This window comes from Lepus europaeus, chromosome 18 (genome assembly GCF_033115175.1).
Source record: "Lepus europaeus isolate LE1 chromosome 18, mLepTim1.pri, whole genome shotgun sequence".
NCBI lineage: Eukaryota > Metazoa > Chordata > Mammalia > Lagomorpha > Leporidae > Lepus > Lepus europaeus.
The window spans coordinates 33,261,177-33,328,950 of record NC_084844.1 but is presented as its reverse complement, the minus strand read 5'-3'; the positions used below and the strand labels follow the sequence as shown (position 1 = coordinate 33,328,950).

Below are 67,774 nucleotides of genomic sequence, written 5' to 3'. Positions count from 1 at the left end.
GAACCCAGGCCCCAGAGGCCTCTGTGCAGTTTGAGGGGGTGGGGCGGCCTCTCCTCTCCAGCGACCCTCTGTGTGGGAGCCCAGCCTCTCCCCTGTGCTGCAGATCCCGCCCAATGACCCCCGCATCAAGAACCAACGCGACTGCATCCCCTTCTTCCGCTCCTGCCCGGCCTGCACCGCAAGCAACATCACCATCCGCAACCAGATCAATGCGCTCACCTCCTTCGTGGACGCCAGCATGGTGTACGGCAGCGAGGACCCCCTGGCCGCCAAGCTGCGCAACCAGACCAACCAGCTGGGACTGCTGGCCGTCAACCAGCGCTTCCGCGACAACGGCCGGGCCCTGCTGCCCTTCGACACCCTGCACGACGACCCCTGCCTCCTCACCAACCGCTCCGTGCGCATCCCCTGCTTCCTGGCAGGTCAGTCTGGGGTGGTGTGGGGCACTGGGACGTGCCTGCTGGAGCCACAGGGGCCCTGTCTGTGAGCATCTGTAGGTTTGTGTTTACAGAGAAGGTCCTCACCTGCTTCCTGATGTTCATCAGTTGCCTTAGTGACAAGTTGGGTGGAGCCTGAAAGGAAACAAGATAAGCCCCTCCCCCAACCTAAGAGAGACCCAGGGTTGGCTGCGGAGCCTCTCCATCTGTCTCTCTGTCTCTTTCTCCTCTGGTCTCTGGAAGAGAGGAGAGTTCAGTCGCCCTGGGACAGGGAGCTTTGGGGCAATGTGGCTCCCTCACCCTCCAGAATCACAACATGGCACGATGCAGTAGCCACATGTCCAGTGTGGTAGCCGCTAACCCCATGTAGCTATTTTCATTTTACTTCTTTCAATAATAACTCTGTTTCCCAGCTGTGCTAGCCACATGCTGGTGGTCACCGGCCCTGCTGGGCACACATAGAACACTGTCGTCGTCTGGGACAGTCCGTGGATGGCACTGCTCCACCGTGCCAGGAGGCCCTCCTATCCACGTGTCACCCAAACCAAGAGAGGCCGGGATTCCAAACGCAGACAGCTAGCAGCTTGGGCAATACGGCTTGGGCAGCGGGCGGAAGTCTTCCTGTGTGTTTTCTTTCTTTTCTACCGAAAGGAAACTGAAGTTATTTTCACTTTATTTGAAGGGAAGAGAGAGAGAGAGAGAGAGAGAGAGATCTTCCATCTGCTGATCATTCCCCAAATGCCCCACAACAGTCAAGGCTGGGCCAGGCCAAAGCCAGGAGACCAGAAGGGACCCAAGTAGTTGAGCCGTCATCTGTTACCTCCCAGAATGAATATTAGCAGGAAGCTGGATTGGAAGCAGAGGAGCCAGGACTCAAACCAGGCCCCTGATACAGGATGTGGGTGTCCCGAGCAGCATCCTAACCACTGCACCAGACACCTGCCCCTCCTGGGTTGTGCGTGTTTGAGGGCGGCTTCTCTAGGAGTGCAGGGAGAGCCCCGTGTGGGAAGATGGGTACAGAGCGGGAGCGCGGAGGAGACATTCCAGGCCTTGGCTGGCCAGGGAGTTTCAGTGGAGCAAATGTTTTCTGGGTTGGAGGTCTCAGACGTGACAGGGACTCCTGCTTCCCTCAGGGGACACCCGCGCCAGCGAGATGCCTGAGCTCACGTCCATGCACACCCTCTTTGTGCGGGAGCATAACCGGTTGGCCACCCAGCTCAAGCGCCTGAACCCCCGCTGGAGTGGAGAGAAGCTCTACCAGGAAGCCCGGAAGATCGTGGGGGCCATAGTGCAGGTAGGTCACGTCCCCAGCACCCAGCTGACTCGGGATCCCGCTGCCTGTGCAGCGTCCTGGCGCTCTGACCTGGGGCAAACCACTCACCTCCCGAGCTGTGGCCTCTTCATCATGGTGCTGTGAGGACATGTACAAAAACACCCGGCAGACACGACGCACCCGACAGAGGCAGCTCAGTCAGCGTCTTCCACCACATAGCAGCGGCTCAGAAAATGCTTGTCCCTTCTCTCTCTCCTTGTCACTCTTGGCTCCTCCTCCCTACCCCCTCTTCCCTTTGGCTCTGTCATCACCCACCCAACCCGCAAGTGCTCCCCAAGGTAAGCATTCGCACACACACACACACACGCACGCGCGCGCATTTGGAGACTCTGCAGGGGGACAGAGCTGCAGGTGCTGAGGGTGAGTTTTTGACTCACACTGAGAACTCAAGTGAGATTCTTTTAAGCCTCAGGGAGAATTCAAGTGGGCTCTAGAGTGAGACTGTCCCACAGCCTCCCTTTGCACGGGGGGTAGCCCTGTGTTCTTCCTGCCTCCCCTCCTTCCACAAACCTGTGCTGAGCCCTCCCATAGGCCTTGCCGGGCACTGTGAAGAGTTTCAACAACTCCCATTCCCCAGCTCTCATAGGAGGAATGAGATGCCAGTCATCCAAGGGCAAGGGAGGGGCTGCCATCACCAACAAAGTGCTTTGTCATTTTCTCCCTTAAGGCAGAGGGCAATATAATTATCCCAATGTACATTTGGGGAGCTGGGGCTCAGGTGGTTAATAACTGGCCCGAGGACACACAGCCAGTAAGCAGTGGGGCTCTGTGTATGCCCATCAGTGCCGCTCTGTTAGGCTTAGATCTGGAACTGCGGGAGGTGACCGTAGATGAACGTCGGCAGGGGGGACCCCCAAGGTCAGGTCAGGCCATTGCACGTGACTTTTCTCCAGATCATCACTTACCGGGACTACCTGCCCCTAGTGCTGGGGCCAGGAGCCATGAGGAAGTACCTGCCGAGGTACCGAGGCTACAATGACTCCGTGGACCCACGCATCGCCAACGTGTTCACGAACGCCTTCCGCTACGGCCACACCCTCATCCAGCCCTTCACATTCCGCCTGGACCACAAGTACCGGCCCACGGGGCCCAACTCCCGTGTCCCACTCAGCACGGTGTTTTTTGCCACTTGGAGGGTAGTGCTGGAAGGTGAGCAGATCTAGGCCAGGAGAGGCGGCTGGCAGCTGAGGGCAGGGTGGGTGTGGCTGCCAGCAGATGGAGATGGGAAAAACTTTTCCTTCCATTTTTGGGGTAGAGTCTGACTTTCCACTTGCATTTCCCCCTGCCTCTGTCTCTGGATCCGATAATAAGGAGTGGGGGTGGAAATGGCTCTCAGGGAGAGCTGGCGCCTCCCTATGAGTGGTGGCTCTCCGTGACCCAGGAGACCAGGTGGCCTTGCACGTCTGAGTGGCAGTCGTTGGAGACCTGTGGGCCCCTGCAGTCGTGTGGTGCCACCTTGGCGCCCGGTGTTGTGTGTGTCCAGCCCTCTTCTCCAGTCTCCCGGGCCCCACCCGGACTTGCTCTGCCTCTAACCTGAGCTCTGGTCCTGAGCTGGACCCTGCCCCTCCGCTTGCTCCTTCTGCCCCAGGCGGCATTGACCCCATCCTCCGGGGCCTCATGGCCACCCCTGCCAAGCTCAATCGCCAGAATCAAATCGCGGTGGACGAGATCCGGGAGCGGTTGTTTAAGCAGGTCATGAGGATCGGGCTGGACCTGCCTGCTCTGAACATGCAGCGGAGCAGGGACCATGGCCTTCCAGGTGAGAGCTGCCACCTGCGAGGTAACCCCTGGCTCCCTGCCCTCTTCAATGCCTCCTACCGCCCACAATTCCCTCCGCCACCCCCAGCCCCAGCCCTTTGCCAGGCCCCTACCATTCCCTGGGGCCATGTACTCCATTGCTAGCTCCTCTTGGCCTCCTTTGCATCCTGAAATCCCCAAACTTGCATCATCAGCGTGACAGCGTAGCTACAGCCTGAAACTCTGTCTCCATCATCATCATCATCATCTCACTTTGCTTTGTTGTACATGAGCTCTGAGGAGGAAGAGATTATTATCGCCTCCACCCTACTGATGAGCTGACTGAGGCTTGGAGAGATTCGGAACCTGGCCAGGGGCTCCCGCCAAGTCTGCGATGGGAGCTGGGTCAGCTCCCAGCTCTGGGGGTTCAGGGCTCCCTCTGTCCATGGCCTTGGTAGCCAGGAAAGTGGGTTTTCTGGGCTGATGGCATGCACGAGGATCTTATCTGCCACCGCCAGTGAGCTCCCCACCTGGACCTACCCCAAGCCACCTCCCCTCGCCCATACAGGGTACAATGCCTGGAGGCGCTTCTGCGGGCTCCCGCAGCCCAGCACAGTGGGTGAGCTGGGCACGGTGCTGAAGAACCTGGACCTGGCGAGGAAGCTGATGGCGCAGTACGGCACGCCCAACAACATCGATATCTGGATAGGGGGCGTGGCCGAGCCCCTGCAGCCCGGAGGCCGCGTGGGCCCGCTCCTCGCCTGCATCATTGGTACCCAGTTCAGGAAGCTCCGGGATGGTGATCGGTGAGGAGGCGGCAGGGGCGGCTGGGCCTGCTGCGATGTGTGTGTGCACAGTGTAGTGTGTGTGTGGGGGGGGGGGGGGGGGGGGTTGGCTGTCTTCCCATCGCAAGAAGGCCTGGAAGGAGTCAGGGGATTTTTCTGTGTTCTAAAGGGTCTCCAGGTCATGTGCCCTGAACCTGTTGGGGGTGTAGCAGGACATGCCCTGGTTGTGCAGGAAGGCAGGAGGCATGTTCTCAGGGTTCACTGTGCACCCACAGAGAGAGCTGTCAGTCACTATTGAAGTCCCACCCTAGCTCATTCATCGCGGTCCTGATGCCTCCATCTCTGGGTCTTCAGGCCAAGGGGCGCCTCCCTGGGTGGACATGTTATCCGCTGTGTCTAGGATTCTGCTCCTGTGGATGCTGACACGGGCTGGGGTCGGCTGTCCGCCCAGTGGAGGCCACGGGCTGGGGGCAAGAGGAAAGCGGTGTTGGACTCTGCGCTGGGAGTGGGGGACCATGAGCGTGAAGAGCCCTGGGCTGCCAGTGTGCCTGCAGCTCCTCTGTGGAGTCTGCCGTGCCCCTCTGGCGTCCCAGGCGCAGCTGGAGCCGGCTGGCGCCTCCCAGCCATGAGATGCTCAGGCGTGATGTCTGCGTGGCTCCCCGCACAGGTTTTGGTGGGAGAACAGGGGCGTGTTCAGCACGCAGCAGCAGCGGGCCTTGGCCAAGGTCTCCTTGCCCCGCATCATCTGCGACAACACAGGCATCACCACCGTGTCCAAGAACAACATCTTCATGTCCAACTCCTTCCCCCGGGACTTTGTCAACTGCAGCTCTCTGCCTGTTTTGGACCTGGCTTCCTGGAGGGAGAGGGCCTAGAGGCCGGGTAAGGGGGCGCCGCAGTGAAGGGGGTACCTGGGCTGGCCGCTCTGGAGCACAGAGGTCCCCCTCCCCGGATGAGCCTGCCCTGTTCTAGGGGCCACCTGTGACATAGAGCGATGGGTGCTCGTTCATTCCTGGGTGAGTGTGTGTGTGTATGCATGTGTGTGCACACTGTGCATAAACGGGCAATTCATGCCCATGTGGCCCGTGAACACAGGCAGTGTTTTATGTGCTGTGCATGTGTGCCATTCATGAGTGTGTGCTTGCTGTGTACAGGAGCCTTGAGTATACAGAAGGCAGCCAAGCAGACTGGGGAGGAGCACAGCCCAGGAGCCGGACTGCCTGGGTTTCAATCACGCCCACCTTGCTCTACCTTGCTAAGCCTGAAGGCCTCTGAACCTCTGCAAATAACCACGGTTATGGCTCCATTTGCAGCAACTGAGCACCTACTGTGTGCCGAGCACTGGGCAAGGCCTGGAAACACATGGAGACAAGGGAGACCCCGCTGGCGGCCTCCAGGCGCTCATATTGGGCTGTGTCCTGGGGAGCAGAGTGACCAGCGACTCCCATGGAGTGAACCCCTTGCAGTGGGGCTGTGGGGTGGAACCAGGGGCCCGGGCCAGCCAGGCTTAGCCCACTGCTCCCGTTACCCTTGCTTACCCTGCTGTCTTGCTTATTCACAGGAATCTACCTGGAGGGCACCTGGGGCCCATGGCCCTTCTGTACCATTTGTACCTAATGCTTACGATAATAAAGCACCGCCCATCGGCTCTCAGTTCTGTCCCTGTCTGCAAAGGGCTGGCACCTCAGCAGGAGAGGGGACAAAACCCTGTCCTGTGGGGGGGGGTAGGAGACAGGGGAGGGGGAGTAGCAGAGGTTTTATGGGCAGACAGGTGCTCCCTAGATGGCGGGGACCCCTGGGTCTGTGTCCCCAGATGGCAGGAACCTCTGCATTTGCATCCTTGCAGCCCGACACAGTGATTCAATGGTCCAGACTCCTTCTCACTCCTGGTTTCTCATGGCCAGGTCCCCAGGGAAGAGGCAGGCGATGGCTGGGCCCAGAATCAGACCAGGGCTGAGGAGAGAGGAGGGTGGCATATTGCCCTAGCAGTCCTGCCTGGAGCTTGACGTGGAATCGACTTGTGGGCCCCTTCCTTCTTCCCTCTTGTCTTCCCACACATGGGAGGGGGTGGCTACAGCTGGGGGACGGAAGGCATGAAGGACGCTGGAGTCTGACCTGCTCCCGGGGCCTCCAGGTCAAGCTGGGCCCTCAGTGTGGTGAGCGCAAGAGAAATCCTCCTCCTACCCATTTCATGGTCGGGGAGTGGGCTTCTGCTCCTGGGCTCTTCTGGCTGCACAGCTAAGGCCCTCCCACTCCCACTCCCACCCCACCACGCCGGGCGGGGCTCCCTTCCCCAGCCTTGCCTCACAGCCTCGCTCGGCTCTACCCTCACCTTGTGCAAAAACATTCTTCAATTAAAAAGAACATGTGAGGGCTGGTGTTGTGGCACAGCGGGTTAAGCCACCACCTGCAATACCAACATCCCGTATCAGAGTGCTGGTTCGAGTCCTGGCTGCTCCACTTCTAGTTTAGCTCCCTGCTAATGGAAACGGGCAGGCAGTGGAAGAGGGCCCGAGTGCTTGTGCTGCCCACGGGGGAGGTCCGGGTGGGGTTCCAGGTTCCTGGCTTCTGTCTGGCCCAGCCCTGGCTGTTGTGGCTATTTGAGGGAGTGAACCAGCAGATGGAAGATCTCTCTCTCTCTCTGCCCCTCCCTTACTCTATCACTTTGCCATTCAAATAAAGAAATTAAAAGCAAACAAACCCACCGTGCGACTGTATAATGGGAATCGGCGCAGGGGATATTGTGGAGCTGCCCTTTCAGTCTTTCCTGGCTCCCAGCACTGCCCTGGAGGCAGAGGGGGCTTCCCGGCCGGGCCTCTGGAAGGGGGTGCCTTTGAGTTGCAGGGGGACCCCGTCTTGGTTTTCCCGCTGCACCACCAGCTTAGATTCTCCCCAAGCCCTTCCCTGGCTGTTTCATGGCCACTGCTTCTCCCCAGGAGCCCTGTGCCTTCTGGCTTCTTTAAGAGCTCTCAGAACTCCCACCCACCCCGCACCCCACACCCCCGCGCACACGAGGCAGAACGTGGGGTCAGCTGCGAGTCCGTGCCGCCTTCCGAGGGGAGCGGCGTCCCTGCCAGCACCTTGAGTCCGTCATCAGCTTCCACTGAGCCCTGAGTGTGCCGAGCACCGTGCTGGCGGACGTCTCGGGCTCAGAGAACAGAGAGAGGATCTGGACAAGAAGGGCGTCTCGGGGGCGCAGGATTTCCACAGGCCGCAGGGTGGGGGTAGATGTGGTAGGAACCAAGTGGAAGAGCTGCAAGTGTCTGCCCTGGGGCTTGGGCCAGCTGTTGGCTGGTGAGCGGAGAGAAGCCCAGCTGAAAACGAGGGCCAGGGCCAGGGCAGAGGGCTCCCAGGGACAGGCCGTTGAACCTGCTTGAGATGACACTGAGGAGCGGGGGAGCCCAGGCCCCTAATCCTCCAGGGAGGCCCAGGGTGTGAGGTCCAGCTTGTCGATGGCTGAGCAGCCCACAAAGCCTTGGGGGAAGCTGTTGGCCTGGAAAGGGTCCAGGGGGACCTTGGTGATGCGGGTGTTGTCACAGACCAGGCGTGAGAAGGACACTCTCCGCAGAGACTGCTGCTGCTTCTCCGTGAAGACCCCAGGGTTTTCCCACCAGAACCTGCGGAGACACAGGTACAGCTGCTGGCCCCTCCCCACTCTGCCCAGGGGAAGGAAAGGGGCCTCCCCCGGGGCACTGGGACACCCACCTGGGAGGAGGGCTCCCGGCCTTCCCAGCCCGTGTCACTTGCCTGTCTCCGTCGCGGATCTGCTGGAACTGCTTGCCCAAGAGGCAGGCCAGGAGCGGTCCCACCCACCCCCTTTCTACCAGGGGCTCCGCGATGGCCCCCACCCAGATGTCGATGTTGTCTGGGGTCCCGTAGAGATGCAGCAACTTCTTGGCCAGCTCTGGGTTCTTCAGCACTGCAGTCAGCTCCTCCAGGGTCTGGGGTTTCGAGAGGCTACAAAAGCCCCTCCAGGAGTTGTACCCTAGGGCGGAGATGCTGAGGCTGTGTCATCCCAGAGATCCTGCTCCCAGCTCGCCCTGGGGACACAGCCCCTCCAGCTCCACAGCCCAGAATGTCAGAGCTCGCGGCCTTTGGCACAGGGGAGGCAGAGACTGCGGCTGTCTGTCTGTGGACTTCAGTCTCTGGCAGGGTATGTGGTCCTTACTGTGGTCTGGGCTCTCCTCTAAGACCTGGACAGAGGGGTCAGCTGGGGGACAGAAACGGTGAATGACGTGCCCCAGGCTCTGTGTCTAAAAACCAGCATAGCTTGGAGCTGATCTCAGACAACCTGACGGAATTGCCTTTCATGGCTATAAAAGGGGGAGGCCCAACAGTCAGCAGACTCTGTTCTTTTCCTCATCTTTTCTGGACTTTTAAGCTGGTTCTACAGGTTAAATTTTGGTCTTTTTTTTTTTTTTTTTTTTTTTTTTTTTTTTTTTTTAACTGAGCAACTCCAAGAGAGAAGCAAATGTGTGCTCTTGTCTCTGTGTTAGGGAGAACAGAGGATTCCATTTCATGCATGAATAAAGTGATTTTTCTTTTCTTCTTCTTCTTCTTCTTTTTTTTTTTTTTTTTTTTTTTTTTTTTTTACAGGTAAAGTTATAGACAGAGAGAGAGAGAGACAGAGAGAAAGGTCTTCCTTCCATTGGTTCACCCCCCAGATGGCTGCTACGGCCAGCACTGCGCTGATCTGAAGCCAGGAGCCAGGTGCTTCTCCTGGTCTCCCATGCGGCTGCAGGGGCCCAAGCACTTGGGCCATCCTCCACTGCCTTCCCGGGCCACAGCAGACAGCTGGACTGGAAGAGGAGCAACCGGGACTAGAACCCGGCGCCCATATGGGATGCCGGTGCCGCAGGTGGAAGATTAACCAAATGAGCCACGGCGCTGGCCCCAGAATAAAGTGATTTTAAAAACCAGGGTTGGGCAGTTGCCTAGTGGTGAAGACACCTGTTGGGGTGCTCGCATCCCATACTGGGGTGCCTGGGCTCAAGTCCTAGCTCTGCTTCCATCTTCCTGTTCATGTGCGCCCCGGGAGACAGCAGTTGCTGTCTTGGGTTCTTGGCTCCAGGCTTCATCTTGGCCCAGCCCTTGCTGTTGCTGGAACTTAAGGGTGGATCAGTGGATGGTCTGTCTGTTTGTCTGACTCTTGTTCTCTGTCTCTCAAAGAGAAAAACAAAAACAAGCAAAATAAACAACCTGGTTTGCCTTCAGTTTCAAACTTGGTTGGATCCTCAGGGTTACAGAGGGGGAGTCTCCAGGAGCCCCAGCAAGTAGCTAAAACTTTCTCTAGGCTGGGGAGACCCCAGGCCCACTCACCAGGCTGCCCGTGGTCCCGACAACGCTGTATGTTGATGGCGGCCAGATCAAAACCATGGATCTTGTGAGTCGGCTGGAAAAGCCTGTTGCGCAGTTCTCCTGTCATCATTTTATCCTGATTTGGCAACTTGGCCTTCTTGGCCAGCAGGCCCCGCACCAGAGGATCAAGTCCACCTGCCAAGGGAGACCCAGAGGCTGTCCCTAGATGGGGTAGAGTGGGGACGTGTCCCGCAGCTGACCCCTGGCTCCAGCAGACTCTCAGTGGCAAGCAGGGCCAACTGAAGATCTCAGGCTGGAAGCAGAGAGAGAAGAGCCCAGGCAGCATGTGGGGTGCGCTCAGGGGAAGAGGGGAGTCCAGACTGCCCGCGGCAGGGCTGAACACCCAGCTCTAGTCCATGGTTTTGGATCCTTCTCTTTCCATACAACCCTGGGGAAGCACTGCAGCAGGTGGAGACACAGCTTAATACATCCTTAGAGAATGGCCCTGACTTGGGAAGCCTCAACATGGCCCAGCCCAGGGAAACAGGAGGGCCGGGTCCAACCTCTGGCCCTGCGTTGAGGCAGAAGGCTTTAGGGGAGACTAGAAGAGGGCAATTTATTGAACAACCAAGAAATTCTTTCTTCAGAGGTCAGAGAAGTCTACCTGGAAAGGAGGAGGGAAATCCTAGGGACCTTAAGAGCCCAAAGGAGAGAAGAAATATGGATAAGTAATATTCACTAGTCACCCCTCTGCATCAGGAACCCCTGTGGGGAGTGCTCCACGTGCATTGCATTTAATGCTTTGGATCTGCTCCTGAGATGGGTGTCATTATTGGAGGAGGAATCTGTGGCTCAGCGAGATGAAGGCACTGGCGCAGGGTCACACCGGGAGTGCTCCGAGTCTGACTCCCAAGCCATGGGCACTTCCCTACAAGGACGTACCGTCTTGGATCATCCTCCAGGTGTTGAAGAAGAGGGTGTGCAGGGGGAGTTCTGGTTCCAGGCCCCACGGCTGGTAATTCTCATCCAGGCAGGACACGGTAGGGGGCACCTCCAAGTGGCCGAAGCGGAAGGCAAAGGTGAAGACATTGGAAATTTGGGGATCCACAGATTGGTTGTAGCCTCGATATGGGGGGATCCACGTTTGCATCTTGTCACCTAGCACGATGGGTAAGTAGTCCCTAAAGGTGATGATCTGGGGGGAGAAACCAGTCGTGAGGAAAGCTGCGAGAGGCTCTCACCTCTGCAGAGCGAGGCTGGAGAACTGTGGCCAAGAGGGATGAAGAGTCAGAAATCCAGGGTGACGAGTAGATAGCATACATACCGGATTCCCATTCCTGTGACCATGGCAGGCAGAGCTAATCGATCCTATCACTCTTAGCTGAATGCTCACGATTTGTCTCAATAGGGCCCTGGCCATTTGAATTTGGTACTTGAGATGTACTCTCTTTGCCATCTTTGCTCTACGTTTGTGACCTTGTGGCTAAAGTGGCAGTCCTGTGTGTCACTTTAAGGTAACATGGTCATATTACTAAACGTTTCTCCATAGGCCAGGCAAGAGAAACAAAGAACAACAGGAATGATTCAGAGGCAACCAAGGGAAGTTCATCCAATCCTCAGTTCCGAAAGAAACGTGGCACCATGGAGAAACTGGTTTTTGGTTCTGCTTTTACTCAGAAACAAGGAACTAACACAAATAAAAAAATTCAGAATAGAAATATCAGGTCTCCACGTAACACAACAGTTACAGCGATGTTAATTTGTTGCCCTTTCTTTCTAGTTTTTGTGTATATGATACATATTTTAATGCAGCAATAATCCTGGAGAATGCATCCCTTTGAATATCTGCTTTTTCACTTAACATTTCCCACATTCCTACCTGGTTTCCACCATTATTTTAAATTTGTTTAATGAGTGCATTTGAAAGATAGATATATGAAAGAAAGAAAGAAACAAAGAGAGAAAGAAAGAAAAAGAAAAAATTTCCATCTGCTGGTTTATGCCCTGAAAGCCCACATCAGCTAGGGCTGGGCCAGGCCAAAGCCAGGAGCCAGGAACTCAGTCCTGGTCTTCCACATGGGTGGCGGGGACCCAAGCACCTGAGTCATAACCGGCTGCTTCCCAGGGTGTGCATTACCAGGAAGCTGAATCAAAAGTGGAGAAGGGACCTGAACCCAGGCATTCCAATATGGGATGTAGGTGTGCCATGCATCATCCTAACTGTGCTAAACACCCACTCACCCTTACTTTAAATGTGTGCAACCTCCTATTGCGTTCACTGATTTATGTTGCTTCTGGTTTCTTCAGTGGCATAGCCTGAGGGGTTCACATGGAGCAGCCGGCACGAGGCGGTCCCCTGGCTGTGGCGGCTGTGGCTGGCCCAGGTGTGGCACCAGATCAAGCTGGGGAGACAGGTTCTCTCTCCCAGGAATTTAGATTTTGGAAGCAGCTGTTCTAGACTGTTCCAGATGGTGCTTGATCTGAGCGCACAGGGGGGCTCATACGGGTACCCGGTCATTTTCTGCCATGTTCTGAAAAGCACAGAAAACCCATCTACAAAGAAAGCAGAGGACAATGGGGAGGCAGAGAGAGGAGCAGGAAGGAGGCAGAGCCAGAGCCAAGGCTGCGGCCTAATTCCGGATGGCTTCTAGTCGCTGGCTCCAACTCTTGGTGAGGGTTTGGGTTCCAGGAGAAAGGTTTGTCATCTCCCATGTGACACATATATAGGGTTGCCCTGATGCTGAACATTTGAATCAGGCCAAGGAAGTTTCTTTTTTCTTGTAGTCCACAGAGCCTTGTAATGAACTGAACTGTGCCTCTCCCTCACCCCCATTCCTGTGTTGAAGCCCTAACCAATGCGGCCACGTTGGTGGACAGGGCCTTTAAGGAGGGAATGCAGGCTAAAGGAGGTCGTAAGGATGTGGCCCTCGCCCAGTGTGGCTGATGACCGTGTGAGGAGAGAGAGGGACACCGGGAGGACTCGCTCAGGAGAAGGCCGTGTGACGTGGGGGGGAGGGGGGGACAGCCTCCTGTAAGCCAAGCGCACGGCCTGCAGGGGCACCTGGACTTCCAGCTCCAGGACCGTGAGGCAACGCTATTGTCTGAGCTGCTCGCTGGCATTTCATTGCTGCGGCCTTAGTTAAAATAATGTGAGCCTTGCCTCTTCAAATTTCAGGCAGACATTTTCTGCTATGTTGGGTGACTCTGCAAACATCTCCAGCAGCAGTGTTTCTGGGTCCAATTGTTAAATAATAAATTTTGGATTGTGGAGATTTTGGAAAGAATACATGGGAAGAGAGTTCTGTGATGACTAGCGGGATGTGGAAAAGGCGCTTGGTTCTAGAACAAGGCGCGGCAGAGTCACTCTGCGTGTTCCTGTCCACCCAGTCTATAACGAAACACCCGGGAATGATTCAACAGGCAGTGAGAAAGAGACCCGGGAGGTTGGAGAAAGAGGGGGGGACTGCAGGGATCACAGTGTGAGTTCCTCCAGACTCTCAGACTGGGTTCGGGGGAGACGGCAATCTCGGACCTCCAACAGGAATAGAAAAAAAAAGTCAAGAGAAAGGGACTGGGACAAGGGGAGCCAGGTAAGGACTCCCAACCCCCATGTCACAGCGTCCACCAGCTCTGGCCACCCTGTCCCGATCCACGTTCCAGCTGGTGGATGCTCTGATGGGCCTGCAGTGGTGGCATCAGTGAGGCCTTGTGTCTCTTCACCAAGGAGATCCAGGTACAGTGGCATCTGCTCCCCTAAAGGTTGCTTAGCAACAGCAGGCAGCCAGAAAAGTACCTTCCTGCTCGCAGAGAGCACCAGCCGGGGTGGAGTAGGAAGCGCAGAAGCACCCGAAGCATGTGGGAGACCAGACTAGCAGGGCAAGGCTCAGGAAGCCAAGCTATCGTCGGAACAGAAAACCCACAGAAGTCATCCAGAGCCTCCATGCTAACCCTAAGCAAGGTCGCCACATACTGAAACAGAAAATAGAATCAGATCCTCACATAGTCACCCAAATGTCCAGGATCCAACTGGAAGTCCCTCCTAACACCAAGCACCAGGAAAGCTGCATTTGAGTGAGAAAGATCATCACCCAACATCAGTGCCAACATCAGTCACATACTGAAATTATCTGCAAAGAAAGATATTGAAGTAGACGTCCTAAAAGTGCTTCAAAAATCAACAACCGATTCTCTTGAAACAAATACAAAGCAAGGATATATTAGCAAGGAAGTAGAAATTATAAAAAAGTCAAGTGAAGTTATAGAAGTGAAAATACACTAACTGAGATAAGAAAACACTTGGGGGGAGGGTGTTGTGGTGTAGTGGGTTAAGTTGCTGATTTTGATGCCAGCCTACCATATCAGAGTGCTGGATTTGAGTCCCGGCTGCTCCGCTTCTGATCCAGCTCCCCGCTCCGCTTCTGATCCAGCTCCCCGCTCATGTACCTGGAAGGCAGTGGATAATGGCCCACGCACTTGGACCCCTGTCACCCATGTGGGAGAAGAGGTTGGAGTTCCTGGCTCCTAGCATCGGCCTGGCCCAGACTTGGCTGGCTGTTTGGCCATTTGGTGAGTGAATCAAGATGGAAGATCTCTTTCTTTATCTCTCCCTCCCTCTCTCCCTCCCTCCCTGTCTCTCTCTTTGCCTTTTGAATAAACAAATAAACAGATCTTTAAAAAAAGAAAAAGAAAAAAACTCGGGTAGAATCAGTAGTACAGTGAACATGAAGGAGAATAGAGTTGAATGCAAATGGAAAGAATTTATTGCAGTTGGATAAGAGAGAGAAAACAGACCCCAGGCAAACCAGAACATCAGCATTCTATGGAACAATAACAAAAGATCTCTTATCAATGGAGCCCCAGAAGTAGAGGACAAAGGGGGTGAAACAGAAGAAACAATTCCTGGAACTGTCTCCAAATTGGTGGAAGACGTACAGATTGAAGCAGAGTTTCATGCAGAAACTTAAACACGAATGGCCACAGCAGCATTATTCATAGTAGCTCCTAGCTGGAAACTTGTCAAACGCCCTTATAGGTGAAGAATGGTTACGCAAACAGTGGTCCATCCACACCGTGGAAGCCTACTCAGCAAAGAAAGGAATGAACTATCGCTACATGCAACAAGTTGGATGAATCTCAAAAGGTTGCATAGTGCATGATTCCATTTACATAAGGTTTATGAAAGAGCATGACCATGGAGATGAAGAACAGATCAGTGGATCTGGGAGGAGTGGGGCTGTTGTGGCTTTATTCTAAAGGAAGGGAGTCTGTGGCTGATGGGACAGTTAAGTATCCTTATCATGGTGGTGGTCACACAAAACCACACACGTGATGAAACGGCACAGAGCTACACAGACAACACCCTGCCCCTGCCACACACACACACACACACACACACAACTGCATTCCCAGTGGGTGGAATCTGAATACTCTCTATGGTTTGTAGGAATGCCAGCTGCCTGGTTTTCTCCTGTACCACGGTTATGCACAATGTCAGCACAGGGGAAGCTGCATGAACGTGGCATGGGACCTCCTCCTTATACATTTTGTGCAACTTTCTAAGAATACATAATTCTTTTGAGATAAAGTGCTTTTAAAAATATGTGCCTGGGTAATATCAACACGTCAGCCCCTCTAAGTCTCCGCGAGTTGGTCAGTCAGCCAAGCCACAGGATCATTGAGTATGCGCACGACCTGCAGCTTAGGTGCAGGGAATTCAAAAGGAAGCAAAGCCACTCAGAATAAACCCAGTCACTGCTAGGTAGCAATCCCAGGGGGTGACAGAGCCCACGACACCCATGATGGCAGCAGGGCAGGGGACACTGATACAACCAACACGTGAACCAACTTTCCCACACACCGTATCTGGGCATTCGATTTTGGACCGAGATGCCGAAGAAGCGAAAAGAGGCAGGGCTCAGAAGAATGAGGCCAAGGAGGAGAAGGGAAAAAGAGGAGTGTGGGGAGCAGGAGGTTGGCTGCAGGTGTGGCACGGAGCGGAGGGCAGAGCTGCGAGCGGGTGCCTGGTGGGCGTGGGCTCCCGCGCCTCTGTACCTGAATGAAGGCTCCCAGGATTTTCCGGGCCTCCTGGTAGAGCTTCTCCCCGCCCCACCGCGGGTTGAGTGTCTTCAGTTCCCTTGCCAGCCGGTTGTGCTCCCGCAGAAGAAGGGTGTGAGAAGCAGCCAGCAGGGTCTGCTCTGAGGCCCGGGAGTCTCCTGGAAGCCCAGAAGGCAGGAAGCTGTATTCTTCCAGAGCAGCCCCAGGACCCAGCCCCCAGGACCCTCTCCTAAGCTCCTCCTTCCAATTAACTTAAGGGAAGTCAGCTGGAGAGGAGTGGAGAGGGGCAGGTGGGGATCACTGGCCTGAGTCTCAGTTCTGTACTCACACTATTAGCTCTGTGGCTTTGAGCAAGTTACTTGACATGTCTGGGCCTCAGTCTCCCTATCTGGGAAACGGGAGAATATGGCTTACTACACAGAACCGTGGGAGAGGCCTCAGGTGATGTACTAAAAAACTAAAATTAGCAGGAACGTGGAATCGGACGTGGAGCCAGGACTCAAACTCAGCTACTTGGATCTACAATGAGGGCATCCCATGCAGTGTCTTTAACTGCTGGGCCCAACACCCACTGCTACGCTCATTTTGCAATTGCATTTACCACCACCTTTTGGAATCTAACACTGGTGCTTAGATTCTTCCAGCTGGGCCCTTTGGCCAGTCCTGAACCAGGGCCAGCTGTGGCTTGGTGTGCGTTTCTCCTGGAGGATGACTGGCAAAGGCCCCTGGGTGAGCTCCTTGTCCTGGGCCCTTCTGGTCCCGGTGCAGACTCACCCGCCAGGAAGCAGGGCACGCGGGCAGTGGCGTTGATGACCTCGCAGGGGCTCGGCTTCTTGCTGTCAAAGGGCAAGTAGGGCAGCCCGTGGTCTGAGACCTCCTGGTTGATGGCCATGAGCCCCAGGGGGCTGCTGAGGTTGCGCAGGCGGCTGGCCAGGCCGGGCTCGGGGCCGTACACGAGGCTGGCGTCCAGGAAGGAGGTCAGAGCGTTGATCTGCTCTCTGGCCAGGGCCTGGAAGGGCGGAGTGGGGCAGACGAACCCGGCCTGGAAGAAAGGCATGCACTGCCCTTGAGTCTGCACCTTGGGGTCGTTGGGCGGGAACTGCAGAGAGATTGGGGCAGGTGACTGGGCAGGGGGGCACCGGGGACCCTGGCAGCTTCTCCCTAAGGCCAGTTTGGATGCAAAGACGGCGGTGGCATCCTTCTAAGACCTCGGTATCAGACACTGTCCCCAGATGCCTCCTGCCACTGTGCTATTTCCTGAGCCCGTAGTACCCTGAAATGCATGACATCTGCTGTCTAAGCTTTCATTTCTCCTGGCAGGGGCTCTGAATTTTTGGGTGGGAAGGAGGTCCTGAGATCCCTGGACATGAAAGCAGGATATGAGATAGGAAAGGGTCTGTTAATAACTACTAAATAACAGCTACACTATTTATGGCCTGCTATGTGCCAGGTATTAAGCATCCTTTATCCCACTGTGGTCCCCCTAAAACCCTGTAAGGTAGACAATTTGGATCCATTTTACAGGTGAGAAAACTGAGGCTCAGATAGATTAAATACCTTGCCTAAGAACCCACACACCAGAAAGGGAAAGATGTGAGATCCAGAAGCCGGCTGCATTCCACGGCTCCTGTTCTTTATACCACGGTGCACAGCCCTAACAGCTGTTTGAGTGAATACCTGACTCTCTAACCATAAAACCCAGGAACAAGAAGAAGGGCACGCTTCCTGTCCCTGCTGGAAAGCCCCCCAAGTCCCTGCTTTCACTCTGATGTGGCTATCACGTCTCAGCTTCTTCTAGGAAATGAGGTCATCCTTATAGCCGACGACGTCATGGCATACAGCAGTGTGCCAAGAGCTTCACCGTGTGTACCGCAGCTCTCCCGGGGGCCCAGTAAAATGTGGGCTCTCTCTGCCAGCATCTGGGGCGAGGCTTGAGATTCTGCATTCCTTAAAAGCCCCCAGGTGGTACAGCTCCTCTCCAGGGCCTCCCAGTGTTGGCCTTTTGTCCTCACTTCCCAACGCTTGGTGCTTAGTGTGAGTGAAGGAGTGGATGGATGAGGCTTGGGGGGCTACCCAGAGAGCACTCAAGACCTACCACAGGTGCTACTTGATGGATGGGCTGGGGATGTCTGGGGCTTGTGGGTGACCCCCCAGGGCGGGGCCCTACCGTGATGGGGAAGCAGTTGCCTCTCTGGACGCACGACTCCTCGCACTGAGCTTTGGAGAGCTCGCTGCTGCCCAGCTCGGTGTCGGGGGCAAAGTTCAGGTCGTGGTCCACGACCTGACCCCACTGCACGAACAGCATAGACCTGTGCTGGTCCAGTACACCTTCCTCGCTCAGATAGCCTGCGATCTCGTTGGATACCTCGCGGGCCTACAGATGGAGATACAGCAGAGGGCAGGCTGAAGAATTCAAGTTTAGCTGCAGGCTATTGAGTGCCTAGGATCGGGTACTTTTAGCCTCCAGGAGGAGCCTGCAAATCCAAGAGAGGTGCAATCAGTTCTCCAAGAGCCTGCTGTGGCGAAGGGGCAGGGATGGGCTTGAACCCGGCTTTGCACGAGCCAGCGCCCATTCCACTCCCGGGAGGAAAATGGACAGGCTGCATCTGACATAAAGGCACCGAGGTGCCAGGTGCCTGGGAATGGGAGCTGGGCTCGGGGGAGCGGCTGTCAGTTCAGATGAGGCCAACATACATGACCTCCAGGCAAACAACAGCTGATGCACGCTAGGGGCTGGGGCAGGGGAAACGGGAGCAGAACGGGACAGGGAGGCCATCTGCCCGGAGACCCCAGGGTGTCTGGCCTGCAGCACCTGGGACGTGCCCGGCGCGTGGCTGGGCTCCAGGCTCTGCTGCCCTCCAGTGGCACTGTGGGGGAGCACCTCCAGGGAGCGTCCCGGTCTCTGCCCGGCGCTGGTGACTGGGCGGTGCACCCTGCTCTACCCCGCCCGCCCTCACCCGGCCGTCGGGTGCTCGCCCTCACCTGCGGCAGAGGGAAGCCGTTTCCGGGTGTCCAGTTTCCATTTCCGGGTGTCCAGTGTCCGTTTCCGGGTGTCCAGCCAAAGGGGAGGGAGAGGCCGTCCTCGTACTCGGCCGGCAGCCAGCGTGCCAGTGCCCTGTTGGCGGCGCCCAGCGTGGGCTCTCTCCTGCAACCCAGCGAGACCGCGCTCAGCCCGGCCGGCCCCAGGTTCGAAGCCCAGGAGCCAGAGCGGGAAGGGGGTGGAAGGGCCTCTCACATACCCCTCAGCCCTGGGGATCGGGCGGGCCCGGGAGCAGGTGCGGAGTCCTCGCCGCTTGCCCGGCACGGTCACCTGTTGTTGCAGTGCCCGGTGATGGTGCGGTAAGGGCTGTGCATGTCGCATTTCACTACAGGTGTGGGGCCATCACAGCCCACCTCCCTGGAGAGTAAAGCCAAGTCCAGGCTGGGGCCTGAAACAGAAGGGGTTTGTTTTGTCTCCATTCTGAGGGCCTGGGGAATCGCAGCTGGGAGTGTCCACTGGGCGTGTTAGAACAAGAGCACAGCACAGTCTCAGTAAGTCCTCAGACACAGCTGGCTTCCCTGTCCCTTCCTCTGGCAGAAGTGAGGACCCTGGCTTGGGACAGGGGCCCATGTGCTCGGCTTTTAGCCTTATTCCTGGCAGAGGCCCTGCAGGTGGGATTACACCCAGGGCACCGATATCCATTAGGAGTTGGTGATGAGGCTTTGCTAGGTGGGAGTTCCTTCTCCCCCTAAAAGGGCAGTGGTTTAGCCGTCTTCTAAGCTGCTCCTGGATCTGCCCACCTGGACCGGAGTTCCAAGAAGGGAGCCACCAAGTGCTTCTGGGAGCGCAGGACTGCTCCTAACAGCCAGGGACTCTGCTCTGTCCCACGGGACAATGGCCCTGCCCGGCCATCAGAGGGCTCCTGGGTTCCCGTACCTGTGATGTTGGACAAGGACGCCTCCTGCCTCAGTCTCTTATAGGCCTCCTCCTACACCTGCCCACTGCGGATGGCCGTGCGGGTCCTGCCCCTGGCGTGCTTGAAGTACCCCGAGAGCTGTGGGCTGGTGGGCGTCTCGGAGCTCATGGTGGCCTTCATCCTGCGGTACAGAACAGAGCAGTGGGACGTCCTGACCTGGTCACTGTGGAAGGGGTTGGTGGCCCGGCAGAGGGACCCGAGGTGGTGTGGGTGCAGGGAGGTGCGGTGCGGGGCGCAGCCTGTGGGAAGCCGATGTTTGTGCACTCGGCGGCCCATCCTCTGCATACTGGGAGAGCTCCTCTGGGAGGACCAGGCGTCTGTGGTATTGAGCTTTGTTAGGTGTGGCTCTGACGGAAGGCTGGCAGGTGGACAGCCGTGGTTCCTGGGATCTGTGGCTGGGATGTTTCAGAAGCGGCTGGGGAACCCCAACACCACACAGGTCCCCGGGCATCCTGATTCAGATTGAGGAACCCCGGCCTGTGGCTGGTGTGCCATCGGACCTTAGGAGAATTCTAGAAAGAAGGCGTTCCTGGGCCTCCAGCTCTGCCTTGAAATCATCCCCCCACCCCCACCCCCGCACCTGACCTGGGAGCTGGTGTGGGGTTTGGCTGTGGCCCAGGACTGCACATCCGGGGCAAGCAGTGCAGCCTTGTTATTCCTTGATGTTCCATGTGGAACGTGAGAAGCCAAAATCCTTCTTCTGTGACAACTCAGAGGTGACCAAAGGCGAGGTGTCAGGGGAGTCCCCCATGACGACCTCGTGCCTCAGTTTCCTTGTGTGCGAGATGAGAGGACTTCTCACAAAGATGACCCTGCTTGGTGGGTATAGCTGCCTGACTTGTGACTACACAGCGGGCCAGCACCTCCGTTGAAAGTGCAGGAGGATGCTGTGTCCCAGCCTGCAGGACCATGGGGTGAGCCAGGCAGGCACCAGGGGGACTGTGGTGACTGGGCTCCTAGCAGGCCTCCTCCCTCCCAGCCTCCCTGCACCCTGGAAAAACCCAAATCCAAGAAATAAGCCACATGCTCTTTGCTGCTATTGCAAGAGATGGGGTGGCCCGGTGCCCAGGGTGCTGCCTTGTCTGTGTGGTGACGGCCAACCCCAGGTAGCTATTTAAGTAGAAATACATCGAAGTTGACTACAGTGAAAAACTCAGCTCCTCACTTGCACTGGCCAACTTCAACGCGTGGTCAGGGCCTGCTCTATCGGACTGCCTGTCGCGAAGCCCTTTATCATCACTGAGTGTTCTGTTGGACAAGGCCGGCCTACAGCAGGAGCCCCGAGCCAGCCAGACCCTGGTTTGAGGGCCATTTCCACCAGAACTGGTTGAATTAAGTGCCTGTTGAGTGATTTTCCCCTCACCTATGAAGCGGGAGTCATAATTTATTCCATTGGAGACTTACAAGTGGCCTTAGCAACAGATGGGCTGAGTTTGACTCCTGAGGGCCACATGCTAGCTGTGTGTGCCTTTGGGCAAGTGACTCAACCTCTCTGTGATCGTTTCCTTAGGAAGATGAGGACACTGAGAGCTGGCCCATGATGTTTGATCATGGTGGGCTTCAGAAACAGCTCTTAGGACAGTTGGATTCAGGACTCCGTGGGATTTAGTGAGGAATGAAGGGAAAGCACTTGGAGCTGCATCTGGCACGGCGTGGAACTCACAGGTGTTGGCGTCACCGTCCCCATGGTCTGGTGAGCCCCGGCTTGTTGGGATTCCCAGGTCCTACTCTGAAGGTCCCCAGCAAGATCCTCAATGCTCCTTCTTTCCTGCCTCCCCCTGCCTGGGCTCTGTGTCCCCCCCCCCCCCCGCTGTCCCCAGGGCTCACCCCCTGCTGTGTTCCCGCACTGGGGTCACCAGCGTTACCCCCCCCCCCCAGGGGTCAGAGAACCAGGCTGGGAAGGAGGGACTAAGAAAGGGAAAGCAGCCCATGCTTCCTCCTCTCCCTCCAGGCCTGGTGCAGCTCTGAGGGGAGGGAAGCCAGGAGCCTGGGGCTTCGGGTCCTTATGCTGCACCTGGGGGTGTCAGGTGCCTGGGCGTTAGGGAGGAGCTGCAGCACCTGCCCCAGCCCCGCACCTGCAGCAAACAAACACTCCCCTGCCTGGCTCCACAGCTCTCCTGCGAGAGGCTCTGAAAGGCACCTTGCACTCCAGCTCTCCGTGTGGGGCCAGGCTGAGGCCTAACTTGTCCCTTGTGCTTCTCTGGCTTGCCCCAGGCCACTGCAGCGACCCCGACAGCTCTCCCTTTACACAGCACCTCCTCCTGACTCCAGGGCGAGGACCCAAGTCCGTCACCGTTAATGACATGAATGCACACTTCTACCTGGGAGCTTCCTGGGACTCTGGAATGTGTGACCCATAGAAGCAGAGAGTTTGTACAGGATTAGATGAGCTGTCCTCTTCCAGGAGCCTTCAAAGTCGAGGCTGTCAGGGGCTGTGAGCTATTGCTCCCACTTGCCACATTCTTGCGAGGTTTGCACAAGGGCAGGTTTGAGCCTCGCTTTGGCTCTCTGGTTTGTCAGGGCTGGCCTGGATGTTCTCATCGGACGTACCTGATTCAGGAATCCAGGAAGGCCTTGTTGACTTGGACCTTGGCCTGACTCACAGCATCAGAGATGGCCACAGCTCTGGAGGTCCCTGCTGGGGGGCGCAGAGGAAGAAGAATCAGACAGCACTCCCAAGGGATGCTGTCTGCTTCTGCATCCCTCTTTGTCAGCCATCACATCCGCCTCTCAAGTCTGAGCAGGCAGGAGACCCAAGATCTGGACGCTTCCACCAGCGACTGGAAGGTGGAAAGCTCAGAATGGGACAGATACACCTGCATCTTCAGTTAAATGCCCGGAGTGTGCCTTGGGATTCCAGAGGCCTGAGCATAGCCACTGTAGTGGCCTTGGGCTGCGAGGTGCTGGGAAGTTCTCTGGATCCTGGAGAGGTGGTCCCACGGGCCCTCAGGCAAGCCCATCCCAAAGCCCACTGACCACCAGCGCCCTGACTGGGGAAGGCCGTGGTGTTGGGAGGAGGGGATTTCTTGTTTGCACTCATCCTGGGGTCTGCAGTGGGGGAGCTGGATCCCTTCTCGGGACAAGGAGAATGTCGTGGGTTAAGTGGTGTCCACCTGAAGTTCACAAGCATCTAGCACTGGATTTGGAATTAGAATCTTTGCAGATGTAGCTAATTCAGATGAGGTCACACTGGATTAGGGTAGGTCACAAATCCCATAACTGGTGGGTGTTGTAGGAAGAGGGGAGGACACCAGGAAAGGCCGTGGGCAGAGACTGGCAGGACGCAGCTACTGGCCAGGGAGTACCAAGGATGCCAGGAGCCACCAAGGGAGGATCCTCCTCCAGAGGCGCATGGCCCCTGCCCACACCTTCATTCTGCATTTCTCACCCCCTGGACTGCCAGAGGGTGACCGTCCGCTGTCCTTGGCCACCTGGCACTTGACCTTTGGTACCACGGCCCTGGACAGGCACTTACTTGTGGCAGACGCTGCAGCCTGGAGCAGGAACAGGGAAGCCAGGAGGGCCAGGCCGCGGAGAAGGAGCCTCATCACTGAAATGAGATACGGGACCGTGTGGGGAGCCCAGGAGGAGAAACTGAGTCACAGAAGGCCAAGCCTGTGCAGGAGCACCGGCTGCCCTAACGCAGGGACAGGGAAGGCACGGCCATTTCCACTCACTAAGCATCTGTTGGGTGCTGGGAAAGATGGAAAGAGGTGATGACGGGAGAGGGCTTCTGGGGCTGAGGCCTGCCCCATGGCTTGGCATCTGCTCTAGCGACCGTGACCTTGGGCAGGTTACTTAATGTCTTGAGCTCCTGGCCTGCTGAGTGATGGGGTGGGATCAAGTGCCTCGGGGTTTCCAATATTGCCCTGACAGCCTCTAATCCTGAGCTTTCTTTTTATTTTTAAAAAGATGTATTTATTTGAAATGCATAGTGAGAGAGAGAGAGAGAGATGTCTTCCATTGCCGGTTCACTCTCCAAAAATCTGCAGTGGTTAGGTCTGGTCCAGGCCGAGTGAGGAGCCAGGGACTCCATCTGGGTCTCCCATGTGGGTGTAGGGGCCCAAGTACTTCTGCTGCCTTCCCAGGTGCACTAGCAGGGAGCTGGGTTGGAAGCAGAGCACCTGGGACTTGAACTGGCGCTCTGATACGGGATGCTGGCATTGCAGGTGGTAGTTTAATCTGCTGTGTCACAACCCCACCCCCAGTCCTGGGTCTTGTGCCTGTCTCGTCACAGGCCTGCAAAATGTAGTTACGAAGCCTGGAACGTGCCTCCGGCACTCTCTTGCCTCCATGCCCTCAGGATGTCTTCCTGCCTGCCTGCCAGCCCTCAGGCCCAGCGCCAGGTGAGTGCCTGAGAGGCAGACCGTAGGCTCCCTTCTTCTGCCAGAGGCTCCATTCGCCTTCAAGAAGCCAATTTGAGGGGCCGGCACCTGTGACACTGGGACTGGACATTCAGGCCTAAGTACATATTCAGATCAGCTGCAGTTAAGATGCTGGGAACAAAATGAAGACCCGAGGGCCTTGGCTTGGGGAACCCCTTAAAACACTGCACAACTCCCATGATAGTGGCTAGGTCATGTCCTATCAGACAAGTCTCAAAAATGCACAGGGGCCTGCACTGTGGTGCAGTGGGTAAAGCTGCCGCCTGAGACGCCAGCATCCCATATGGGTGCTTTTCCGATCCAGTTCCCTGTTAATGTGCCTGGAAAGGCAGCAGAGGATGGCCCAAGTGCTTGGCCCCCACGCAGCCATGTAGGAGACCTGGAAGAAGCTCCTGGCTCCTGACTTCGGCCTGGCCCAGCCCTGGCTGTTGCGGCCATTTGGGAAGTGAACCAACAGATGGAAGATTTCTCTGTCTCTCCCTTTCTGTAACTCTGCCTTTCAAATAAATAAAATAAATCTAAAAAAAAAAAAAAAAAAGAATATACACAGAGCACCATTCTGTAGCTGCCCCCCTCCCCGTGTGACCCTGGACACATATTTCCTAGGCCTCACTTTCCAAGCAAGATGGATACGTGAGGTCTAGGATACCTCCTGGCTTTCAGGATTACAATGCTGTGAGCACAAAGTCTTTTTGTCCCACAGTAGATTGAGTCGCATTTTTCCTGTACACCAAACTGGGATGACCTGCAGTGCCGGTAGCTAAATCTGGCACCAGCAAATGTCCCAGGAAGGCAAGTCCAAGTGCAAGCCAAGCTTTCTGAGACGCCTTTAGGAAATGTCATCACCAGCCTCGCAGATACCAGGAAAGATTGAGGTTAACAAGTCTTACCTGCCGGGGGCTTTGGCCTCCTGTGGCAGCCAGCAGGGCTGCTCTGCTGGGAGGAATTGGTCTTTTATACCTTCCAGCAAGAATTTATTTCAGGGAAAGGCCAGAGGAGAGGTTTCGAGGGACTGGCGTGGCTTGGTGGAAACACTCGCGTTCAGCAGGAAACACCCTGTGACTCCAGGTAGATGCACGAGGAAACTGTAGAATGGCCAGGATTCATTCTTTGCATTTTTCAGCTTAAATGTGTGGCCCTGAGCTAGTCATGGAAGACAAAACTCCAAGCTCTGGGCTCTCTAAAGCCCTGGATTGTGTCTGAATAGCTTTTTTTTTTTTTTTTTTTTAAAAAAAAGAGATTTTATTTATTTATTAGAGAGAGAGAGAGACAGAGAGAAAGGTCTTCCATTTTGCTGGTTCACTCTCCAAGTGGCTGCAATGGCCAGAGCTGGGCCTATCCGAAGCCAGGAGCCAGGATCTTCTTCTGGGTTTCCCACGTGAGTGCAGGGGCCCAAGCACTTGGGCCATCTTCTACTGCTTTCCTAGGCCATAGCAGAGAGCTGGATCAGAAGAGGGGCAGCAGGGACTCGAACCAGCACCCATATGGGATGCCGGCGCTGCTGGCAGAAGTTTAGCCTACTGTGCCACAGTACTGGCCCCTGAATAGCTCTTAAAATCAAAAACAGTTAAGGGTGTTTGGCATAACAGATAAGACGCTGTTTGAGATGCTTACGTCTCACATTGGAAGGCCTGAGTTCCAGTCTTAGAAGGCAGCAGGTGACAGCTCTAGCGTTTGTGTCCCAGCCACCCATGTGGGAGACAGACCTGAATGCAGTTCCAAGCTTCTGGCTTCTGTCTGGCCCAGCCCTGTTATGGGCCTTTGGGAAGTGAACCAGCAGATGGAAGATGTGTGTGTGTGTGTGTGTATGCACGGATCTGTACTTCTTTATGAAATTATACGTTGAGTGGAAAACACTCTGGGAAGATTGTTAGAAATTCATCAGCCAAACCCAGATCCCTTGGTTTACCTTCAAAAAGGGGCTATCCTTTTCTCCAGCCAATGGAATCTGTGTAAAAATCTTGTGATGAACCCAGGCAGATAAGCCAGGCACCTCAGTAGAAGGCAGCTGTCCGGGAAAGGTGAGTGAGATTTTCCTTTGAAATGCAGTCCAGCTCCTTAACCACGCACTGTTTTTCTCTACCTGACCATTTCCTGAATGTGACGCCTGCTTCTCCAGTTTCTTGCCTGCAAGTTTTATGCCTTGTAGCTTGAGGAAGTTGTGTGTTCAGACAGTTGGTTCTGAATGATTTTACAATGGAGGTCCCTTTTAGAAGACCCTATGGGATCACACTGCTTCTTATGGTCAGTGAGCCACTGGGGTCAGGGTGACAGGAAAACACAAGTGTGACCTTTGTCATGCTATGACGTGACGGATCTGTCTCTGTAGGGAAGGCGTGGTCAGCGCCAGTTCAGTGTGGTCCTCCCTTGGATCCTGGTACGAAGCGTGTGGGGAGCTGTCACGGTGGACATGGCACCATCCTGGAGCCAACTTGTACTTCCAGAGCTTTGCTAATATGTGATGACGCGTTTTTGTGGGCTCATCTCAGTTTAGCCAAATCTGTTTCGTACAGGGTGCTGCCTCCCCATCAGGGAATGGCAAAATGGCCTGAGAAATGGAGACTGGGAGATGAAAAGCTGGGAGAAGGCTGGAGAGGCCAAAGGTGCCTCCTGTGAGCACAGAGGCTTCAAGCTGTTTCAGCAATGACTGTGGCAGCGACAGCAGCAGGAGGAGAGGGCGCCCAGTGAGGATAATAAGGTCCACCACCGGCACAGGGCGGCACACCCCCACACACCCACCTCCCCCGCACAGACCCTACTTCACAGGAATTCACAGCCTACGCATGAGGCTGACCTCGGGCAGGATCGTGACCTTTGTCACCTCCAGACTTAGAATGCAGCCTCCGGCTGGTGACAGAGTGACCATTCTGTGTATCTGAGGGGACTGGAACCCTCACACTGGGCCATGGCCTTCCAGCCATCCCCAGGCACCGCTGCTCAGAAGCCCAGGTGGGCTTCTCTTTAGCTGCTCCTTTTCACCCCTCCCGCTGCCTGGCGGGGAGGGGGCTTTTCCTTTCTGGCTGAAAGGCATTTCCTGTTGCAGTTTCCTGGAACACCAAACAAGGCAGCGTCTTGCAGCCCGGAGGGCTCTCTGGGCCCGGGTTTACTCCCTCTGGGTCTCATCCACACGTTCCGTCCTCAGAGGAGGGAGGAACCCAAGCACCTGACTGAAGCCATCCTGGGCTCCTGAGGGTGTGGGAATGGCAGAGTTGCTCTGAGTGGCAGCTCTAGGAGGCACAGGCCTTGCCAGACGGCCCGCTTCCGGAGAGGAGAGAATCTGGCTTGGATGTGTGTCCTCTCTGGTGGAGAACGAGCATCTGCTGTCTTCTTTGAGTATTTTTTATTAGGAGAGTTGATCAGATTTTGAAAACTTTTTTTTTTTAAAGATTTATTTATTTATTTGAAAGGTAGAGTGACAGAGAGGCAGAGAAAGAGAGAGAGAGAGAGAGAGAGAGAGAGAGAGAGAGTCTTCCATCCTCTGGTTCACTGCCCAAATGGCCACAACAGCGGGAGCTAGGCTCATCTGAAGCCAGGAGCCAGGAACTTCTTCCTGGTCTCCCACGCGGGTGCAGGGACCCAAAAACTTGGGCAATCTTCCACTGCTTTCCCAGGCCATAGCAGAGAGCTGGATGGGAAGTGGAACAGCCAAGACTCGAACCAGTGCCCATATGGGATGCCGGCACTGCTGGCAGCGGCTTTACATGCTACTCCTTAGCACCGGCCCTGAAAACTGTTTATTTTTATTTTATTTGAAATGGAGAGAGAGAGAGAGAGAAACCTTCTATCTCCCTGAATTCCAGGGCAGGGCCAGGCTGAAGCCAGGAGCCCAGAACTCCTCTGGGCCTCCCACATGGGTGGCAGGGACCCAATTACTTGAGCCATCACCTTCTGCCTCTCAGGGTGCACATCAGCAGGAAGCCAGAAACAGGAACTGAGCTGGGGCTTGATCCCAGGTTCTCTATTATGGGATGTGGGCATCCCAAGCAGCATCTTAACTGCTGTGCCAAACACCTGTCCCCAACTAATCAGACATTTGGTGACCTCCAAGATGGGCATAACCTGGTACCAGTGAGGTCGTCCAGTCAGCTACAGCATATTGCGACTGGAGGGCTGGGGCTCGTGCAGGTGCTCCTGGGGAACCAACCAGTCAGGCAGGCAGAGGGAATTCCCAGGATGCAGCCTGGGCGGCGGGGCAGAGTTGCTGTCCCTTTCTGCTCTTCAGTAATGGACAATCCCTTGTTCGGTCAAGGCTGTCCCCCCATTTCCCATCTGGGGTCAACCTCTCCTTCCTCCTCTCTCTCCCTCCCTCTCAAATACCTACTATTATGTGCTTCCCATTTTTTCTTTCAATTCTTTTTCTTCCCAATTAGCGTCTACACTATGAATTTTGATAAGTTTGCTTCAAATGAAAAAGCTGTCAGATCTGTTTCCTGCCTTGGCAGAGTGGTGTCGAGATATGGCTGGGAAAGATAACAGATCTTAGAACTCAGCCGAGACAATCTGACCCAAAATAAATCCCGAGATGATCCAGGTAGAGATGGGGTGACAAGGCAATTATCATATAAGTCACAAACACAGGATTTTGAACAAAAATTCATAGCGAATATATCTTTTCTGATTAAATGCCCCATTTTCAGGAAGCACTTGCACATGCACACATATGACACTAAGCTACTGGTGGAAATGCAAGCCACACTGGATTATTAAGACTCAGCGAGCTAGATTCTAATCCTATTCCTTCACTGTGTGATGTTGATGCTATGGTTTGGATGTGGTCTCTCCCTCACGAGCCCATGTGTTGGAAGCTCCATCTCGGGATGGCGACGTGGGGAGGTGGTGGCACCTTTAAGAGATGCAGCCCAGTGGGAGGTGATTAGGTCACTGCAGGTGCTACCTTCAGAAGGAATTAAGTCATTCTTGCAAGATCAAAGTTAGTTCCCAGGAGAGCCAGCCTGATGCCTCCGTGTGATCTCCCGCCCTCGTGCCGTCTTGCACCGTGATGCTGTCCGCCATGATGTGCCACGGCTGGGGGCGCCATGCTGAACGCACTTCAGTGTCCAACTCTGAGAGCCAACTGAAGGTCTTGTCTTTGTGCAGTGCCCGGCCTCGGGCATGTTGTTCTGGCAGTGGAAAGCTGGCCGGGACGGTTTCCTTGTCTGCAAAGAGAAGGGGCTCTGCTCAACACTTAGGCGGCTCCCTCGGGCTCCGATGACGAGGACTCTTGGGAGCCATCAGATCCGGGGGCACCGTCGCCTCTGCCCCACTCTACAACCCTGGACTCGTCACATGGCCCCAGGCTTGCTTTATACAAAAGGGAGTCAGAACTCTATGTCATCCCTGTTAGGGCGAGCTGCGATGGGGCAGTGGGCCGTTAGCCCAGTGACCACTCTGCTAAGTTCGGAGAGACAACCAGAAACAAAAGAGTGGGAGGAATCTCGAGAAAAAGCGGAAGGAAAGTTCTGCTGGGCTTCTGCTCGTTCCCCCAGTATGCAGGCTGGAAACCAAGCACCAGCCTACTCTCTTCTTATTTCTCTTTCCCTTGTCGCTTCCTCTCTTGTCCTCACATCTCGGCCACCAAGTGCCCTTCGCACTGCTCTCCCTGCCACCACCCTCTCTATCCCACACTCCTCCTCCTCAGTACACAACTCCTCACTATCTACAAGACAAAGCCTCAGGTTTTGTCCAAGGCTCTGTGACTCTCTACTGCCAACACACCTCTCCCTCCCTGCCTGTCACCCCTTCACCCAGCCAGATGAACCCATCCTCTCTTGCCTGCCACACAATTCCTGAGTCTGTGCCTTTCCCTCTGCCGTCCTCCATGCCCACCTTGCTGTCTGCCTCCTTGTTCAAGTCCAATATCTCACTCGAGTGCTTTTCCACAGTCTTCCCTACCTGCCAAGCTCCAGAAAGCATTGCACGTTGATTCTCTACTTCTCCTCATTGTTTTTCCTCTATATTATTTTTTATGCATCTTTTCTGTTGTCCAAATTAGATCAGAAGCTCCTCCGGGGCTGTACTGATTGTCTGGGGCAATCAGTCATATCTGTTTCGCTGATAAAGATGATGACAATGGTACAGAAATTGCCTTAGTTGAACTCAGCCATGCAAGTCCGAGTTCTTGACGGTCAGCTCTGAAGCTGTTCCTGGAAACCATCTTCTAGCCTGATTGAAACCTGCAGCTATTTGACGTGTAGCTGGAGAGAGTGGTTTCTGGAGTTTTCTATCTTGTCTTTTTGCAAGTCTTAGAGCACCCTCTTTTCATCCTCAGCTGGACAGAAACGGAGAAAGCCAAGCAATCATGAGGGGCGTCAGAATGTTGGTCCACGTACAGTTGGGAGAAAACGGCAGCTGGAGCCCGTTTCCAGCCTTAGGCTGAAACTTCATTGCCTGTTTCCCACACGCCCAGGACTTGCTCAGAAGCGATGGAACCACGTGCCCCTGGTCTGGGAAAGTCGCTTTCTTAGGTTTCTGTGTCAGATGGAGGCTGCAGCTCTGAGTGCACATCCCTTGGGAAGGCGCCTGCTGCCCGCTGACTCACTCACAGTGGTGGCGCCTGCTGGGTACCAGGGCGGGTGCTCTCTGGGATGTAAGTAAATGGCTGAGTGCTCACTACTTCCCTTCTGGGGCTCCACCCGGGTGACTTGGGGCCCATGAGGTTAACAGAGGCCCTGGAAGACGGGGGCGGAGAACGGGCTGGGCTGTGGCACTGGAGAGTTTTCTCTGTAATGGAATCCTTGACTTCCGGGAAGAGCGTGGGGACTTGTCTTTGCCTCTTACTCTTCTCACGGTGCTAAGAAGGGGACAGAGACCACAGCCGGGGAGTGAGAGAATCTTGACTGTCCTGCTCTCTTGTCCTTAATGGAGACTCTGAGTGTGGAATGTCCTTCCAGTGTGCAAGCCATGGGGGGGGGGAGGTTTGTGCATCGAAAGCATGGCCTCTGCTCTGCCTCTGACAGAAGAAAATTGTGCCTTTGGGGGAACTTGGGAGTCTAAAGTTTCTTCAGTATCACACATTTTTAAAAATATCATTATTTATTTGAGTAGAAGAGAGGGTGAGAACTCCCATCTTTTAGTTCTCTCCCCAAATGCCTCCCGTGGCTGGGGGCTGGGCCAGAAACGGAGCAGGAGCCAGGAACTCTGTCCAGGTCTCCCGTGGGGGCACCGTAAGCTGAGGGTGAGCTCAGAGCAGGGTCCAGAGAGCTCACTGAGCCCTGACGCCAGGCTCCGGAACCCTGGGGGAGTCACGAGGCCTCTTGAGCGTCCTCCTTTGGCAAATGGGAGTGATATAGCACCCAGCTGCATCCCGGGGTCTGTGAGATCCCGAGACAGCGCGTGCAGACATGGAAGGCCTGACTCCGCAGGGTGACTTCTTAGTCACAGGAGCAGCTACTTCAGCGTGAGCTGGATCTTGCGATGCCACCCGTTGGCTGTCTCAGCCTCATCCAAATCCCCACTTACAATCCCGAGGAGGATCAGGGCTGAAACGGAGAAAGGAAATAGCTGAAGTACCACGTGCTCGCTGCTGGGCTGCCTGTCAGACAGCAGGCAGGGAAATGCAGTTTCTTTTTTTGGCTTGTGCTGCTGGATTGCCTGGCTGTCCTGGTGCCTGTGTGGCTCCCATGGGCTGCTTGCTTGCTGTCTGAGGGAGAAAAAATGAGATGATTGGGCCCGTGGGGCCCACTGGATCACCCAGAGAACTTGTTTTTTGGATATGAAACACACCATGTCCAGGCTAAGGACAGCAGCTGACACAGGCAGGATTTCTGCTCTTTTTTTTTTTTTTTAAGATTTATTTATTTATTTGAAAGACACACACACATACAGAGAGAGAGAGAGAGAGAGAGAGAGAGATCTTCCATCTGCTGGTTCATTTCCCAAATGGCCACAATGGCCAGGACTGGGCCAGGTCAAAGCCAGGAGCTCCATCTGGGTCTCCCGTGTGATGCAGGGGCCCAAGCACTTGGACCATCTTGCACTGCTTTCCCAGGTGCATTTGTAGGGAGCTGGATCGGAAGTGGAGCAGCTGGGACTTGAACTGGAGCCCATGTGGGATGCTGGCATTGCAGGCAGCAGCTTACCCAGCTGCACCACAACGAGGGCCCCAGGAGTTCTGCTCTGGAACCCAGCAACCTGGGCTTGCTGCTGCTGCCTTCCAGAAGTCCTGTGAATGTGGCTACTGCACAGCTGGTGACGCCAGTCACCGGAGTGAAGCCCGGCTCAGATCTGAAAACCTGCCTGTCCCCTTCCCACCCACAGTGTCTCCTCTCCCTTCCTGCCGCAGACTTCAGGCGACTCATCTTCACGTAAGCCCCACGCTGAGCCAGTGCCTCACTGCCGGCTCCCCCTGTCCAGACCCTGAACTTTTGCCCCAAATCCTGCCCAGTGCTTGGGATACTGCTTCTCCTACTCACCTGATTCAGCTCTGCTCAGTTCGGATGCTTATGTGTTGAGCAGTTGTTTGAGCCTGCCTCTTCCACCTGGGAAGCTCGCTGATTAGGGGAACAGAGGACAAAAACAAATCGTTCATTCATCGGGCAAATGCCTGCCACATGCGGGGCACTTGCGTCCTGGGGATATCTCGGGACTCAGGACAGACCTGACATCTGCCTTCATGGGCTTAGAGTTGACGGTAATTTAAAAAATACAGGGGTCGGTGCTGTGGCGTAGTGGGTAAAGCCACTGCCGCCAGTCCCAGCATCCCATACAGACACTACTTTGAGTCCTGGCTGCTCCACTTCTGATCCAGCTTACTGCCATGGCCTGGAAAAGCAGTAGGAGATGGCCCAAGTGCTTGGAGACCTGGAAGAAGCTCCTGGCTCCTGGTTTCGGATGGGCCCAGCTCCAGCCTTTGCAGCCTTTTGGGGAGTGAACCAGTGGATGGAAGACCCCTCTGTCTCTGCCTCTGCCTCTGTGTAAATCTTTCAAATGAATATATAAATCTTTAAAAAAAAGTGTACAATATTATTCAGTATATTCACATTGTTATCCAACTATATATATACATATATAGTTTTTAAGACTTATTTATTTGTTTGAAAGAGTTAGAGAGAGAGAGAGAGAAAAAAAAAAGAGAGGTCTTCCATCTGCTGGTTCACCTCCCAAATGGCCACAACTGCCGGGGCTGGACCAGGAGCTTCATCTGTGTCTCCCACCTGCAGGGGCCCAAGCACTTGAGCCATCCTCTGCTGCTTTCCCAGGCACATTAGCAGGGAGCTGGATTGGAAGTAGAGCAGCCGGGACTCGCACCGGCAACTATATGGGATGCAGATGCTCCAGGCAGCACCTTTACCCGCCACGCCACAGCTGCTCCAGCCCCATGCAACTACATCTTTGATCATCTGAAATTAAAAAACAAAAACAGAACAACAACAACAAAACTCTAACAAGAATCCAGAGATAAAGCAGATTTCAGGGTTGGCTTAATCTAGTGGTGCTGGTGTCCCTTGCCTGCAGGTCTCCTGGTTTGCCTCCTGGAAGCTTTGATTCCAGGCTGCCCACAACCTCATCCACATCCAGGGAAGCTAGAATCTCACTCAGGAGAAAGAACAGGCTGCTTACGTGCTGAGCCACACTCCCACCCGTTGCTTCCAGGATCATCTCCCCCAGAAGTACTTGGAGCCGATGCTGTCACGGCCCTGCCCACACCTTCCTTGGCTGCCGTGCACGCTAGCTGTTCGGCTCTGTGCCAGGTCAGCATTGTCCTTGGCTGACAGGAACTATGCTGCCAACAGGTGTCTAAGAGGCTCCATTCTGCCTCTTCCCTGGGGAGCTATCAATTCTCCAAGGAGCCCCGATTTCTTTGTGCTGGAGACTGGTATTTAGAAACCACAGTCCGGTGATAGGTGTGCTCATTTCTAGTGGGAAGTGGCCATGTCTGTGGACAGAGCCAGGAACTGCACGCATGGATACCAACTCATGCACGCGTGTGGATACAGACACACATACCTATCCTCTCTTTTGACCTTGTCTTTACACATTAAAAAAAAAAAAAAAGTACCCATGAAGTTCTCCTGCTAACTCCTGCTCTGATCCAGCTCCACTGGGTCCATCCTCACTTTCACCCTTTTCTTTGTTGGTAGCTTCTTTCTCAAGAAAAATGGCTCTCATGATCTAGGATATATTGGCTCATTTGTTCAATTCTAGCATGCATACCTGATAGTTTCAGAATTGCTGTGAAATAAATGTATCGGCCAGAGCCTCGGTGCTCGTGGACTTTTCTTATTTACTCCTCAGTTTCTAGTCAAAGCCCTGTTTCCCGAAGCCTGTTAGGTGCTTCCTTTCTTCCTCAGCCCTTCAGTGTGGTTGTGTGCTATATTTGTAACAGGTTCATTTGTCACAGTCTGCATTACATTTTAAACACCCTTCGCTGCTTGGTAAATCATTTAAAATTGAAATTCATTAAAATGCACTTGCTGTGATCAAAGCTCGCTAGGTTTCAATAATGTGACAACTGTGTACACCGCACAGATCCATGGGAACGGTGCCACCCCCATCAAACCCCCTCACATTGCCCCTTAATGTCAGTTGCTATTCCTGAACACAGTGCCCAACAACAACTGATCTATTTTCCGTCTCTATTGCTTGTCCCTTCTCTAGAATGTCATACAAAAGATATTGTACAGTATATAGTATAGTTTAGATAGTGTACAGTATTTAGTCTTTTGTGTCTTGTTTTTAAAGGTTTATTTATTTGAAAGGCAAAGTGACGGAGAAGGAGGGAGGGAAAGAGGAAGGGGAAGAGAGAGAGAGAATCCATTTGCTAGTTAACTCCCCAATGGCCTCCATGGCTGAAAATAGTAGTCCAGAACTCCATCTGGGTCTCCCTTATTGGTGGCAGGGGCCCAAATAATGCATGACAGGAGGCATGAGCAGGGAGCTGGATCAGAGAAGTGCTCCACTATGGGATGCTGGCCTTGTAAGTGGCGGCTTAACTTACTGTGCTACAATGCAGGTCCCCAGTGTATTGTTTTGTTAACTTAGGGTAAGAATTTGAGACTCATCTATGTGGTCTTCTGTATTAGTAGTTCCTTATTTTTATTGTGTAGTATTCCATTGTATAGAAATTATGCAACTTGCTTCAACACTTACATGTTGATGGACATTTGGGCTATTTACCATTTTCACTGTTGTCAATAAAGTTGCTGTGTACTTTCACATACAGGTCTTTGTTTGGAAATGTACTATGATTCCTTCCAAGTGAATAGGCATGAATTGGATTACTGGTTCATATGGTAAATGCATGTTTTACTTTATAAGAAAGTCCCAGTTTTCCAAAGTGACTGTTACTTTACATTCTGAACAGCAACTATGAGCATTCCAGGTGTTCCACAGCTCCACTAGTTTTTGGTACCGTCTACCTTTTTTTTTTTTTTTTTTGACAGTCAGAGTTAGACAGAGAGAAAGGTCTCCCGTCCGTTGGTTCACCCCCCAAATGGCCACTAAGGCCGGCATGCTGCGCCGAACCAAAGCCAGGAGCCAGGTGCTTCCTCCTGGTCTCCCATGCAGGTGCAGGGCCCAACGACTTGGGCCATCCTCCACTGCCTTCCCAGGCCACAGCAGAGAGCTGGACTGGAAGAGGAGCAATCGGGACAGAATCCGGCGCCCTGACCGGGATTAGAACCTGGGGTACCGGCGCTGCAGTTGAAGGATTAGCCTAGTGAGCCGCGGAGCCGGCCCAAAAATCCATTTTTATTACATATGTAGAGATGTATTTTGTACTCTGCATACTGTTCTATCAATTTGTATCTTTATCCTTATGCCAACACCACACTATAAATTACTATTTCTCTACTATCTGGAAATCAAGTGATGTAAATCTTTAGATTTTTCAAAATCCTTTTAACTAGTTAAATCCTTTGTGCTTCCATGTTAATTTTAGAATCAGCTTGTCAATTCTACAAAAATCCAGTGGGATTTTTATTGGAATTTAAATAATTCAGGGGCCGGCACTGTGGCACAGCAGGTTAACGCCCTGGCCTGAAGTGCTAGCATCCCATATGGGGGCCGGTTCTAGTCCTGGCTGCTCCTCTTCCCATCCAGCTCTTTGCTATGGCCTGGGATAGCAGTAGAAGATGGCCCAAGTCCTTGGGCCCCTGCACCCGTGTGGGAGACCCAGAAGAAGCTCCTGGCTCCTGGCTTCAGATTGGCGCAGCTCTGGCCGTTGTGGCCATCTGGGGAGTGAACCAGCAGAAAGACTCTCTCTCCCTCTCTCTCTCTCTCTCTCTCTCTCTCTTGCTTTCACTCTCTGCCTTTCCTCTCTCTGTGTAACTCTGACTTTCAAATAAATAAATCTTTAAAAAAATAAATAACTCAAAGACAATAACTTTAATAATATTGATTCACCCAATCCATGAACATGTAACATTCACCCGTTTTAATAAAATCTTTCTATCTTACCAATGTTTCAAAGTTTTAAGTAAACAAGTCGTGCACATACTTTGTTGAGTTTCCTGCTTTATATTCTCTAATGTTATTGTAGGTGATCATGATTTTTTTTTTTTAATTTGACAGGCAGAGTTAGACAGTGAGAGAGAGAGAGACAGAGAGAAAGGTCTTCCTTCCATTGGTTCACCCCCCAAATGGCTGCTACGGCCAGAGCTACGCCAATCCTAACTCAGGAGCCAGGTGCTTCTTCCTGGTCTCCCACGCGGGTCCTGGGGCCCAAACACTTGGACCATCCTCCATTGCCCTCCCGGGCCACAGCAGAGAGCTGAGCTGGAAGAGGAGCCACCGGGACTAGAACCCGACACTCATATGGGATGCCTGTACCGCAGGCGGAGGATTAACCAAGTGAGCCACGGCGTCGGCCCTGATCATGATTTTTTAATTAAAACAAATTTTAGTTAACACACAAAAATGGCACAGCCTCAGGGGTACAATGCAGCACTGCAGTACATGTATGAGCAGACACTGCGTGCTGACTAAATGAGGGCAATCAACATCCCCATCTCCCCCAGCACCACCCCATGCTGGGAGGCGGCTTCGAGCTTCTCTCCTGCAGCCATTCATAAAGTAGCTTACTGATCGCTGGGAGCTGTGGTCCCCTCGGTGCTGTAGAACACCAGGACACATGCTTCCCTCTAACTGTATTTTGGTGTCCATAATCCAACCTACATCTGTCACCTCCCCCTCCACCCTTCCCAGACTGTAGAACTCTAGAATCATTATTCTACACTCAGACTTTGTTTTTTAGCTCTTACATGTGGGGGAGAACATGTGCTATTTCTTTTTCTGTGTCTGACTTCTCTTAACATAATGTCCTCCTGTTCCATCCACAGCCACAAATGATAGGCTAGCAATCTTTTTTGTGATTGAATCATATTCCACTGTGTCTACACGCTACGTTTTCTTTATCCATTCATCGGCTGATGGGCAACAAGGTTGACTGCATATCTTGGCTGTTGGTAATAGTGCAGCAATAGGGGTGGGCCTTCATGTTGTGTAATAAAAATGAAAATAAAAATAAAACATAAAAATAGGAAGAGATTTTGACTTTTATTCTGTATAATCCAAACTTTTGATTCTCAACAAGATGTCAGAATATGAGCACAGAATATCAGGGTAAAAACTCCTTCCAGAATCTGATAAATGTTATGAACATTTCCCAGAAATTAGAATTCTAGGGAAGTGGTTCATGGACCCATTGAATCCTATTCATGAATCTCAATTTTAAGAATTCTGATTTATGGAAATAAGTAAACAAAGAGAAAACATAAACACCCAGTTAACCTGTAAAAACATAGTACTAAGTATGGTTAGTTACACCAATAGCTTATATTTCCACATCATGCGGTACAGTAACTGTTTTACATGTAATTATGTCAGACTGACTTTCCTAGGTGGGTAGGCTTCAAAAGGCTGGAATCCTAATGCTTTTATCACTAACTAGAGTGAAGCCTTAGTGAATCCTTTAGCCCTTGGCCTTCACTAACTTCACCTGTTAAATGGGAATAAGGGGCCGGTGCTGTGGCATAGTGGGTAAAGCCGCCGCCTGCAGTGCCGGCATCCCACATGGGCACTGGTTCTAGTCCCGGCTGCTCCACTTCTGATCCAGCTCTCTGCTGTGGCCTGGAAAAGCGGTAGAAGATGGCCCAAGTGCTTGGCCCCCCTGCAGCCATGTAGGAGACCTGGAAGAAGCTCCTGGCTCTGGGCTTCAGATCAGCAGCTCCAACCATTGTGGCCAACTGGGCAGTGAACCAGTGGATGGAAGACCTCTCTGTCTCTCTGCCTCTCCTTTTCTCTGTGCGTAACTCCGACTTTCAAGTAAATAAATACATCTTAAAAAAAATAAATGGGGATAAAAATATGGACTTAGGGTTTCCATGAGGATTGGGAACAATGCCAACAAAGTTCCCAGGCTAAATTAGCTCCTACCTAAATGGTGCTATTTATGGAGAGTCGTTGGCGAGGCACAAATAGCAGCTATGGCACCCCAGGTGTTCAAGGCCATGCAATCAAACTGATTCCTGAATTCAGGGGACAACTGCTAACCCTGTTGGGGAAGTAGCAGATGTTAAGGGGAGCCAGCTGAGGTGAGGGCATGTCCTGAATGTCACTCTGTGGGCTTCTCAGAGGCCCAGGGCAGCGCAGCAGTTAGTTTAATGACCTGGAACCAACACACAGGGGAGGAACCTGTGCCGTGACTACACGTCTTCTTTCCTGCTGCTGTCTTTCTTGTTTTAACTGTTGGCCCTGCCTGTTTTTTCCTTCTCCGGCCCAGAGAATACCAACACAAGGACTAATAAGTAGGACACCCGCACCCCCCCGCCCCGCCCCTTGAGGAATGTGCGTTCGTGTCCGGGGAGTGCCACCACCTTCCCCGAGTCCCTTGGGATTGATGGGTGCATTCTTTCAGTCTCCTCCGCCCGCTTTTCCTGCGCTCAGCGGAACACAGGATGGCACAGCGGGAAAACAGGTGTAGTCTCATCACCCCTTCTGCATTTCCGCCAAGTGGGCTGACGGCTGTGCCTGGCCCCTCATTTGCACCGCGCCTTAAGTCCCGCCTCGGGAGTGAGTGATCCTTGTTCGCACAAATGGTAAAGCGGACGTTCGCAGGCTCCTGCACTGCCCGCTCTGGGGCGCTAGGGGGCGACGCCGCGGCGGGAAGGGCGGGTCGCCTGCGTAGCGTCTCCGCCCCAGCGTCTGCGTTGCCAGGGGAACTGGGGGCGGTGTGCTTTCCGGCGTCGTCGCTGCGCGTCGCAGCTATCATGGCGGAGACCGTCTGGAGTACTGACACCGGGGAAGCAGTGTATCGCTCCCGGGACCCTGTGCGCAACCTGCGCCTCCGGTAGTCGCGCCGCCCCAGCCCGGGGTGCCATGCTTTTATGCCCTTAGATAGTTCGAGCCTGAACTTGTCGTTCTTCTGAGGCCCCCCACTTCCGCTTAGAATCCCGATCTCTTCCTCCCTGGTCTCTCTACATCGCTCTGCATTCCCCAGATCCTCTGTACGCAGGGCTTCCAAGCTCGCCTTCCACACCCAACCAGGTCGTTTCAAGGCCTGTCGCTCTCCGATTCCTCAAGCCCCGGCTCCGCAGTAATCCTCTCACCCTCTCTTCCCCGTAGGGCCCACGCCCCACCCGGCCGCCTGCCCTGTGTTTTGTATTTCCCATGCTTGCTCTGCGTTGTGTGTGTTGTAACGCGTATTCCGGGCTTCTGTTTTCTTCACAGAGTCCACCTGCAAAGAATCACCTCAGGCAGCTTTCTTCATTACCAGCCTGCGGCCCAGCCTCGGAAGGACCTCATAGACTTGGCCACCTTCAGGCCTCATCCCACTGCCAGTGGGTGTCACGGTGGAGTTGCAGCCCCCTGGGGACCTGGGCAAGGGCCTGAGGGGTAGAGGTTCCCGTTAGGACAGAAAAGACCCAGGCCTGTGGTGTTCAGAGAAAGCTGCACCTTTTTTTTTTTTAAAGAAGTGTTTTTATTTATTTGAAAGACAGAGTTACTGAGAGAGGCAGAGCCAGAGAAAGAGGTCTTCCATCTGCTGGTTCACTCCCCAAATGACTGCAACGGCCGGAGCTGAGCTGATCCTAAGCCAGGAGCCAGGAGCTTCTTCCAGGTCTCCCATGCAGGTGCAGGGGCCCAAGGACTTGGGCCATCTTCTGCTGCTTTCCCAGGCAATAGCAGAGAGCTGGATCGGGAGAGGAGCAGCTGGGACACGAACCAGCGCCCATTTGGGATGCCGGCGCTGCAGGCTGGGGCTTTAAACCACTGCACCATAGTGCCGGCCCCAACTGCACCTTTCTTACTTAGGAGAAACGGAAGGCATAGAGATTGTGTTGCTTGCCCAAGGTCACATAGTTGGAGCCTGGATTTGAACCCAGGTGGTATCAACTACTTCATCGTGTTGTTTGTGGAAGTTGAATAAGATACGATTCCTGCTATCAAGATACTGAGGCAAACTGTGGTCCAGTATAGTGGCAAATGACAGATAGTGTATATCTGATATGTTATAAATGGGCCTGGCAACTGTACCATTTATGGCTGTTTGTTTGTCTAAGAAAGATATGCTCAAACTCTACATATGCATGTAAATACTTTTAAAAACAATTTAAGATTGAAGACTACTTGCAGACTGTGCATTTGAACACCCACTGTGTTCTTGTGGTTCTCCTTATCTGGGAAGCCATAGGTGTGAGGAACAGAGGCGAGGGTGTTTGTACTAGGCCATTAGTGTTTCTGCCTTTTGTTTCTCTTTGCACTCAGAAGTATTCCTCTGTGAAATGGTGGGTTTTGAAGCTGTGTCTCTGGAAAAGATACTCATCCCTGGAGTGTATTAGATCTGGTTCTTTAAAAAATCATTTATTTGCCTTCCCTGCCCTCTCCTGAGGCTTGGTCTCTGACATGATTGTGATTCTAGCTGTATGGCTTCAGGAACAATTAAAAGGAAAATGCCAGGGTTCTTATCTAGCAAATGCAGGCAGCTGGCATTGAGGAAGAGCTGGCTAGTCGGCCTGTATCCTAGGCTCAGTTCCTGACAATGAGTTAAATTGACTACTTCCTGGAAGGCAGAACTACATTTTATTCAAATTAGAATAGTGATTAAGACTTTGTGGGTTTTAATCTCGGCTTCAACTCCTGCTAACTCCAGTGTATCCTTTGTCTGCATCGAATGCTTAATAAGTCACTGAACCCCCACTGGTTTTGTGGCAAACATAAGAGTAGGGGCTTTGGCTACAGTCAACCTCAGAGCAAGAAATGGTGCTGACTTAACTCCGTTGTCTTTGGAGGTGGACATCGCCCAGAGGAAGAGGAAGATGAGGAGGTGGTGATTGGGTGGCAGGAGAAGCTCTTTAGCCAGGTGAGCCGGTGTCGTTCAACTGCGTGGTCTCCCTCCGCCTGGCTGGTTCTACATTGCCAAAGTGATTTCTAGGATGGTCGTAGCAATTTATACCTCCCTCTGTTGAGTTTACAAGGGCAGTGTAATATAGTGACCGCCACTGCTCAGTGGTATAACCCTGGGTGAGGCACGTTTCCCCGCCATGGACCCTACACCACCTGTAACAGTGGGGTTGGACTAGAGCTTCACCCCTTTGCTCTCTAACATTCTTGGGTCCCCTCCCCTCCATTGGTTTAAATAAATGAGAATTGGTTATGGAGGTATGTCAGATAACATCAGCTCTCTAGGGCTGATTTGGTAGTAGTTCTAGGATCAGAATTTTGAGGTATCTCAGATGTCTGTTTCCTTGTGGCGACCTCAGTTTGAAGTAGATCTGTACCAGAATGAAGCGGCCTGTCAGAGCCCTTTGGATTACCAGTACCGGCAAGAGATCCTGAAGCTGGAGCATTCGGGGGGCAGGAAGAACCGACGAATCTTTACCTACACCGACTCTGACCGCTACACCAATTTGGAGGAGGTATTGTTCTTCCCAAGGCCCTGTAGCTTCCTTCTTTGCCTCCCCTGGCTTTCTGGCTTCCCTGGGTTCTGGGTGCTAAATCGGAAGCCTGGCAAAGGAGGAGATCCATAGGCTGTCTGGGAACTGCCGTGAGCTGCTGGCAGCCGAGCTGAGGCAGAGTGGGCAGAGTGCAGGTGGTGTGGCTGCTGCTCCCGTCTCTGCCTGCTGGAGGGCCAGGAGGGGCGTGCAGCGTCTCTGAGGCCAGACTTGCAGGGCGCAAGCCCGCAGAAGCAGCCCCTCGACTACCTCCAGGCATCATGAGTGGAATCTGGGACAATCTAGATAAAATTCGACAGGGACCTCAGCCACAGCTCTGAGTGTATGTGTTTGAAGAGGGCTTCAGAGCAGCCGTGAGGGGAAGGCGGTCTCCTGCAGCTGCCTCTGCCATACGCTTGTGGACTTGTTCTGTTTTCTTCTGTCACTGCATAGGCTCTAGCTTCTCAGTGAGATCTTTAAACTCTGGGAGGGCACAGCCTACATTCTGCGGTTTCGGTCTCTAACCCTGTAGCTCTCTGCAAGAGGCAGGTGTTAAATGAGTGTTTTGAAAGATTAGAAGACTTCTGTTAAGAGAGATGTGGGTTGGTAGCATATAATATTCAGGTTGTCTGTTTTGGCAAAGCAGATAAAAATGCAGGTAGAGCTCAGTGACCCACGTCAGGATTTTCCACAGAATGTCTGTATCCCATTTGGTGTTTTTCAGCAACCTGGCTAACTTCAACATCCACTGGGCAGACTGACCCAGCTTTTTGTTTGTAGGTGCTCAACGAGTGCAGACCGACTTTAAATCAGAATAAACAGCTCATTTCTAGAATTCTGGAGGGAGGGAATGGGCATTTGGTTTAGTGGTTAGGATGTCCAGTCTCCATATCAGAGAGCCTGGGTTCAATACCCAAGTTGTGCTCCTGACTCCGGCTTCCTGCTGTTGTGCACCCTAAGACTCAAGTAACTGGGTTCCTGCTGCCCACGTGGGAGACCTGGATGGAATTCCTGGCTCCCAGTCCAGCCACTGTGGGTGTTTGGAGAGTGAACCAGTGGATGGGAGCTCTCCCTCCCTGTCAAATAAATACAAAATTAAAGGAATTCTTCAGTTCTAGGGCAAACCAAGACACGGCAGTAGTCCTCTTTGGATTGTTTGTGCCACCACTCCCCCATTGACACGTGTAACTGTGAGGTGGTTATACCCAAGTTCAGGCTCCTGAAGAGGTTTCACAGGAAGGTGAGCACTCAGACACTCGGGCCCCTGCTGCCCTGACCAGCTGGCGTTCACAGGGTTGCTCTCTTTCCCCAGCACTGTCAGAAGATGACCACTGCAGCCAGCGAGGTGCCGTCATTCTTGGTCGAACGAATGGCAAACGTCAGGCGGCGGCGGCAGGACAGGCGAGGGACGTGAGTGCAAGCACCCGGGGACACGGGGTGCTGGGTGCCCTTCCGTGCCTCTGTGCACGGTGTGTCCGGCGACTCGGGCTGCCCAGTGTGCTTCCCTGAGTCTCCCTGTCAGGCTCTGCAGGGAGTGCTGGGGAAGTGACCCTTCCGATGGTGTCTCCCAGGGAGGGCGGCATCCTCAAGTCACGCATTGTCACCTGGGAGCCCTCGGAAGACTTCGTCCGGAACAACCATGTCATTAACACCCCTCTTCAGACGATGTACATCATGGCTGACCTGGGGCCCTATGGCAAGTGAGTGCAGCGGCTCACTGCCCAGCCCCCACCCGCCTCATCCCTTATTGCTGACCATCAGCTTCCTGGTGCAGTCTTCTGGCTCTCGGGAGGGAAGGGCTTTGTCTTCTTAATGGAAGAAGCCTCGTCCTCTTCCCTGGAGCAGGCCGACGACCTGTGCCTCTTTTCCTGGAGGGGACCGGTGACTTGGTGTTGGCTTCCTGGTTCCTAGGCTTGGCTATAAGAAGCATGAACACGTCCTGTGTACTCTGAAGGTGGACAGCAATGGTGTGATCACAGTGAAGCCGGACTTCACTGGCCTCAAAGGACCCTACAGGTGAGGAGAGAAAGGGAGGGGCAGTGGCAACTGGCGTTCCTGCCTTTGGCTTCTCTTCCTGCCCTGATCCAGGACATTCTCAGAAAGCTCTGCATGTGTGCCAGCTTTGCAGTCCCCAGGCAGTGGCTCATACTTTGTTCCGGTCCCTGGCACTTCGTGTGCAGCTGCACCAGTTTGAAAGCCATCCCTCCAGCAGGGTGGTTGCTGACGTGAAGATGCTCCTCCACACTGCGGAGTGTAGGGACCGGAGCAGGGCAGGTGAACACAGCCAGCTCTCTTCCTCTGGGCTGTCATAGGGAACAGTTGTTACGTTAGAAGTTGTCTGGGGCCGGCGCCGCGGCTCACTTGGCTAATCCTCCGCCTGCAGCGCTGGCACACCGGGTTCTAGTCCCGGTCGGGGCGCTGGGATTCTGTCCCGGTTGCCCCTCTTCCAGGCCAGCTTTCTGCTGTGGCCAGGGAGTGCAGTGGAGGATGGCCCAAGTGCTTGGGCCCTGCACCCGCATGGGAGACCAGGAGGAGGCACCTGGCTCCTGGCTTCGGATTGGCGCAGCGCACTGGCTGTAGCGGCCACTTGGGGGGTGAACCAATGGAAAAGGAAGACCTTTCTCTCTGTCTCTCTCTCTCACTAACTCTGCCTGTCCAAAAAAAAAAAAAAAAAAAAAAAAAAGATGTCTGGACCAATCTCTCCACCTTTTAGGTGAGAGAACTGGGAGCCAGGGTTGTTGTGCCTTTGGGCTGCACTGTGATTTGGAGGCCGAAATGGGCCTGAAATTCCCTCATCTGTGGTCCTTTCTACTTTGCCACTTGGTTTCCCTCTCCTGACTGTCGTTAACGGCCGTTTCCATCATATGTGCTTCAAGTGAGACGTGTGGCCGGGGACGGCCCGTCTGGAGGGCCTCCTCTCTTACCATCAGAGTTGGTCCTTTTGTGGTTTTGACCTCACAGAATCGAGACAGAGGGGGAGAAGCAGGAGCTGTGGAAGTACACAATCGACAACGTGTCCTCCCTCGCACAGCCGGAAGAGGAGGAGCGGGAACAGCGTGTCTTCAAGGATGTAAGAGCTACTTCACTGCCGGTGCCGATGTCAGCAGTGGGGGTGGGGGAGAACTGCGCCCTTCGTGGCCCATGTGCCCCCAGGCAGCATTGCTGTGCTGTCACCGCGGACCCTTGCGGGCGTCCTGTGACGTAGCAGCCATCCCAGTGGCTGTCTCTTTGAGCATTCCCCAGGCACTTCGTATCCCATTTTTCATCGAGGGCTCACAGCAGCCCACCTGAGGTGAACACCTTTATAGTTACCATTTTGTAACTGAGTAAACCGAGACTGCAGAGCTAAGGATCTGCCCAAGACCAGGGAACTTGCAAGTACGAGAGCCAGGGTTTGCCCCAGACCAGCTGGCTCCAGAGCCTCTGTCGGTGGCTGGGATGCGAAGGCCTCCAGTCCTCAGTGGCCGCTCCTGTTTTTGCTGCTTTTCTCCTGCCCGCCCAGAGCTGAACCCTGGTCCGGCTAGGGCCGCATCCTGAGGTTCGGTTTGGTGTGGTTTGGCTCCTCAGCTTTATGGCCGGCACAAGGAGTACCTGAGCAGCCTCGTGGGCACTGACTTCGAGATGGTGAGTAGCTGGGCTTCCTGCGGCTCGGTGGGCCGTGTGCGGCCGGAGCGTTCTGACTGTCAGTGAGGAATTGTGCCTCTCGGAAAGCTCTCAGTCTTCAGGGTAGAACGGGTGTCGCAGAAGAGCACGTGGGCCACAGTGCTTGTGCTGGTGTAGCCATGTTGGTGCACGGGAAAGGCCCACTGCGGAGGCTTTCTCTAGGGAGGGTGGGCCTGCCAGGTAGTGCATGGGCGTGGGTGACTTCCACTTTTTATTCCCTGAACTTAGGCAATTTTGAGTTTTTAATCAGTGGTAATACATGCATGTAATACTTTAATTTCAAAAACAAATATACAGATAAAAATGTCTTCCTCTTCCTTAATGTGAGTGCTTTCCTGAGTTAGCATATAGAGAAGGAAGATATTTTGACTCTTTTTTTAAGAAATTTATTTATTTATTTATTTGTTTATTTATGTTGCATATTTGGAAAAGAGAGACAGAGCACGAGAGAGATTGATTGATCTTCCATCCACTGGTTCACTCCAAATGCTCTCAATGGCCAGGGCTGAGCTAGGCTGAAGCCAGGAGTCAGGGACTCCATTTAAGTCTCGTGTGTGGGTGGAAGGGACCTACATATTTGAGCCATAACCTACTGCTTCCCAGGGGGTGCATGAACAGGAAACTGGAATCAGGAGCACAGCTGAGATTCAAACCAGGTACTCCCAGGTGCAAGGCTGCAGGAGCCCAAGCAGTGTCTTAACTGCTGTGCCAAATGCCCACCCCCATTTTGTCTCATAAGCAAACAGCAGTTTAGGTTGATGATTCCGTGGTCTGTTCTTTGCCTTCCTTCATTCCGGGAGTTCCGTCTCTAGATCTGGACCCAAGGATGGGACTATCCGCTGGTGTCTTTCTCTCAAAAATTAACTTCAGTTATTTTCATATTTGCAGAAGCAACAGGTGTTCTGTGTCCAAAAGTTAGATAACACAGATGCATCAATAATTTAAAAAGAAAACCTGGCTTCCAGACCTCAGCCATTTCCTGCAGGGTGCAGAGGGTTCAGCTTCCCGGTACATCTCAGAGGGCAGCTGTTGCGTCCCTTGCCTGATTTCCCATTCTGCCTTGTCCTCCCCGCTTGAATTACATGCTACTCCCTTATGGGATGATCCTAGAAACAAAGGAAATGGATCTGCAGAGGTTGTAAGGGAGGGGAGAGAGTGCAGTAGTGACCCCAGGGTCCAGCATCCATTGGCAGGTGTGCTGCAGACCTGTGGGCGGGGCTGCAGCCAAAGTGCTGATACCCTGCAGATCCCCTGATCTTGCACTTGTCTCCACCTTAGACCGTCCCAGGTGCACTCCGGCTGTTCGTAAATGGAGAGGTGGGTAAGTGTCTTCCAGACCCAGATCTCAGACGCTTGGGTGAGTGCTGCAGTGGAGCCATGAACAATGCTCCCTACCGGGGGGGGGGGGGGGGGGGGGAGGCCTTGGGTTGTCTGCAGTGCTTGGGAAACTCAGTGTTGAGTGTCTCCTGGAAGCACACGGGGGTTTCTGGCCCTCAGCAGTCTTGTTCCCAGAGCACAGAGGATGTAGCCCTCGCAGGACTGGGTAGAGTGGTAGGAGAAAAAGCTCAAGTGATTTCCTGTTTTCTCTGTTAGTTTCAGCCCGAGGCTATGAGTATGACAATCTCTATGTGCACTTCTTTGTGGAGCTGCCAAGCGCTAGTAAGTAATGTTCTTGCCTCTCCTTTTGTTGCCATCCTGACAATTCTGGAGACCTCTGCTCAGGCTTCCCTCCCTGCTGCTCCACCAAAATGGCCACTGACCACGGCCACGTGCCAGATCCAGCGGGGACTTCCCTGCCTTCTCCTCCCTCGCTGTCTCTGAAGCGTGTGCCACGGCCCATTGGCTTCCTGAAGTTCCCCTCTCTCTCCCATGTTGTTGGTGGCTCGTGGGCCTTCCTGTGAGCCTGTCCCTCTGTTGACCTACGCCAGCAGAATGCCCAAGGCTGAGCTTGGGCTGTCTGTTCCTCTTCCTAGGCCACCTCGCCTGGCCTTAGCTTAGACACATCTGGATGCCTCAGATGCCCTGATTTCCATCTCAGCCTCAACCTCTCCCCTGAACTCCAGACTCCTGTCCGGAATCCTTGTCATTTCTGCTTGCCTTTACCAAAAAGGACTCACGATTCTCCTCCTCCCTCAGCCGTGTTTTCCTGGTCTTGCCCATCTAGCAGAATGGCAGTGTCGTCCACTCGTTCCTGATGACAGAAACCTAGGAGATTGATTCCTCTCTTTCTCTAGCTGTCTGCAGCCACTAGTCCATCCGCTGTCAGCTCTGTCGTCAGTCCGCCCTCTGCACCCCAAACCCCCGCCATCTCTTGCCTACGCCAGTGCGTTACGTTTCTGACGTACTCTCTTGCTTCCTCTCTTGTTCACACTTGCGGTTTTTTGCTGTGTGCACTACAGCTGAACAGAATTATTAAAAATATAAACCAGTTATATCTTTTTTGAGCGAAAACCCCAACAGTCCCCTGCCCCCCAACACTTAGAGTGAACCCCAAACTTCATACCCTGAAGGAGGCCCTGTTTGTCCCTTACGGCATTCGCCATTCTTTCTGTTGTTGAACATGCCAAGTTCATTCCTCCGAGACCCCTTCCAGCACCATTCCCTTTGCCGCAAACCCGCCGTCCGCATCTTTGCATGGCTGCTTCCTCAGAGCGTGGGTGTCAGCCTGTGACTTCTGAGAACTCCTCTCCCACTGCCTTGTCCAAGTGAGCCCCAGGTCGCTCAGCCCCCGTTTGGTTCTAGGGTAGCCCTTCCCACTACCTGACAGTCTCCTGTAGGCCTGATCTTTTCTGTCTCCCTACCACCCCACCCAACGTTAGCTCCATAAGAGATAAGAACCTTTTCTGTCTGGTTACCAAGATATCCTAGGACGTAGCAGACACTAGTGTATGGCAGAGGAATGATTGACCGTATATGAATGAGCGAATGAGAGAAGGAAAGAACTCCATTTTTTCTCAGCTACTTGCTCTCCTCCCAGGTGAGCTTATATACCTGGTCTTTGGCTTTCAGACTGGTCAAGCCCAGCCTTCCAGCAGCTCTCAGGAGTAACGCAGACCTGTGCTACCAAGTGTCTGGGAATGGTACGGAGATGAGGAGGGTTTCTGGGTGGGCATGAGGGTTGGAAGCAGAATTTGAAGCATTACCAGGCCAATGGCCGTGCACGCTGGGGAGGAGTCCAGAGCCAGGGCTGACTCTTCTACGGGTGCTGCGGGGTGCCTGGGCTGGGGCTCCTCTCTCTTTCTGGCTGAGAACGGCAGCAGCTTTGCCCCTCAGCCTCTTGTTTCCCACCAGGGAGGATAACTTGTCTTTTTCCCTCATGAAGATGACCTTGCATGGGCCACAGGGAGCACAGATTCCAAGGGAGGCCCTGGCCACCGTGTGACCTGACCGTAAAGCGACCCTCCTCTTTTTCAGGACAAGGTGGCTTACTTCTGTTACCCGTTCACATTCGAAGCCTTCTTCCTGCACGAGGATGAATCTGCTGGTGAGCGGCTCAGTGCCTGGCCCGGGCCCTGGTTCTCCTCAGCCAGTGCCCCCTCTTGGGGAAGCCTCCCGTGACCCGACTGCTTTGCTCACTTGCTCCCAGATTCTCTGCCGGAGTGGCCTGTGCTCTACTGTGAGGTCCTCTCGCTGGACTTCTGGCAGAGGTATCGCGTGGAAGGCTACGGGGCTGTGGTGCTGCCTGTCACCCCAGGTAACCTCTCGTCCCTGCCCTGCTGCCACAGGCTGAGGGTGCTGGGGCAACACGAACACCTCCAAAAGGTGTGAGTGTCTCTCATAAGCAGCGGGGTCATGAGAGATGAGAAGCTTCTCCTGGGAGGAATTGCTGCCAGTCCGTTCCAGACAACTGAGCCACATCGGAGCTAACTTCTGCAGCCGAGCGGCCTGGCCACCTCTGTTCTCGGCCCAGTGCTCTTCTGATGCAGTGTGGCCTTGAGGGAGAAGCTCAGGGCGATGGGCCCTGAGTGCACACACTGAAGGGATCTGCAGTCATTCTGAAATAAAAGCGCTGATCTTTTATTGAGTGCAGACCCTGAGCTAAAGGCTTCTCAGTTAATTCCTGCAGCCACTCTGTGGGGCGTAGGTCGTCATCTTTGCATTTTACTAGATGAGGGGAAAGAAGCTCTGGGAGGCTCTGAAACTTTGTCCTTGAGTGTACAGGTCACAGATGGCCCGGCCGAGATTTGCATTTCCGTCTCACCGGTTTCCACCCAGGTGCTCGTCACCACCGTGATAGCCCTCACCAGAGGCTAGGCTGTCATCCTCCATCATGCAGGTCTCAGTGGTGTAGGCCCGTGGCATTGCTAGGAGTCAGAGAGGGGCCATGTACCCTTTCGGGACCTGGCCCCACTCCCTTCTCCCTTGCACAGGCTCGTATACCCTGACTGTGTCCACGTGGAGGCCGGTGGAGCTAGGCACGCTGGCTGAGCTCAGGAGGTTTTTCATCGGCGGTTCTTTGGAACTGGAGGACCTGTCCTATGTTCGGATACCAGGAACCTTCAAGGTGGCTTTGTCTCAGGAGACCCCATGCTGGGAACTACACTGCTGTCTCTCTGTTCTGTGGAAGGCAGAGTCTGGGCTAAGGCCCCTTGGTCGTCCATTGCGTCCCATTACTTAGCGCCTGCTTCCTGTGGCTTCCGCTGGAAGTCATGGCCATGATTGGAACCAGCTGGGGAGAGCTCCTCTGCTCTCCAGGAGATCCCTAGAAAGGAGTGCCCTTGGGCTTTCCCACGCTCCTTGTGGAAAACGAAGGCTCAGTAATCAGTGGGGGAGGAGTGGCAGGAGGCTGGCAAGGCTGCCTAGTCTCAGAGGAGCTCTGGAGGCTCCCTGATCACAGTGGGGCAGCCGGTGCTGGCCCTGAGCTGTGGGGTGGGGTCTCCCCGATGGAAACGGTCTTCCTGAGAATGAGAATCAGAAGGGCAGCAAGGCCAGCATGGGGCCTCGGGTCCAGAAGCCTCAGAAACCTGATGCTGTCCCGTCCGTATGCCCCAGGGGGAGCGTCTGAGCCGCTTTGGACTGCGCACCGAGACCACGGGCAGTGTCACCTTCCGCTTGCACTGTCTGCAGCAGTCCAGGTGAGTGGCCCTGGCCCTGTGCCCTGGGGCTCCTTATCCCTGGGTGCCAGGCAATGCCCCAACCGTGAGGTGGGCTTCCTTGCAGGGCCTTCATGGAATCAAGCTCCCTGCGGAAGAGGATGCGGAGTGTGTTGGACCGTCTGGAGGGATTCAGCCAGCAGAGCTCCATTCACAATGTGCTGGGTAGGTTGCCCTCCCCAGCTGGCCACCCAGGGCCGTGTGGGCCGTGTTCCTGCCTGTACCATGGCAGCGTCTCCTTCTCCTGCAGAGGCCTTCCGTCGAGCCCGGCGCCGCATGCAGGAGGCCCGGGAAAGCCTCCCCCAGGACCTAGTGAGCCCCTCAGGAACCATGGTCTCCTAGCCCACCGCCGCCCTGGCCCACCGTGCAGGAAGCCACGATGAGAGGGGCTTGCACAGTCAGTGATCCTGTGGCCCGTGTGGCCCCGCTTCACATTTCAGCAGCTGCAGATGGGCTCCACAGCAAGGCAGGCTTTCTGGTCTGAGACTCATTTGGGTGAGCACATGGTCAGCCTGTTCTTGACACAGCCTCTTGCACGGGCTCAGTGGTAGGGAGCAGCAGGCAGTTCCTATCCGCAGCCTTGCAGAATGGAACCGATTTTCTTCCAAGAAACAGGAAGGAGAGACCTTAAACCCCTGGCCCCTCAGTCTCAGCTGCCTCTTTCCAGCACAGCCTTCTGCTATTGCTTGGGGCTTGCTGAGCTGGAGATGTGACTCACTTCGTAAGTGAAGGCTGAGGGCAGTGCCTAGTCCCTTCTGTTAGCTGGGCAGTGTGTTTTTATTGTGCTTTTGTGCATAAAAACTTTTTTCTATTGACTGATGTTCTGTGGCTGCCTCTCTGCTCAGGTCACTGGCGTGCCTGAGGGATTCGTCTCAGTGCTGGGGCCCCTGCCGCTGTTCCCACTCTAGAGTATTCTTTGGACTCTCCGTTCAGCCCCAGAAGAGGCCTCAAGGAGAGCGCCAGCCTGCATCTTGGCAGCAACCCTCTTCAACATCTGGGGCGAGCAGAGGGCGGTGGCCGCGCCCTCCCTGTCCAGGCATAGAAACGGCAGCCCTTATGCTTAGCTGTTCTTTATTGGTAGAGGCAGAACTTGCTGCCCAGCCTGCAGGCTCCGGATTGTGGGGCCATGTGGTCTCCCAGGCATGGGGGTGGGAGGAGGAAGTTTGGAAGACAGAAGAAAGTGCTGGAAGGCCTCCAGCTGACTCTTGCCTGGGCCTCAAGGCTCATGGCTTGGCTCACAAGTCCTTGCATGTGGTGTTGATTCATAACCTGATGCCCAAGAGGCTCCAAGCAGGTGTGTTCGTTCCTGTGGGAGTCCCAGCCATCACACCAGCCAGGGCAGCCAGCTCTGGAGCTGTCACCTGCAAAAGCATCAGCAGGATACAGTTCTCATGGGGGAGAGAGCAGCCTCCTGCTCTTCCCCTTCCCGTCTTCCAGGGTGTGAGAGTTGGGATAGACTCTTGGGGAACAGCAGAACTGGATAAGCAGGGAACTTGCAGGACATCTGGAAATACAGCCATTTTAGGGTACTAGTGACCAAGCTGAGGGGAGTTGGACACTTCCTAGTTATCTGCAAGCCCTAGGCCCTGAGATGAACCATCAGCCTGGGAGCGAGTATACTGGGAAGCCACTAGGAACGAGCACCCTGTCCCCGTGACAAGTTCTGTTGTCTGCTTGGAGAGATGTTAAGAGGACTCGGCCATGCTGTCTAGGGAAGGGTGTGAGGGTCCCACCCAGCTTCGGGCTGCTCGGGGAGGCCTCCCCTTACCTGCAGAAGCCTCATGTGCCTCGCCAGGCGGACAGGTTCAGCCTGGGAATACAGCTACAACTCACAAAGCCATGGGGGTAGATGTTGGCCTTGAAGATGTCCCGTGAAACAGTGGTGATACCGGTATTGTCGCATATTATTCGAGACAAGGAAATCTTGCTCAGGGCCCTGCGTTGTCTCTCGGTGAAAACACCTTGCTTCTGCCACCAGAACCTGCCAGATAATCAAGAGGTGTGGGTGAAGGTATGGGAGGAGTCACCTCATACGAGCACCTGTTGTGTCCTGGGTATTTTACATACATTATTTCAGTTCTCACAAAATTCCTGTAAGGTTGGTGTTACCATCTTAGAAATGAAGAAACAGGTCCAACTGCCCAGTATTAAGTACACAGTAATTTAAGTGCCCAGGGCTGGATCTGAACCCAGGCAAATGCCAGCACCAAATCTCGGTCAGGTCTTAAGCCAGCAGTATTGGAGGGAAAGCAGGTGGACGCTTTCTGCTCGTGGGTTTTGGACCTCCTAGTCTGGCCTGGGGAGACTGACAAGTCTCCTTCCTGGGTGTCAGGTGACTCCAGCTCAGGCAGTGTCAGCCTGAGAGACACTGTGACAGTGTCTCTCTCCCTTGGACCCAGCTTTCCAGGGAAGACCTTCCTGGTCTCAGATCCTGTGAACCTGGAAGGAAAAGAGGCTAAAAAAGTGCTTTGCACCCTGCCTTAGTTGTGACATGGTAGCATTTTTCTGCCCTACCCCTGGGTCTTGCAGGGTGGGGTTACTGACTTACCTGTCTCCATCTCGGGCTCTTCGGAACTGGTTCTCAAATAGACAGGCCAGCAGGGGCCCCACTCGGGCCCCCGGCAGGAGAGGCTCTGCCACAGCCCCGATCCAGATGTCAATGTTGGCAGGAGTCCCATACAGGTTCAGGAACTTCCTTGCCAAGTCCTGGTTTTTCAGCACCCGGCTAAGCTGTGCCAAATTCTGAGGCTGGGAGAGCCCGCAGAAGCGCCTCCAAGCATTGTAGCCTGTTGGGGAGGGGGTGAAGTAGCTTTGGTCTTGCTGACCCCATTAGCTTCTGCTGCTCTTCGCAAGTCCTCAGAGAGAAAGCTCTGTGGCCAGTGCATATTGGATGGAACAAGAGGATCCCTTTTTTAAAATTTTTGCAATATCAGATTGCTCTTTCTTTAATTTAAAATATGAATGGACAACCATTCCATGTGTGTCTCAGACTGTGGCCCAAAACTCATAACCACATATCTGATGTTTAATGTTAGTGAGCTTATGTTCATTCACTGGGCACAAATAAAGTGATACCCAGAACATAGGAAGTTATTGCAAAAAGTTTCATGGAAAAATGGAGCTAAAAGATAATGTACCTTTTCCATGATTTTTTTTTTTTTTGGGGGGGGGGGGGGAAGAACTCTGGAAAAGAGTCAGGTTCGTAGAGTGAATGAGTGAACAAATGAACAAATCAACAAGTAAAGGTCATGGTCACCTACTCAGAATATGATTCCATTGTATGAGATGTCCAGACTAGGCAACAGTCCAGACTCTGTCCCCCAGCTGAACACAGGAGGACCATACCATGTCCTACCACTAAGCACTTGCCTGAGTGTTCTCAGGACTCTCACAACACCTTTGTGAGATACTCTTTGATATGTTAATTATATCTGGAATATCTGAATTTGAGCAACCATTACTTTTCCAAGTTTACTTTTTTTTTTTTTTTTTTGACAGGCAGAGTAGACAGTGAGAGAGAGAGACAGAGAGAAAGGTCTTCCTTTTTCCGTTGATTCACCCCCCAATGGCCACTGCGGCCGACACGCTGCGGCTGGCGAACCGCGCTGATCCGAAGGCAGGAGCCAGGTGCTTCTCCTGGCCTCCGATGCGGGTGCAGGGCCCAAGCACTTGGGTCATCCTCCACTGCCTTCCCGGGCCATAGCAGAGAGCTGGCCTGGAAGAGGGGCAACCAGGACAGAATTCGGCGCCCGGACCGGGACTAGAACCCAGGGTGCCGGCGCCACAGGTGAGGATTAGCCTAGTGAGCCGCGGCGCCGGCCCCAAGTTTACTATTAAGTGGAGTTCAGTTACAGATTTGGTACTGGACTTGGGAAGGGATTAGAGGAGACTGCAAGAGTTATTGTCAAGATAATCCTTCAGGGACAGATAATCAACTGAATGACAACTTGAGTGGCTAGCAATCTTAGCTCCCAGCAGGGGGCGCCCAAAGTGTCTTAGCTTTCAGGAGCACCCTAGTATATAGAAAGAAACTGATCCTACCAGGTGCTTAGAGTGGAATAGGCAACAGGAAGTCCTCCCTCCTTTCTGTGTGGCCCAGATTCTATCTGGGCAGGGAGGTTGGGGACAGGGAGGAGGAGAGAGAGGCCAGGCAGTGGCGAAAGCCTTCCCCCGATGCTGTGGAAGAGAGTTAAATGGAAGAAAGGAGACATTTGAAAGTACATTCCGAGTTTACTGCTTTCTACTTACGTGACCCTGGGATTTTACTAGCTGTCTGTGAGCTTATTTCCTCATCTGTGAAACAGCTGTAATAACAGCTGCTTCTCAAGGTCACTGGGAAGACTGAATAAATTAACATACATGAAAGGGTCTACTTCTTTCCTGCGGTAAGTATTTTGTGCCTCACCAAACAGCCATTGTTGCCTTAGTTTTATTCCACCTGCTCCCCGCCTCTAAAGTGTCTTGCCTTTCACTACTAGAGCAGGGGGCCAGTTGCTATAGCCCTGAACTTTTAGCCCTCTTCCTTGGAACTAGCCAGTGGGTGGGGAGGGCAGAGTTTTCTCCCTAACTTTTAAATCTACTGCTTTTCTCTACTTGGAAAGTCCTTGTCTCCTTATTTCAGCTCTTGTTCCCCAAGTCCTGATCCTGTGGTGAACCTGGAGTCAGAGACCCTACAGTAGATGGAAAAGACTCAGCCAGGAAGCAAACAGGCTTCCTCAGATGTTCTGTGCTGTCGGCCTTGGTCTTGCACTCTTCATCACTACGCATCCGTGTACATAGTCCCAGTCAGAAAAGAGGCACCGAGGCTCTCCTCTGAACGCCTCTCACCTGGGAGGCCGTGGTCCCGGCTGCGTTGCATGTTGAGAGCCGCCAGGTCCAGCCCGATCCTCCTCACTTGCCGGAACAGCCGGTCCCGGAGCTCATCCACCATTATGGCGTCCTGGCGGTTCAGTTTGGCAGGGGTGGCCATAAGGCCGCGCAGGATGGGATCGATGCCACCTGGTGGGAGGGATGTGAGTGGCACAGATCAGTCCAGCCTCAAATGATGCCAAGCCAGCTCAGGACCAGACAAAGCCATCGCTTATATCCTATAGTGCTTGCTAGGGCTGAGAGCCTGGTGGACATGGAGGTGCTGGGGGTCAGGTCACCCCGCTTCTTAAAGAACAAGTGGCAGATGAGCACCTTTCAGGTCCACAGCTTGCCAGTCTGATTTCAGTTCTCCCACCCTTAGAAGTCCTCTCCTCCCCCACCGGGTGGCCCTGCCTTTTCCCACAACCCTGGGGTGATATTAGCAGTGCCTGGCCTCCTGGCAGTGAGCTGGGCCTGCCTGGGGCGGAATGTACACCCCACCCTCACCCCTTTGCCTCTGGATAACGTCACCTTCGTACACGATTCGCCAACTAGCAAAGAAGGCAGAGCTAAGCGGCACGTGGGAGTTCGGTGCTGAGGCCTGGTATCTGCTGTCCAAGCGGAACATGAAGGGCTGGAGCATGGTGTGGCCGAAGCGGAAGGCCAGGGTGAAGACATTGGCCACGCGCGGGTCCACGTTGGCGCAATACCCTCTGTAGGACCCCAGGGTCCTCCTGGCCCGGGCCTTGCCCAGAACCAGAGGTAGAAAGTCTCGGTAGGTGATGATCTGGAGAGAAGATGCCCCAGCGGTCCCAGCTCACACCCTTGCTTTTGCACATACCCCGTGCTTGTCAAAGGGCTGCTCAGACACAGTGTCTATTATCCCATCAGCTAAGGCAGCGTTAACCCCCCGTGGGTGGGTGGAGATGCAGAAGCCCACAGGCAGGGTGCCATGGTGAGTGGCAGAGTCCAGCACAGAGGTCAGGTGGAGTGGGGGCTGCTCTCTCAGGCTGCCTTCCGGAGCACGCTAGGACCCAGAGCTGCTCCCTACCTGGACCATGGCCCCTACGATCTTGCGTGCCTCCTGGTACAGCTTGTCTCCAGTCCACCCGGGATTCAGGCGTCTCAGCTCGGTGGCCAGTCGGTTGTGTTCACGCATAAAGAGGGTGTGCATGGCCGCCAGTTTGGGGGTTTCCGTTGACCGGGAGTCACCTTGAAAGCCCCAAGTTCACAGTTGGCATAGCCCTTCCCATAGGGAGAGAAGAGGTGGGCAGAGCTCCTGACCTCAGCTGGGCTGTGAGGCTCCCACCGGCCCGCCCCTCCCCAACAGCACAGGCTGGGGCGGGGCAGCTGCTCCCCTCAGTACAGGAGGATCACAGCCACAGGCCAGCCCGGCTCGGGCAGAGAGATCTGGGTGACTCGGGAACCCTGCGAGCCCACCCGCCCAGGAACTCCGCTCCTCTGCATGTCCTCTGCCACGGGCTGTGATGGGGCCCGTCCAGGAACCTGCTGTCACGTGCTGTCTCAGGGAAAGAGGAAGGGAGGGTGAGCTGGGGAGAGGCGTGCCCTGTACCCAGGCCTTCTCCAAGAGAGAAAATCAGGCGCTGGCTTTTAACGAATGCCTTTGGCGCAAGGTCTTACTCAGACTCGGGCTACCTCCCACGCAGGCACACGCCGCTGATCTCTGAAAGGGAGTCGGTGGAGCAGGGTGCACAGAGGCCTGGGAGCCACCCTGGCTGCCGAGACCCCACGCGGGCTCAGCCGTTGAAACTCCGTGCCCCGCCAAGGTCTCAGTTTCTCAGCAGGTGATGTGAGGTTGGTAACACCCCCACTCCTTTCTTCTGGGTCTCCCACGTGGGTGCTAGGGGCCCAAGCACTTGGACCATCTTCCACTACTCTCCCAGGCCATTAGCAGGGAGATGGATCAGAAGAGGAGCAGCCAGACAGGAACCTGGCGCCCATAAGGGACGCGGGCGCCGCAGGCGGAGGTTTAACCTACTACACCACAATGCCAGCCCCCAGAACCACCCTTTTCTAACAGCTGCTTTCACGCAAAGGGGCCATTGCTGTGGGAAAGTTGTGCAAGTGTGAGGAAGAGCAGTGTGCGGACACGCAACGAAATAAGGGAGCTTCCCACCGGGGGGGGGGGGGGGGCTGCGGGGGAGGGCTGGCGCGCCATCCAGGGCCAGGGTCCCTGTCACCAACCGGAGACTGGCCGGGATCTCTGGCCCCCCACACACAGAGCATGCGCGAAGGGGCTCCTTCCGGCCCACAGAGCCCGCGGTGGCTGAGGTGGGCCTGGCCGAGGGCGCGAACCCACAGCCCTGGACCGGCAGTTTCCCGGGGGGACGCCAGCCGCGCCGGCCTCTGACCTGCCAGGAAGCAGGGGATGCGCGCCGAGCGGTTGGTGAGGAGGCAGGGGTCGTCGCGCAGGGTGTCGAAGGGCAGCAGGGCCCGGCCGTTGTCGCGGAAGCGCTGGTTGACGGCCAGCAGTCCGAAGTAGTTGGTCCGGTTGCGGAGCCGCAGGGACAGGGAGACCTCGCTGCCGTACACCATGCTGGCGTCCACGAAGGAGGTGAGTGCGTTCAGCTGGTTGCGGACTTTGTTCTTGTTCCGGGGGCAGGCGGGCGCCGAGCGGAAGAAGGGGATGCAGTCGCGCTGGTTCCTGATGCGAGGGTCGTTGGGCGGGATCTGAGGTGGGAGAGGAGTCGGGGACGGCCGGGGGGGCCCCTCAGGAGCCGGTGGCTCCTCTCGCTCATCCCCCACCTCCCTCAAGCCTCCCACAGCTCCCCAATGCCGGGAAGCCCTCCTTGGCTCACCCAGACTTCCGCGCCGTCAGAGCCCTTTGTGTCAGAGACTGGTTAGAAACGGCTGAAGCTTTTTGAAGCAACCCAGACCCTCCTGTTACAGGTGGGGAAGCCGAACCCCAGGAAGGGGAGTGGCAGCCAGTTAGCGAGAGAGGTGGGATTTGAACCGGCTACTCCTGACACTTGGGCCTGAGCGCCTCAATTCAGGAGATACTTCCTAAGCCTCCTTCTTACTGGGTGCTTTGGAGACTGAAGGTCCGAACCCCAGTGCAGGTTGCAGGAACCTAGCGGTTCAGTGAAAACACACACACACACACACACACAGGAGCTTAGTAACCCTAATGTGGGATGGCATTTGCTATGCTTGATATAAAAGAGAAATGTTCAAGATGTAATAGGAAGAGCTGGGAAGGATCCCCAGAGGAGGTGGCCCAGAGCCAGGGCTTGAGGCTGCGACAGGGTACGGCTGCCGTGGAGAAGGGCCAGGCTGGGGCGTTCGCAGAGCCTCCCTCCTGAATTGGCCCCACCTTCTCTAGGTGAGTGAGTGTGTGTGTTTCCCTCCCACCCCGGGTCTTCCCGGAGGCCCGAGGGCCCCACACTCTCCCTGCCTTTCCGCGTGAAGAACGGTACCCTGTTCCCAGCCCAACCCCAGAGGTTGGCGAGAGCTGCAGGGCCCTGGGACCAGCCCAGGAGAGAGAAAGGCAAGAACTAAGAGGCTCTAAGGGCCAGATTCAGACCCGGGGCCAAGGGCTGTCTGGTTTGCTGCTGCCTCTTTGAAGCCGGAGCTGAGCCCCTCTCCTGCCCCTGACAGGTGTGCGGAACAGGAGGCTGTGGCCAGCCTGTGCTTCTTGTGTCCCTGTCTGTGCCCCAGCCCTGGAGCGTGGCGCTTCAGTCTCCCCGGTCCCTGCCTGCGCTCTCTGCCTGGGGCGGAGGCTGTGCCAGAGCGGGGTGGGGGTGTGGGGGGAGTGGCTGAGGGTACCTTGATGGGGAAGCAAGGGGGCAGCTGCGCACAGGTTTTCTCACAGTCCACACCCGCAGTAAAGGCCACTCTGGCTGGAGACTCTGGGGAGAAGTCCAGGTCGTGGTCGATGAACTGGCCCCACTGCATGAACATGAGGGCCCGGCCAGGGTCTGAGGCCAGCCTGTTGCTGGGGAACTGCACGATCTGGTTGGAGACAGCCCGCACCTGGTGGGGAAACAAGGTTAGCCTGGGCTCCTGAGCCTACCTGGATCTCAGGGCAGCGACTCCCCCTGCTGGAGGGAGCAGAGTCTCTCCTCCTCTTCTGCCCTCCCTTCCCCTTTCCTCTCTCTCCCGGATATGGGGCCCCCTCCTGCTGTGGCCACCATTCCTTGAAGGATCCAGAAGGAGAGGGAAGGAGAGGGGTCCGGCCGGCTGGCTCAGGCCTCACAGCTCTTCCAGAGAGCTGAATAGATCACAGTGACAGTTTGACGTGTAGACGGATAGCTAACCAGAACAGAGAGTGCATTCTCAGAGTCGTGGCTGGTTACAAGCTGGTGGATAATAACTGAGCACACAGAGACCTGGATAGAGAATCAAGAGGAGTAGTGGGAGAAAATAAGCAGCTGTTGACAGGTGAGTGAGTGATGGGTTCTTGTATGATACACTAATAGGAATATCCTCAGTATTGATGAGTGGGTACATATGAGATGGTCTAATCAATAGATACAGCCACATTGAAGTGCCTGACTTTTTATAGTTAGGAAGATACTTTGACACTAGTTCTCTTGAGACTAAAACTACAATTAATACTGCAATGGCATTAATAGATCACACCCTATACGGCTGTTTATGCCAAGTACTGATACTCAGACTAATCCATGAGAGAGGTTGAATTGCCATTTGACAGATAGGCAAATTGCGACTCGGAACTAGCTCATTATTTGCCCAAAGCCAGCCAGCTGGGTTGAAGCTCTGGCAGACCAACTCTGGGCTGTGTTTCGCTCTCCACGTTTATAGAAGGTCTCACAAGAGGGAGGAGGAAGCCGTTGCGCCTCTTGCCGGGGGTCCAGCCGAAGGGAAGCGACAGCCCATCCTCGTACTCGGCCGGCAGCCAGCGTGCCAGGGCCTGGTTGGAGGCCCCCAGCCAGGGTCTCTTCCTGCAGCAGTGGACAGCTCAGGGTTAGCGGGGAGGTCAGAGTCTGGACGGGGCTCAGCATGGAGGGTGGGGTCCCTGGGGTACCCACTTGTTGTTGCATCGGCCGGTGATGGTGCGGTACTTGTCGCTGCACTTCTCTGCCTGCTCCTGGACTGCACAGCCACTGGCCTGGGACAGCAGGTACAGCTGGCGTTCCGTTAGCACATCTTGTGTGTGTTGGGGGGAAAGACAGGGTCCTGGATCCTTCCCAAGCTGGCCTGTTCAGTGTCTCCCATCCCTGTCCCTTCTGCCCTCCCAACACCCCAAGGCTGTATACTTTGCCACCCCCACCTGGCTTCCTTCCACTCCCGGGCCAGTACCAGTGACATTGAAGGGGCTGGAGTCCCAGGGCCATAACTTCTCTTTCAGTAGCCCCAAGGTCACGTGCAGATAATCAGCGGCCCTCACAGCTGTCCTGGTGGCCGCCACTGGCTGCTTGAAATAGGACAGGAGGTCCATGGGACTGGCCGAGCCACTGCGAAGCCGCTGCTTGATGCTACCCAGAAGAGGAGGAATAAGGGCAGGAGGAAGGGAGCAGAGCCCCAGCTGGGGCTGGACAGTCAGGACAGCGCAAACCCAAGGGAGGGAGGGAAGGCTGCCTCTCCACCAACCAGGGAGTCCATCCACTGTCCCCTGCAAGGATGTGGGGTGAGATGACCTTGGCTGGAGCCCATCCCCCTCCTTGCCCACCCAGACCCACCTTTTCTGGGTCCGATTGTAGGCAGCATCCACCAGCACCTTGGCCTCCGCTATGCAGCCCTGAAGAACTGAGGTCTCCACCGCCCTGGGGGAGGCTGTTCAAGGGGATGGGGACCCAGAGTCCAGGAGAGCCGCAGACCCTCCCAGACCCAGCGCTTCCCTCCCCAGTGCCCTCCCCTCACAGTGACCCTCCTCTTTGGCTGTCCAGGGGGCTATTACCTGGGGCAGTGCCCTCACAGGCCTGGGCGAAGATGAGTGTGGCTAGGACCCCTGCCAGGGCCTGTAGCAGCTGCATCTCTGTAAGTGAGGGCCCCAGGCACAGCTGGGTAAGCAAGCAACACCCCCAGCCTGCACAGCCCCCTTCCTCCTCCTCCTATGGGAGCCCTGGGAAGGAACTTTTATAGCCCCTCCCAGGGCGGGGGAAGGCAGCCCTGAAAGTCCAGCCCAGTAGGTGGGGCCCTGGGACCTCCCTCTGGTTTCTGAGAATTGTAAATGGGAAATGCCCCTGCCAGCCTGGGGACATCTTCTCTTCCACCACTCACTCTGCCCCATCCTCTTCCACCAGAGCCCAGAGCAGCGCCTGGGACACAGGTGTTGCTCAGTGAATTTGCTGGGTGACCAAGGAGCAGTGTGCCTCGGGGAATGGGGGAGAAGGGCTTAGAGGAGGCTTAACACTGCCGCTAATAAGGCGCATGACCTTGGGCAAGTCATGCCCCCTCTCCAGGCCTCAGTTTCTAAATCCCTAAAGTGGGAATGGGGCCAGATGTTTGGAAAGGCTCTTCTCTTTCCTCATCAGGCAGTCCTGGGTCTTTCTTTTGTATCCCCCCATTCTCAGCACAAATCTAGGAACCTGGTAGGCACTCCTGTTTGTTAAGTGAATGAATGATGTATGATCAGCGATTCATCCCTTGCCTTCTCCCCTGTTCCTGCCAGCTCCCTCCAAGGTGCCAGGGAGAGGATGAGGGCATTAGGGGACTCAGTGAGATATCACAGTAAAACACCCAGCTGAGGGAGCAGCTGGTGGCAGGCTCCCATAAAAGCTGAGGTCTTGCTGCAGACTCACTTTTCTTTTTTTTTTAATCTTTAAAAATTTATTTATTAGGATGACAGAGAGAGAGAGAGAGAGAATCTCCCATCTCTGTTTCACTCCCTAAATGCCCACAACAGTCAGGGCTGGGCTGGGCTGGGCCAGGCCTAAGGCAGGAGTCCAGATTCAATCCATGTGGGTGACATGGACTCAAGTACTTGAACCATCATGCATGGCTTTCCAAAGTGTGCATTAGCAGGAAGCTGGAATCAGAAGCCAGGACTTAAACCCGGCACTCTGATACAGGATGCAGCGTCTTAATCGCCAAATGCCAGCCCCCGCTACGGGCTTCCTGCTTCTCTAGGCGCTTGTTCCGTGCGTGTCAGTTGGGTCTGCTCTGAGTGCAGGTGTAAATGCCGAGTTCCTCTGGGGCTGGATTCAAGACAGCTTCTTTAGAGCCAACCAGTGCAGTGGCTGCACACTGCTCAGGAGTTGAACCCAGCTCTGTCACCAGCTGGGTGACCTCCATTTCCACATCTTAAGTGTAGAACAGCCCCATCAGTCTGCCCCCAGGGCCCATGCTCTCTGACCCTTCCTTGCCTTTCCTCCTGCCGCCATCTCTCCTTGGGTTGGGCACTGCCTGCCCTTTGTCTCTGAGGCCTGGCCCGCCTGGAGAGCACGTGCTAGTGTCTGAGGCACAGCCTCCCAGTCATTCCTGTTGTGCCCACAGCCGGCCTCCCCTGACACTTCTGCGGGTACACGTATCCATCCATTCCTCAGCGAGGACCCCAGCAGGGCTGTTCTAGGCCTCCTCGATCCTCCCAGCATGCTCTGCATGGCCCCTCCTCCTGTAGCTGGGCCACCTGGTCTGACGGTTGCTCTTGGGACAGCCACTCTGCTTTGGCAACCCCTCACTATCTCATCTTCTTCTCTTCAGCAGAGGCCCTCCTGTGACAAGGGGCCTGGGTGGCAAGTTGCTGTGTTGGGGCTGGAAGTGCCCTGGGTTCCTGTTGGCTGACACCCTGGATGGGTCAGGGGCAATCCCCATGCCCCATGCCCCTCTCCCCCAGTTTCCTAGCTGTGAGATGGGGGCAGTGGACCTCAGCTCCTTAGCTGCCCTTGAAGCCCGATGTCCCCAGGAGCTCCATCCAGGTCTCCCACGTGGGTGGCAGGGACTCAGTTCCTTGGGCCATCACTGCTGCCTCCCAGAGTTCACATTTTAGCAGGAAGCTGGAGTCAGGCAGGAATCAATGCCAAGTACTTCGATATGGAGTGCAGGCATCTTAACCCAGCGTCTGCACTGCTGGGCCAGAAACCCACCCCTCTGTGACCCTCGCGTTACACTTCTCAGTCTGCATTCTTTCAATTTTGTAAATTTTGAACACAAATTCAAGCTCCAAATGATTGCAGAGAAGCAAGTCAAGTTCGGTCCTGCTTCTTTGCTGTCCCTGTGCCGTGGCTGTGGACATGGAATTGATGGTTTCAGGGCAAGAGTGTGTGGCTCTGCGGGGCAGGGAGTGCCACCAGCATCTGGCGCCACTCACAGGACTCAGCCACAGCTCACGTGTGGGCCGAGGCAGCCACCATACCTGCACAGCTGCCCTTTGCCCTCCTCATGGTAGGTGGGGTTGGGAGGAGAAGAGCAGTCAGAATGCATTAGCTGAAGCTTCATGCACATGGTCGTGGTGTTTGGTGGTAATCACAGTAATTGTTGACAGTCTTCACCGTGATGTGTAGAATTGCTGCTGTGTGGAGGCCATTGCTAGCAGGCTGCTATTTTGTTCATAACCTTACTGCTTGCAAATTCCTACAGACAGGGCATGCTTTTTAAAATTATTTATTTATTTATTTGAAAGTCAGAGTTACACAGAGAGAGAAGGAGAAGCAGAGTGTGTGTGGGGGTGGTCCTCCATCCACTGGTTCACTCCCCAATTGGCCACAATGGCCAGAGCTGTGCCGATCTGAAGCCAGGAGTCAGGGGCCCGAGGACTCAGGCTATCTTCCACTGCTTTCCCAGGCCATAGCAGAGAGCTGGATCGGAAGTGGAAAAGCCAGGACCCGAACCAGCATCCATATGGGATGCTGGCACTGAAGGCAGCGGCTTTACCCTCTACACCACATTTATTTTCTGCGTGTTGGTGACCAAATCCCCTGCCTTGTCCTTTGTGCCCCTTCCACTTCCCCTCACTAAAATCAAGGCAGGATGTCTCAGGCTCTTCTGCAGCCCCCTCTCCTACACACACGCACATGTACATACATGCACACACACACAGAGAGACACACACCAATTTGGGTTCCTGGGAGAGAAAGGAGGGAATGAGTTCTGAGCACCTGGAGATGGGGAAGGGACTGCTTATTTGCTCTACTGGGATGAGCCCAGCCCACCCAGGGTCCTGCTGGGCAGGATCCGTGTGAGATCTATGCACAGTGTCTCCCTCACATCCTCCCGTAGTTTCCCAGGCCAGGCAAGAGCTCTCCAGTGTCCACCGCACCCCTCTCTACCACCTACTCACTGCAGCCTTGATCTCCCTGAAGTTTTCTGGTGTACCCTGTTTCCCCTCACCATAGGTCCTTGCACCCTGTTTCCCCTTTGCCTGTCTGCCTATCTTCTAATTTTCCCAACCAAGCTGAGCCATCACTTCCTCCAGGAAGTCTTCCCTCATGTCTTTCATCCTCCAAATATGACCCGAGTTAGATGTATACCTCCCCAGGCTGTCTCCGTGTCCATCTCCTGCATAAGTCGCTGAGTCCCTTGGGGGACCCCATGGCTGTTCTTATTTATGGCACCGTGCCCAGCATCCAACACAGGGCAAGGGACAGAGCCAGTGCTCAGGAATGTTGTGGAACATGAGTGGCCGGTGTCCTGGCCTGTAAGTCCACACACCCTTCTCTGCCCGGCAAGGAGGACATATCCCTCACCACCAGCTGGGATTTCCCAAATCTTCCTTCTCTGCCCACTGTAGCCTCAGTGCCCCATGCAAAGACTGGCAGGGCTTCATACATACTGTGGATGGGTGCATTTGCTGTGACCTTGCCTGTCATGGCTCTTGGTCGAGGAGTGAATTTTTGTACATCTGTCAGGACCCAGTGCCTTTGGTCAGAGGCATTGCTCTCTTTGGGCCAGGCCAGCCCAGGTCAGGCTGAGATCCAAACCTTGGGCCATGAGGGTGGCTTCCCTACTCAGCATCTTTCAGCTGCAGTACCCAAGAACCTTCCTTCCCACCTTGCCCAGCCAGTTCAAAACCTCAATTTTTCGCAACCATTTTCACAAGAACGGTCCGCCAGCTTTGGTGGAGCGGCTGGCTGCAGGCTTGATTAGATCGCGTTATCTGCTAAGCTCTAACGGCACCCATTGAGACAGAGAGGGCAGGGCAGGACTCAGGGCTGGTGGGCTCCCAGGGGCTCCTGGGAAGGGGGTCCTTGGCCCTATTCTCATGTTGAGAACAGATGTATGCAGGGAGAAGAGGCTTGGCTCAGACCAGCCGTTGGTACACAGGTGCGCATATATGTGTACACGTGTGCATATGTGTGCTCCAGAATCTGGACCCACACAGGGTTGGAAGACTCTCCTCCTGAGACAGGCAGCGCCCAGTCCTCTGCCTGTAGTGAGGCTGGAGAAAATGTAGTTTGGGGCCCTGGAACGCCGGCCTTGAGTCCAGCACCACCGCTGACTGTGTGAGCTTCAGCAAGGGCTTGCACCTAGTAAAGTCACCGAAGGAAGGGAGGGTCAGGGGGCACGAGGACTCTGGTAAGCACAGGTGCAAGCTGGGGGCTGCACTGAGGGCAAGCACCCAGCCCCACACTCCTCCCTCCTGCCTGGGCCGTAGATAAGCAAGAGCTTGTACCTCACCACCTCTGACACACCAGGAGCTCCCATGGGAGGAACTGGGGCATGGTGGTGTGTGTGTGTGTGTTTGTGTGTAGAGGTGTCGGTGATCTTGGGGGACTTAGTCCCTTGGGATCGCTGAGGCGGTTAGAGCCAGTGCTCAGTGTCAAGGGCAGGAGCTCACTGGGGCCCTTTGTGTCAGATGAGGGCTGCTGTCTGTGTCCCTGCCTTCTGACCTCCCCTCTCCCCACGCAGGCTTCTGATGGTGTCGTTGGAAAAGGGCTGGGCTCACTTCTGCTCCTTCTCACTTTCCCGGAAGGCAAGTTAGCCAGCTAGGAGTGTGCCACTGCTACCTGATGCTGCCTGTGGCCCCCACAGCAGGCTGTCCCGGGATGGCCATCCAGGCTGCACTCTGGGCAGGGGTGAGTCTCAGCTTTCTTCATGTCCCTCTGGGCAGTAGTAATGGTTGCAATTGTAATGAGGCCTCGTGGCCCTGTGCATTCCCATGGCAAAGCTGCTGGCCTCGTGGCTTCTCTGTCAGCTCATGCTCTGGGGCAGCCTGCAGGGCCTGCTGGGCCTGTTCCTGGATCTTGGTTGGGCTGTAGAGGGGCTCCTGTTATGTTCGCTGTCGTGGGTGTCCGGGCCGCAGCTCAACCTCCTCCTCACTAATTGGCCTTCACTCAGCCGTCACCCCCACCCCCAGGCTGGCAGCTGGCCTGACACCCGTACAGCCAGAGAGGGCACCGTGCCTTGCCCCCACTGCCCACGTGCCCCACCTCACAGGGCCTCTGGGTGTCTGCCTCCAGTTCTGACCCTTTCCTGGCTCTCTCAGGCCCACTGTGTTTCCCACATGGGACTTAGGAGGGGCAGGGAGGGATATTCCATCTCCGGTAGAGTTGCCTGGGCATGGTAATAAAGCCATTTTTGGTGGTTTTATTGTGGTTTAAAAATTCTCCCCTCCTGGCCCCCCAGGGACCATCTCCCTGTCCTTGGTGTGCCCTGCAGCTGTGAGCTTTGGAGAGGCGGCTGTGGGGGAGCACCCAGGACAGGTGTCGCCGAGCTCCTCTTCTGCTTTCGGTTCTCTCCAGCCCAGCTCCCCCAGCTCTTGCTCGCGGCTCCCACTGGGTCAGCCCCAACCACTGCACCTGTGTCGTCTCAGGATTGCAGGCTTCCTCAGGCTCCTGATCAGGGGAGTCATAGCCTTTCTTCCCTTGGGTTAGCCAAACCAAAGTCAGGAACTTTCCATGGGAGCCTATAGGTAAAGATGACAAAATAGGGCAGAAAGAGTTAAATGTTGGCACTCAACAAATACTTGATTACTGAAGGAATAAAATCACAGATGTCCAGACATAACTAAAGGTAAGTCCATTGGATGGTGCCATTTAACGGACGCCCTTCTTGTTCCTGTCATGGTAGTATGTCTGGGGGTAGTCTGTCCACCCACATCCTCCTTCTTTGAGAACAGCCATCATCCACAGCCTCTGCTGAAAGGGACCTTGATGGTCATGACGTGCATATCCTCCAGTCACGGGGGACACATGACTCAACCTCAGCCAATCAGATTTTTCTCATGGGACTTTGGCATTCTAATGCTAAGAGATTGAGCTAGCTGGCTATGGAAAGTAGAATGGAAGGGTCAAGTCCTGGGCCTGAGGCTCCCATCTGGGCTACATGCAAGAAGATGCACAAGGGCTAGTGCTGTGGTATAGTAGGTTAAGCATCCACCTGCGGTGCTGGCATCCCATATGGGTGCCGGTTAAAGTCTCAGCTGCTCCACTTCCAATCCAGCTCCCTGCTGATGGC

General features: G+C 54.6%; 4 protein-coding genes across 4 annotated transcripts in view; 2 read left to right on the top strand and 2 right to left on the bottom strand.

The window, feature by feature from the left end:
* The window catches only part of MPO (myeloperoxidase), a 7,956-nt gene extending 2,789 nt beyond the window's left edge, over positions 1-5,167 (top strand). Inside the window, exons 7-12 of the mRNA XM_062216576.1 lie at positions 104-422; positions 1,571-1,731; positions 2,664-2,919; positions 3,359-3,529; positions 4,076-4,313; positions 4,960-5,167. Of these exons, the coding sequence (XP_062072560.1) occupies positions 104-422; positions 1,571-1,731; positions 2,664-2,919; positions 3,359-3,529; positions 4,076-4,313; positions 4,960-5,167 (1,353 nt within the window). The remainder of the gene's footprint in view (positions 1-103; positions 423-1,570; positions 1,732-2,663; positions 2,920-3,358; positions 3,530-4,075; positions 4,314-4,959) is intronic.
* A 2,304-nt stretch (positions 5,168-7,471) lies between these two features.
* LPO (lactoperoxidase) lies at positions 7,472-23,148 on the bottom strand. Its single transcript, XM_062216703.1, has 11 exons — positions 23,076-23,148; positions 22,989-22,991; positions 18,955-19,072; positions 18,627-18,789; positions 17,812-18,018; positions 16,419-16,743; positions 15,642-15,802; positions 10,533-10,785; positions 9,612-9,785; positions 8,040-8,277; positions 7,472-7,909 (listed from the first exon to the last, which is right to left on the bottom strand). Exons 1-11 carry the CDS (start codon positions 23,146-23,148, stop codon positions 7,702-7,704), a joined length of 1,923 nt encoding a protein of 640 aa, XP_062072687.1. The 3' UTR covers positions 7,472-7,701.
* A 16,019-nt stretch (positions 23,149-39,167) lies between these two features.
* On the top strand, positions 39,168-51,418 carry MKS1 (MKS transition zone complex subunit 1). Its single transcript, XM_062216704.1, has 18 exons — positions 39,168-39,271; positions 39,652-39,761; positions 41,211-41,281; positions 41,682-41,837; positions 43,165-43,262; positions 43,424-43,552; positions 43,764-43,868; positions 44,814-44,922; positions 45,420-45,476; positions 46,794-46,836; positions 47,109-47,174; positions 48,525-48,595; positions 48,930-48,999; positions 49,102-49,209; positions 49,886-50,019; positions 50,508-50,590; positions 50,676-50,773; positions 50,859-51,418. The coding sequence occupies exons 1-18, from the start codon at positions 39,192-39,194 to the stop codon at positions 50,948-50,950; spliced, it is 1,680 nt and encodes a 559-aa protein (XP_062072688.1). The 5' UTR covers positions 39,168-39,191; the 3' UTR covers positions 50,951-51,418.
* Positions 51,419-52,387: 969 nt separating this feature from the next.
* EPX (eosinophil peroxidase) lies at positions 52,388-61,413 on the bottom strand. Its single transcript, XM_062216701.1, has 12 exons — positions 61,338-61,413; positions 61,120-61,213; positions 60,740-60,915; positions 60,469-60,586; positions 60,252-60,381; positions 59,243-59,449; positions 57,829-58,147; positions 56,508-56,668; positions 55,988-56,243; positions 55,436-55,606; positions 53,157-53,394; positions 52,388-52,589 (listed from the first exon to the last, which is right to left on the bottom strand). Exons 1-12 carry the CDS (start codon positions 61,411-61,413, stop codon positions 52,388-52,390), a joined length of 2,148 nt encoding a protein of 715 aa, XP_062072685.1.
* Positions 61,414-67,774: the final 6,361 nt, after the last annotated feature.

Coding starts and splice junctions, on each gene's coding strand:
- LPO (XM_062216703.1), bottom strand. CDS start 23,148: ATGAGGCTCCTTCTCCGCGGCCTGGCCCTCCTGGCTTCCCTGTTCCTG. Junction 16,744..17,811: donor GCAACTGCTTCCCCATCACG/GTAGGGCCCCGC, acceptor ATCTCTCTGCAG/TTCCCGCCCAACGACCCCAA. Junction 9,786..10,532: donor CTGGAGGATGATCCAAGACG/GTACGTCCTTGT, acceptor CTCCCTTGGCAG/GTGGACTTGATCCTCTGGTG.
- MKS1 (XM_062216704.1), top strand. CDS start 39,192: ATGGCGGAGACCGTCTGGAGTACTGACACCGGGGAAGCAGTGTATCGC. Junction 43,263..43,423: donor CGGCAGGACAGGCGAGGGAC/GTGAGTGCAAGC, acceptor GGTGTCTCCCAG/GGAGGGCGGCATCCTCAAGT. Junction 50,774..50,858: donor CTCCATTCACAATGTGCTGG/GTAGGTTGCCCT, acceptor CTTCTCCTGCAG/AGGCCTTCCGTCGAGCCCGG.
- EPX (XM_062216701.1), bottom strand. CDS start 61,413: ATGCAGCTGCTACAGGCCCTGGCAGGGGTCCTAGCCACACTCATCTTC. Junction 60,382..60,468: donor ACCGGCCGATGCAACAACAA/GTGGGTACCCCA, acceptor CCACTGCTGCAG/GAAGAGACCCTGGCTGGGGG. Junction 55,607..55,987: donor TTGGCGAATCGTGTACGAAG/GTGACGTTATCC, acceptor CCCTCCCACCAG/GTGGCATCGATCCCATCCTG.